This window comes from Pinus tabuliformis, chromosome 2_2, assembly GCF_031772625.1.
Source record: "Pinus tabuliformis cultivar Carrire ecotype Pingquan chromosome 2_2, CPIR1, whole genome shotgun sequence".
Lineage (NCBI taxonomy): Eukaryota > Viridiplantae > Streptophyta > Pinopsida > Pinales > Pinaceae > Pinus > Pinus tabuliformis.
In genome coordinates, this window is record NC_142300.1 from 1,136,528,918 (window position 1) to 1,136,601,006 (window position 72,089).

The 72,089-nt window shown below is 36.8% G+C and overlaps 1 protein-coding gene across 1 annotated transcript; it reads left to right on the plus strand.

Moving 5' to 3' along the window:
- The first annotated feature begins 29,061 nt into the window (after positions 1-29,061).
- Positions 29,062-30,381, plus strand: LOC149197396 (membrane protein PM19L-like). Its single transcript, XM_089403904.1, has 4 exons — positions 29,062-29,249; positions 29,365-29,584; positions 29,728-29,773; positions 29,883-30,381. The coding sequence occupies exons 1-4, from the start codon at positions 29,123-29,125 to the stop codon at positions 30,006-30,008; spliced, it is 519 nt and encodes a 172-aa protein (XP_089260030.1). The 5' UTR covers positions 29,062-29,122; the 3' UTR covers positions 30,009-30,381.
- Positions 30,382-72,089: the final 41,708 nt, after the last annotated feature.

Sequence of the window (72,089 nt, forward strand, 5' to 3'; positions counted from 1 at the left end):
CAATATCAAGTTAGAAAGCCAAATCATCTGCATGTTCACAACTTGAAGACATTGATGAGGTACAATCCATATGCTCATGTGGTTAGTTATGTGCTTCTTGTTGATCTAGTTCAAGTTCTCAACAAAGAAGCATTTGATAAGTCAAAATGTTTTGAATACAATTATTATGTGCTTGGGGGGAACGATTCTATAGAAGCTCAAAGACAATTGATGGAGGAATATTCCAATAACCCACGTTTTGAAACAATAAAATGTATCATTTATGCTGGTTTATCAGATACAAAAGAAAAGTTAGTGGCATGGGATCATAATTCAGATAATGAGTATAGGATGTCTATGACTTTCATCCAAAGGTTTAGATTTATTCATAGTGAATTTGAAGAAAAATGTGGTGGGGACAGGATAAATGTTACTGTAGATTTCTGAAAGGAATGTTGTATGGAAATAAGCTATCCAATTGAAGAGAAAATCAATGAAAAAGGTGGCAAAGGCGGCAAATTTAGTAATTTATTCAGAGGTGTTGATAACATTTTCCAGTTGGCATTTAGAACTGCAGAGATATGAGAGTTGATTAATGAGATTTTTAGAATGTGGGAAAACATTGGCATTAAAAACCAAAAGGTCAAAAAGTCTAAGCCATTGATATGTAGCAACAGTAAATCAGGTCCTGAAATGAAACATCTTCCATAAGATATGACTATCACACCTTGGAGAGCATTGCAAGGAGTGAAGGATGAAAAAATTGTCAAAGCAATGTTATTTTGTGTGAGGATGGGGGAATTATCATTGGAGGAAATGTTTGAGGAATTTCAAAAATAAGTTTGTTGAATTATTTTTATTTATTTCTAGATTATAATTTTCTTTTAAATATAACATATTGTTCTAGGTAGTATTTGTTATACATATCATTATATAGTTTTTTTTACTTTATCTATGCAGTCACAAAGTTTACATGAAAATTCAATAACAAATGGTTAAATTGTTGAATGACGATAGTTCGGATGATGTTGTACGCAACTATCCAGCTTCATGTTCTACATCAACATTAAAAGTTTTTTATCTTGCATTTAGAAAGGTATGTTGATTTATATATTCATTTTTATTCATCTGTGTACTATTTTTAATTTATAACTTACACATATATTTGTTTATTTTATAAAAGATGAAGAAGGATGATAATGGAGCACTAGATAGTTTCAGAACCTTTATTGAAAAAATAAAGATCGAAAGATTGAAGAAGCAACGTATTGAAAATGTTGAACTTGATCCAACTCTTACTTATTTCATTTGGAATGGGCTAGACACTATTCCATATCAAGTAATAGAAGGCGACTGTGAAGACATTGCTAAACTCATACCTAAAAGGGATTATGCCCTAGTTATTGCAGATATTCCCCATGGTTTCAATATTCCAAACATTGACTATGATAGTGACCCTTATACTTATCAAGCTCTTAGTAAAGTGGTTGCAGGATTTCTAGAAGTCACGTCATCACCATGATCGAGATTTGTGACATTTCATTCAGACACACAATTAGCAATGTTATTGTCAAGCTTCAAGGGAAACACAAATTCAAGGATGCAGCTTACATGGTAAGACGTTTAAAATGTATATTTGATTAATGTTGAAAAATTCATTTATGTACAAGTTAATTGAACTTTTACTATTTCATGTTACAAACAAAAGTCAAATATTCTTAGCCATGAAGATCAACTATTTATAAATGATTGCGAGTTCATCCATATTGACAGTTGGGCAAAAGATGATAGCTATATGTCTATGATTTTTAATTGGGTAGATGGAAAGAGTCATAGACAAACACTGACTTATGATGCTGTTGTGAGAAAATTAACATATGAAGGCAAAGAAGCAAAAGGAGAGATAGTTAACATTTACCAAAAACCACAGTTATTGATTAACTATCTTATAGACATATGTTCAAATGAAGGAGATTGGGTTCTATATTTTTTTCTGGCTCAGGTAAGTTTTATTATATGGAATTGAATTTCAATATGTTATTTATTATTTAGTATGTCATTATACTAATTTAATTCATTATTTCTTTTGTACTTGATAATTAGGTACAACACTAGCATGTTGCCTTCAAAAAGGAAGAAATTGCATTGCAATTGAAAAGGATCCAATACAGTGCAATTTCATTTGGCAAAGAATTAATGCTCTTCAATTTCTTCCAGATGCAGTGCAAGAAATTGGGTTGAAGAAATTGGACTTTAGTGAATCACGTGTGGCAAAAAAGGCAAAGGAACCCCAACCACCATTACACGGAATGATTGGAAAGGCATACATTGGGAGATTCGCGGACATCAAAGATCTATTAGAAGAGGAAAATGAGGAAAATGAAGCATAAAATATTGTGGAAGAAGACGATGATGAAACTCTAGAGGACGAAGAGTTTGGATTACATGACATTGTTGATTAAATTTAAGTTATGCTTGGAAATCAAGCTCATTTTTTGTAACTATTAATTAGTTATACTTATAATGTTTTGACTTTGACATTTTATGAGAAGAATATACACTCAATTAAGGTTGGTATGTGTTCAATATTTGTATTATGTGATTTTCACATTAATTTTTAAGTTAACCATTATTTTTTGAAAAAAAAAAAATGACTATTGTTATTTTTTGACATGAAATTCATTAAAAAACTATTATTTAACCATTTTTAGTTAAAATTTTCCTATAAAAATTGTGATTTTGACATGTCATTTCTAGCAAAAAATTATCAAAACTTGTAGTTTTTTAGTTATATTTATGTTAAAAATGGTTATTTTTATGTCAATTCTTAAAAAATATTGTTTTTAACGATGTATAAATATGTAGAATATCGAAAATTCAAAATATCGACCTTCTTCTTTAAATATGCAAAACAATAAAAACTTCACTACAAAAAAAAAAATATGAAGAAGAAGACAACTTAAAAAATTATTAAATTTACAAAATAATTATTTACATTTCATACATTAGAAAATTAAAAGTAGACAAAAAATCCTTTTAAAAAAATGGCATGGTGTAGAATTACCACTTTTTAAAATCAGCATCAAAATCACTACCATTCTAAAACGCAATGTACATAGAAAAATTTATAGTGCCAAACATTATGCTATAAAAAAATATGTGTGTTTTGCCTCACCCCTTTTTAAAATCGGGTCACTTTTTTGCTATTTCTACAAAACGGGTAACAATATCAATTCCCATTTCAAAGTTTACATTGTTTCTGGTTATTGCAATAGGTAGCAATATGACTGTCTTGTAGTTTGATGAAACAGTCTCATCCTTGCTGATGGAGGAAATGAGACAAAAAAAATATGGAGAGCCAGAATGGTGATGTCTTGTCTGTACGAGGACTGTCCCAGAACAGAAACAAAAATAAGTCATTGAGTGGGAGGTCTAAATCTAGAGGGAGATTTAGATCTCCAGAAAAATTTGTAAAGGTGGTGTGCTGGAAATGCAGAAAGGAAGGGCACTACAAGTGGGACTATAAATCTAAATCTCTTGATAAAGGAAATGGATCTGATAATGCTCCTTTTACAGAGGCAAAATCCACCTCAGATGAAGGTGGGGATGTGTACTTGGCTTCTTCAAGTACACATAGATCATGAGGCATGGTTGATTGACTCAGGTGCATCTTTTCACTTCACTACCCATAGAGAGTGGTTCTGCGAGTATGAGAAATATGATGGTGGTGATGTCTTCTTGGGGGATGACAGGAAGGCTAGAATCATTGGTCGTGGAAAAGTAAAGTTGAAGTTGCAAGGTGGAAGGGTTAGAACACTTTCGGGTGTTCTGTATATTCATGCATTGGCCAGAAATCTGATTTCTGTAAGCAAGCTGGATGATGCAGGTCTAAAAACAGTGTTCAAGAAGGATATCTGCAAAATGGTTCGGGGAGCACTGGTATTGATGCGGGGAGTTCAGATTGGAACTCTGTACAAGTTGCAAGGTAGCACTGTTGTTGATGGGTGCAACATATTTGTGGTTCCTGAAATTGGAGTAGAAAATCTAATGGTTTCTGGAGAGAAGACCATGCTGTGGCATCAAAGGCTTGGACATATTGGAGAGAAGGCCTTTGAATACTTCATGGTAAAGGTATGGTAGAAGGTATGAGTAATAACTCTCTAGATTTTTATTTCTGTGAATATTGTGTATATGGGAAGAAAAATTGGGTGACTTTCCCCTCTGGTGGTAAGAGGGTGAAACAAATATTAGAACTTATGTACAGTGATGTGTTTGGACTTGTGAAGGTTCCATCACTGGGTAAGTCTATGTATTATGTATCATTTATAGATGACTTCTCAAGGAATACATGGATATATTTCCTTAAGAAGAAATCTGAAGTCTTTGACAGGTTTAAAGAATTTAAGGCTATGGTGGAAAACCAGATAGAGAAGAAGATAAAGGTGTTGAGGATAGATAACAGTGGAGAGTTTTGCAGTAAGGAATTTGAAGAATTTTGTAAGAAGTGTGGTATAGCATGACAAAAGACTACTCTATACACACTTGAGCAAAATGGAGTTGCAAAAAGAATTAACAAGATGTTGATGGAAAGGGCAAGAAACATTCTCAGTGGTGCCGGGTTAGGACAAGAATTTTGGGCAGAGGCGGTGGAGACAGCATGTTACCTGGTCAACAGATCACCTTCATCAACGTTGGAGGATAAGACTCCACAAGAGGTATGGACTGATAAGAAACCCTCTCTTTCACATCTGAGGGTATTTGGATGTGATGCATATGTACATGTTCCAAAGGAGAAATGAACCAAGTTGGATAGTAAATCTGAAAGTTGCATCTTTATTGGGTATAAGGATGGTTTAAAGGGTTATAAGCTTTGGAACCCCGTAATAAGGAAGGTTGTGTATAGCTGAGATGTGGTGTTCAGGGATGTAAAAGATGTTATTAAACATGAAGTCTAACCAAAGGAACTTAAGAAGATAGAGTTTCAGCTTAAGGAGGAATAATCAGACTCTACAACAGAGGAGGAATCAGAAGATGAAGAGCCACAAACTCCGGGTGTGAGAAGATCAATTTGAGAAAAAAGGCAGCCGGAAAGGTATAGTCCATCTGCTTTCTGTTCAAATTTTGCTTCATCTATTACTGACGATGATCCCAGAACTGTGAAGGAAGCAGTAGATTCAGAGGATGGCAAACTCTGAAAAGAGGCCATGGTTGATGAAATGGCATCTTTGCACAAAAATGAGGCTTGGGATTTGGTGGAGTTGCCGGCTAGAAGGAAACCCATTGGCAGCAAATGGGTGTTCAAGAAGAAGACAAATGTAGAAGGAAAGGTGGAGAAATACAAAGCTCGGTTGGTAGAAAAAGGTTATTCCCAAGTGTTGGGAATTGATTTTGGTGATAATTTTTCTCCTGTTGCCAAGATAACTTCTATTAGATTACTTTTATCTGTTGCTGCTGTTTTTGATTTTGAGGTAGAACAGATGGATGTGAAGACAACATTTCTTCATGGGGATCTGGAAGAGGAAATATACATGAAGTATCCTAAAGGCTTTACGGTGAAGGGTAAGAAAAAACTGGTATGCAAGTTAAATAAGTCTCTGTATAGGTTAAAACAGCCACCAAGGATGTGGTATCAGAAATTTGATACATTTATAAGGGGGCTTGGCTTCACCAGAAGCAATGCAGATCACTGTGTGTATTTTAAATTAATTGGTGATCATGTTATTTATCTGGTCTTGTATGTGGATGATATGTTTCTGGTTGGAATTGACAAAGAAATTATCCAGGATTTGAAGACCCAATTGTCCTCCAAATTTGACATGAAAGATCTTGGTGCTGCAAACTATATTTTGGGCATGGAAACTAAAAGAGACCAGGAAAAGAGGAAGCTCTGGTTAAACCAGAGAAAGTATTTCGAGACAATACTGCATAGGTTTAATATGCAGGATAGTAAACTGGTGAAGGTTCCTATTCCTGTAGGGGTGAGGTTATCTACTGAACAGTGTCCCAAGACATGAGAAGAGGAAGAGGACTTGTGTTGTGTTCCATATGCAAGTGAAGTCGGTAGCCTGATGTATGCAATGGTCTGTACTAGACCAGACATTGCACATGCAGTGGGAGTATTGAGCAGGTTTATGTCAAAACCAGGGAAGGAGCACTAGACAAAAGTGAAGCGGGTTTTCAGGTATTTGCGTGGCACTAATTATTATGGTTTGTGCTACTAAGGAAGACCAAGATTGGACAGAGCGTTAGATATTCATGGCTTTGTTGATGCAAACTGGGTTGGAGATTTGGATCAGAGAAGATCTACAAGTGGGTATGTGTTTAATCTATTTGGAGGTGCAGTCAGTTGGATAAGTAAGAAACAATATGTAGTGGCACTATCAACTATAGGGGTAGAATACATGGCAGCCACTCATGTAAGCAAGGAAGCAATTTGGTTGCAGAGATTACGTTCAAGTATGGGGTTAGTACAGGGAGCTATAATGATAGACTGTGACAGCCAAAGTGAAATTTTCTTGGTAAAGAACCTTGCATATCATTCAAAGTTAAAGCACATTGATGTGCAGTATCACTTTGTGAGGGATATGATAGAAGACAAAAAGGTGTTGCTAGTAAAGGTGGACACTTTGAAGAATACTGTAGATGCATTGAAAAAATCTGTGAGCTCTGATAAGTTCTCTTGGTGTAGAGAAACAATGGGCATTGCAGGGCTGGATAAGTGACTAAGCTCTCTTATGGCCCCATGTGGAAAGAAAACAACAAGTGGGAGAATGTTGGGTTGTGTTATATTCTTTCCACGACTAGCCCACGTAGTTAACCAGAGGGTTAGAGGGGGCATGGAGCCCCCCCGTTGTGGCGCCGATTGTGTTGCGGGGGGTCACAGGGGGTTCAAGGGGTGCAAGTAACCCCCCTCTATGGGGTCCGGGGTAGCGCCCAGGAAAATTTTGTTTTTGGACCCTATATTAGGTTAAGCAGACCTACCTATGGTTTTGTGCATGTTTTTTTGCACATGGTTTTGGATGCGATGGTTTTCGGTCCATGGTTTTCGGTCCATGGTATTGGATGCTTCAGCATGTATAAATATGTATTGTAACATTAAAAGTAACATAATGAAAAATCAAGTTGGTAGTCCCGGTTTTGGGATCCAGGGGAAAATCCATGTGTATATGTGTTTTATGTCTTATGCTCTCGCATTGTTTATTTTCTATGTTTTAGAATTCGTATGCAGGTAATTTCTGTATGGGGTTAAAACCTACACACACATCTTTAATTGATGTGAAAGCATCTTCAAAAGAGAAGAGAAGGAGACAATCAGAATCTGGTCTTCCTAAAAATGCTCATACTATTAGCAGTATCAAAGAGGAAATTGTTGTTATTACTGGGAAGTTACTTGAGGAGAATGGCCCTCTAACATGGCAACATTAAGTAGTTGTAATAAATTTCAGAGTTGTTTCTAATTTCCCTACCAATTTCTCTACAACCCGACACCTTCCACTCATGTTATTGCCATGTTTTTTCCCTTGAACCAACATTTTTCTCCCAATAAATACATGCCAAACATGTGTCCACAAGCACGAGATATACTGAGGAATACCTGAAGACTTGGGAGCAAAAATTATTTACTAAAAAGACATCAACTAAAACTGAAAAGTGGATAGAATGGTGACCATAGTGCCCGTCTAAACCAACCTCAAAAAAACATCTCAAACCATAGTATCCCTTCCATTTGGCCCAACATCCCTTCCTGCCCGAGAGCCACTAGCACCAGACATAGTAGTAGTCACAAGGGTGGAAGTACAAGGCCTTTAGGAGAGAGAATTAGAGCTATTAGGTGAGGGAATAGAGATCTAAACTACTTGTGTAGGTTCTCCTTCTCTATTGTTGTTCCTTTCACATAGTGAGTTATGTTTCATCCAATTTTGGTTGGTAAATGCTTTAAAGGTTTTAAGATTATGTCTAGTCTAATGGTTTGATTTATACTTACATAAGATTTATTTTATTGAGAATGATGAAATATTCACTAGGTTAGTGATAATGGAAAGGTATTGATGGGAATAAATTACCCATGTGTCAAAAATAAAATCCATTATGGAAACAAGTTTGTGAAAAAACTATCAAACATAATGCAAATGTATAGGGCATTGATGCAGAGGAAAATACCAAGAGCACAATTGCACGTGCAGTTCATATCGTATGGTTTTTTGAGATCTTAATCATAAGTCAAAGTCGAACTGCAAGTTTGAGACATATCAAAAAGATCTAGAGATGTGTGGGGCTAGTTCTATACTATTTCTTGATTAGACACATTATGTTCTCAAATTTATTGTAAGGCGGGGCACAAAGATAGAGTTGAATGCAATATAAATAGAGAAAAAGTAATGTGTTATAGTGTAAGGAATTTATAAAACTTTATGTAAGGAATTTATAATCCCAAGGCTAATTCTTGTACTTGTGGGTTTGACATAAATGTTGAGCTTCCAAATGAAACATAAAGAACATATGTTCCCTTCCCCAACAGTCCACCCAAAACCATAATGTATCGCCTAGTCTTTGGATGAAGTCATCCTTTGCAAATTTAGAATTTATGTTGCATTTGTTGGTGAGGATGTTGGTGCAACCATTCCTAGAGTAGATGGTCGAGAAGAAATAGGACTATGTATCATAAGCGTGTTGGATCTGATAGGAGTTCCAGTTTTAGAAGGTTATTTACTAGTAATTGGGGTCATATATATTCCTATGTTTCTCATAGAAACTCATCTTATGGCTAAAGGTGTTTGAAAATGTGATACAATACTATGTAGAGATCTCAAGGAGTCCTTCTTGCTTGAAACTGATCTGACAGCTAAAGGTGTTTGAAAATATGATACAAGGCTACGTAGAGATGTAAAGGAGTCCTGTTTTCTCCAAAAAACTGCACCAGAAAAGTTTCACATTTTCATAAGCACTTCTACATCAAAGATTTCCCAAGACATAATGACAGATACAAATCATGAAATGAACATTCCCAATTAAGTGAGAATAAATAGGAAAAGAACCAAAAGAACTCGCAAATTAAATATTTAATTTTTTCCCATGTTGAAGGTTGTCTCAACATTCTTGATTTAGACTATTTAAAGTATTATAGTTGGAAGATAGATGCATTCCTCACAGTGTTGGCATTCCATTGTATTTCCTTTTAAATGCTTGACCATTTTTGGAACTTCCCAACTGGTTGTTATCTGTCTTGGGATCCGATCGTGAACATTTTGTCTCAATATTAATTGTTAAACTTGTGAAGCCCTACAAATTCAGTACTCACAAGTGCATATTGCTTTCTGGTTATTACTTTACCTCAAACTCATTTAAAGAGGTTAAACATTGTTTGTTATTTCGAGATTGGCATCTTACAATTTACCAGCAATATAACCATGCTTGCAGCTGGATGAGTTTCATTATGATTGTGATTTTGTGTTCGTAAAGCTCAGGGCTCTAATGGAATGTCATGTTTACTATGTATCCATGTTAAAAAATACCAATAGAGGAAAATTAGAATGTTTTCGAGCTTGGAGGAAAATAAAACTGTGGGCATTCCCAATCCCATGAACCTTGCCAATTTCCAATAAAATGGTTATACCTATGACACATTGAAAATTGAAAAAATTGAACAGATCACTAACTCACCATGAAATGATTCTTTTTTTATACGTGATTGTGTAAATCTACTCAACCAATCATTGGCCATGAAAAAAATGTTGAAATTTTATTGAGTAAAAGAAACCTTTAACAATCTAATAACCTTATTATATACATGCCAATGTCAGATGCGAAAACACATATTGGAGACAGAAGAAACCATTAACTTTCCCTTCCATATGATTTGTACAACATCTTCTAACAAGGTTTGTGTTCATAGGTTAGTAATTTGAATGGGAAAGTTAGTGTTTGCTATGCTAAATTCCAATTCAGAATAGTAAACGAAGTGCTTGAGGATTATGAGGTAAATTGCAAGTTTTACATGAGTCCTTTTTATGTAAATTTCATGAGAAAAATAACACAAGCAAAACACTGAACAATAGCATAACAGTAATACACTCAGCGATTGATAAAGGAGTTCACCCCTCCTGGGCTACGTCTCCTTGGTCCAACTTCCAACGGCTTGACCCAATCTCATTATGCTCAAAATACTTCAGTGATAAAAAGTACATAAAGTGTGCTAGCCAAAAGGGTGGCTAGTTTCCCCTTCAAGGAAACATACTTCTGCAAAGAACTCTTACTCTAAAAACATGACAACCTACAGTTAGTCATGAAAAAATCAACAAGAAAAGGGTTCTCAAATCAAGACCCCATACTCCATCTAACAATGAGCATAACAAGTACAACAATTCATTTGAAGTACTAAAAGAGAGCTTTCCTCAAAGACACAATGAGAAAAGAGAAACATAAGCTACACCATAGATGTCTCAGTTGTTGCAGAAAACATATGAAGGTTGGAAAAACCCTACAAGGTCCTCTCCATTCTCAAAAGCCTTCAAAAACTAATTCAACCTCCTGGTTGATCCTAGCACCCATAGACCTAAACCTGCAAAACGTCTCTTCAGAAGTGATCCAATGGCTTTGAAACATGTTCCATTAGCTTCATAAGACCCAAAAGTTCCTATCTAGCCTCTTTTTTCTCCTCAATTGGTTCCAAAATCCTTTAGTTATGGCTTCCCCAATTTTTGGCACTAATCACATGTTAGCCTCACTCGCTTAAAAATCAATAATAAATCCAATTATTAAATTAAATAAATAAAATCATGAGAATTCCTCAAACTAAGAATTCTAGTTTGGATGAGAGATTCTCTCCAACTAGCTCTCCTAAATTAGTGTGTAAGTCGAGAAATTGTCTCAACAAAGTGACTCTAAGATAGATGCACTATGTTAAGACCACTTGCTCATGTATTTAAATGTATTATTAAATTATTTGAATAAGAGAGAATTACATGAGTATGAGAGACCACATGATGGCTCTCTACCTTTTCCGCCAGTTTAATGTTTGTGTGTGAATTTGCTGTGCATATGGTTATATGGCTATATGATTCTCCAACATGTGGTATCAGAGCCTTCAGTATGACTCTCTCATGAAGTGAAACTTTCCTCTGTAACCAGACATAATACATAAAAAATTGTATGCTGAAATTTAATGGTTTGGAGCTGTTATTAGCCTTCTATCTGAAGGTAGCTTAGTATATCTGGAGCTACCGTGGCATTCAAAAGAAGCTCTTCATCATCGAGGTAGGAACAACAATTACCACTTTCCAGTCAAAAGAATGCTTGTTATCTCCGTTATTGTGTTTATACTCTTCCTTGCAAATCGAGTAGCGAAGCTCAAATCTACTGCAGACCAGAAGAAGAATTTACTTCGACAACAACTCAGGGTATGCTCTTGACACTTTCTAGAAAATTTTCTGCAACTCTTGCAATAGTATTGATTTCATTATAATGGGAGTGAAAAAAAAAGGTACATGATTAGATAATACAATGGGAATGCTTAGTGCCTTTCCAACATTATAAAACATCACAGAAATAGCACAAGCCAGGAGGCACAAACACTTGAGAAAGACATGAAAAAGGAAGATTAGAAAAGCTCATAAGCTCATTTGAAAATTAATATACTCAGAAGGCTTAGCTGAAGTGAATCTAAGTCGCCTATGGAATAAACTGCCTGGCCTTGTTCTCGAATCGGCTCTAGTGCTTTAGTGAATGATTCCAAACACTGATAGTATGTTCGCCTTGTAAATCAGGAAAGTGGTCTTTCTTTTTATTATAAATCCGGCAATTGCCTAAAATATGCAGGCCGTTATATGCTGTGATTTTTTTTGGGGGGTCTTTCTTTAACTTGTGGGTGGGTGTTTTGTCATTGACATTCACTTTTCCAGTATCGGTCAACAAATAAACATTTTCAAAATTCGATAAATATTGAACATATGTTCTCCAACGCTCATGAGATAGCTAGTGTAAAATAATGCCACTAAATAAAGCCCTGTGTCGTCATTGGAAAACTTCATTCTAGCTGTTGCAAAGTAGTGTCAGAAAACAATACTTTTTCGAAACTTAATGGAAAAAGAAGCTTTATATGAAGATGGTATGAATTTTTCGATTTTGTTTCATTAAAGATCAAAAGATCCGCATATACCAAGAGTTTGTTCTAGGAGTGACAGAGGCATATATACACCAGGATTTCCTCCATTAGCACGAGGACGCTTAGGCTGAGACTTAACAACATTTGCAGACCTTTTTTCTATCAGCCTTAGTATTCTCTAGCTGAGCTACACGCTTTTGAAGAGGATTTGGTGAGAACTGCGATTCAAGTTTGTGCTCCTCAATGCACTTTATAACAGCCTTGTAAGCAGAAATCTCTTTTTTATTTGCTTCATTCTATGCAACGCAATCCAAATCGGAAGTTGCTAAATTTTATTGGATAAAGAAGTTTTTTCTTAGGTAAGAAATGTTGTCTTTCTTACTTTGAAGTCAGGCTTGCTTGGTGTAGAAGTCATGCTTGAAAATTGCACACTTGAGTTGATCACTGAAATGACAGGCTCGTTTGTATTGTTTGCTGATTGCTGATGCTTTAAACACTTGCTTGAATTGTTGACTTGACGCTCGCTTGATGAAGATCACTTTGCTTGAAAGGAAATTTCTGAATTCTCTGGATCACTCCTCTCCACTGGGAGCTTTTGGACCCCAAAAGATCACTTTCAGATGTTCAACAATTGATGGTATAGTTCCCTAAACTTTCCAATCTCCATCCATTTGACCTTGGAACTTTTCAAGCTGATCTTGAACTGTTTGATGTACCAATTGGATTGTCTCAATAAAATTCTTGGCTCTGTCTATGTCACTATGGCCATCAATAGCAACATCCTTCCCAAGAATGAAATCCAATGGCGATCTTATGCAAAATCCTTACCAAGGATAAAATCCAAAAAGACTTCGGCAAATAACCCAAATAAGCTTCACATGGAAATACTTGTATAAATGAGTGCTTGACACATTTGTAACATACTAAATCTGCTGCAACTACTCATCCCAAAGTTTTAGGATGCTTACTAAAATATCCACAAATGGAAATGCATCTTACAATATGGAATAAATTTGACTCCCAAATTCCCATACAAATTGTCTCATCATGAAGCCAAAATAACATAATAGTGCCAAAGAAAACACTCTTGCATATAAGTGATTTATTCACAAACATCATTTTTACAAAATGCCCAACTGCGGGGACATGCTACAAGAGAAATACAAAATAAATGTAGTCTTTAATTAGACAAATAGTCTAACCATTTCTTACCCAACCATGCTAGGGAATTTTCTTTCTGCACTTCACTTCCTTCTGGAATTGCTTCTGCAATGGTTATGGCGTGCCTTGCACATTCCTCTACCTTCTCCTTCTCAGGTGATTCCATTACCTGTTTTTCCTTCTTTGGATGAAGATGTGGATGCAACTTCCAACACTTTTCAATCCAATGCCTACTTATGTTGCAATGAGTGCAAAAGTTTATGTGAGATTTTATTGGCACAAATGTCTTTAAACTTGGATGAGAATTACCCTTCTTGGTCTCATTTCCACTTGACATATTCATGTTCTTGACTAATGCTTTCCTTTTGTGGCACTTAGCTACTTAATGGTTAGGTGCATGACAAAAAGTGCATGGAAAAACATTCCACAACATGTTATTCAAATCATCATGTTTTTTGTAATCATTAAAAGCCTTTGAATAATCAGGATGCTTATACCTCTTATCATTTTCCTTTGGCTTATGAGCTTGGTGAGGAGAACTTGAATGGCGAGAATAACTTGGCACTAATTTCACCACAACTCCACCAAACCCGACATTGAACCTATAAATTTGCCTCCAAATCCGCTATTGGAGCGCCAATTTGCCCAATTTCCCATCGAAATTGGTGGGGTGCTAATTTTTCCACTAAGCCTTTAATTCTAAAATTGTGGTCACACGGGTCTTCATAAGGCTAGGGGCTAGCCCCCCACCGCTAGTGGTTAACTTGGCGGTATCAGTTAACCGCAAACATAGACACATGGAAGCGACATGGTTTGGTGGAGCTCGTGGTTAGGGAGGTGGTGTTGGTGCGATGGGTAAGGAGATGGGTCACATGGTGGCGAAAATCCTAGGTGGTTAGTATAAATGTCACGGGTGTGTGGACTTACCAACCGCAAAGGTTACGGGTTATGCCACGGTTGTGGCTATCACATGCGGGCTTGTGGGTTTGTTAAGTGGTAGTCAAGCCATAGTTTATGGTGCGTACATGGGGCTGGGCTAGGGCCTAGCCCTTGGCCCCCCCGCCCATGGTCCTATGGCGTTGGGGCGGCGAGAGGCTAGGCTTTAGCTCAGACCCCCATGCCATATGTGCCCCAACTATACCTTAAAAATATATTTCCGCCAACGTATAACTAGGACCATCGTTTGGCACAATGGTTTACTGTTCGAAAAGTTATGTGGAGGTTTTGAGTTCGATTAAGGCCAAGGTCTGTCTGAACCCTAACCCAATTTTAGTGGAAATCAAGTTTCCGCATGGAAACCTATTGTTGGGCCACATGGTGGCCTCTAGTTGGTCCACATCACCAACAACAAATTGATCAATTAAAATCTACCACGTTGTACCAATAAAATCATGCCACTTGGTGCCACCTAATTCATCTGGAGGAAAACAGTCAATGCACAATCACCCTGCCACGTAGGCATGCCCAGTCAGCGCCACGTCGGTAGTATAGATTGCTGACTGGACTATCATTTTTTTCAAAAGTTCGCCTGTTTTGAAAAAGGAACATAACTTGTTTCCAAGAGCATACAATGTCTGGTTCGTGCAGAATGAGTTGCACCTGATTCAGGATGACGAACACCACTTGGTTGATCAAGTTCCACACTGATCCGAAAACTTTTAATTTTGAGCAAAATTTTGAGCTTTGGATCAGGTAGGTTCATGATTTTATCTATCTTAGTAGATAAGATTGAAGAAGAATTTCATGAATTTTTCAGCATAAGCTATGCTAAGTCCCATTAATTAATTCCAGAATAGGTTTAACTTGCAAAAATAATTTCCAAGAAGCAATATCCTTGCCTTTCTTCTACATTTCGAGGTGCCTAAACTTGCTCAATCACAGTTGTGTTTTTGGCTCTAAAAGTAGTGGCCCAAAAGACATATAACACTTGTGTTGCGATTCCATTATCTAAGTGCGAGGTTGAAGATGTGTCCATAAAACAACTCGGTGCAACACGCAAGTTCATGAACGGTGTAGTCGTGGCCAATCAAATGGTTCTTGACGATATATTTTCTTTTATTCGCCAATACAAGTGTCATTAATACTCAATTTCCAATTTTATTCTTATAATATTCACTACTATAGTGTATATTTTTGTGGCATTATACATTTAATCAGATAATATTTCAACTCCTTGGTAAAAAAAGAGAGTCTGACCATATTTATTCTCTCCATATTTTGGATTGTTTAACCAATTTGTGTTTCTACCATCTCCCCACCATTTAATTCTATCGTGCTTATGCCCTCTCTCACTCCCCAAACCATTGTAATAAAAAATGCATAAACAAGGTGATTAACTCTTAAGAAACAATAATAATTCAGGTCTTTCATAAATAGAGAGTTACCTCTTTAGTTTTGTGCCCCACCAATTTACAATCAAAATTTTTTATTTTCAGAATGATGCCCATTTGTTTGATAATTTATCTTTGAAAAAAAAAATACATGGAAAATTATCTATATATTTAATCTTTTGGCTACATGAAAATTTGTAAAATGTTTTTTTTCTTTGTGAACAAATCTTTGTTAATGTAAACCCTGAATTACTAACCTATGCAATAATATATATGTAGGTGTGTAATAAGTACAAAGTTACCTTTCAATCTCGCCAATTTAAAATCAAATATTTTAATTTTTAAGATGTTATCCATTTGTTTAATTATTTATTTATGGAAACAAGTATGATTTGTTTTTTACATTTAGCTAAATCTTTGTCAGTGAACAAATAATTGTTAATCGAGGACTTGCATCCTTTTAAGCCACAATAAATATGTACGTTTCTAGATAAGTACATAGTTGCATTTTGAATTCTACTTCTCTCCAGTTTTAAGTCAAGCCTTTAATTTTCCTAATGTTCTCATTTTTATTATAATTATTTTCTAGGAAAAAAATGTGAATATATTTGAGATCTTACTAAATCTTTCATATTTAAATTTTGGCCTCCTACTCTTTGTTAAGGATGATATTATTAGCTATCACATCAATGAAATCTGCCACGCTGTACCAATGAAATCATGCCACTTGGCGCCACGTAATTCATCTGGAGGAAAACAGTTAATGCACAATCACCCTGCCATGTAAGCATGCCCAGTCAACGCCATGTCAGCAGTACAGATTGCTGACTGGATTGTCATTTTTTTCAAAAGTTCGCCTGTTTTGAAAAATGAACATAACTCGTTTCCCAGAGCATACGATGTCTGTTTCATGTGGAACGAGTTGCGCCTGATTTAGGACGACGAACACCACTCGGTTGTTCAGGTTCCACACTGATCCAAAAACTTTTAATTTTGAGCAAAATTTTGAGCTTTGGATGAGGTAGGTTCATGATTTTATCTATCTTAGTAGATAAGATTGAAGAAGAATTTCATGGAGTTTTCAGCATAAGCTATGCTAAGTCCCATTAATTAATTCTAGAATAGGTTTAACTTGAAAAAATAATTTCCAAGAAGCAATAGCCTTGCCTCTCTTCTACATTTCGAGGTGCCTAAACATGCTCAATCAAAGTTGTGTTTGTGGCTCTAAAAGTAGTGGCCCAAAAGACATATAACACTTGTGTTGCGATTCCATTATCTAAGTGCGAGGTTGAAGATGTGTCCATAAAACAAATCGGTGCAACACGCAAGTTCATGAATGGTGTAGTTGTGGCCAATCAAATGGTTCTTGACGATATATTTTCTTTTATTTTCTGATACAAGTGTCATTACTACTCAATTTCCAATTTTATTCTTATAGTAGTCACTACTATAGTGTATGTTTTTGTGGCATTATACATTTAATCAGATAATATTTCTCCTTGGTCAAAAAAGAGAGTCTGACCATATTTATTCTCTCCATATTTTGGATTGTTTAACCAATTTATGTTTCTACCATCTCCCCGCAATTTAATTCTATTGTGCTTATGACCTCTCTCACTCCCCAAACCATTGTAATAAAAAATGCATAAACAAGGTGATTAACTCCTAAGAAACAATAGTAATTCAGGTCTTTCATAAATAGAGAGTTACCTCTTTAGTGTTGTGCCCCACCAATTTACAATCAAAATTTTTTATTTTCAGCATGATGCCCATTTGTTTGATAATTTATCTCTGAAAAAAAAAATACATGGAAAATTATCTATATATTTAACCTTTTGGCTACATGAAAATTTGTAAAATGTTTTTTTTCTTTGTGAACAAATCTTTGTTAATTTAAACCTTGAATTACTAACCTATGCAACAATAAATATGTAGGTGTGTAATAAGTACAAAGTTACCTTTCAACCTCACCAATTTAAAATCAAATATTTTAATTTTTAAGATGTTATCCATTTGTTTGATTATTTATTTATGGAAACAAGTATGATTTGTTTTTTACATCTAGCTAAATCTTTGTCAGTGAACAAATAATTGTTAATCGAGGACTTGCATCCTTTTAAGCCACAATAAATATGTATGTGTCTAGATAAGTTCACAGTTGCATTTTGAATTCTACTTCTCTCCACTTTTAAGTCAAGCCTTTAATTTTCCTAATGTTCTCATTTTGCTTATAATGCTTTTCTAGGGAAAAAAAATGTGAATATATTTGAGATCTTACTCAATCTTTCATATTGAAAATTTGGCCTCCTACTCTTTCTTAAGGATGATATTATTAGCTATCACATATAATTGGCCACATTAACATGACAACATGTTCGATAGGACTAATCTCACGATGATATTATTAGCTATCACATCATAATTGGCCACATTAACACACCAACACGTTCGATAGTATTAATATCATCTCATTATGAAGAAAACTTGCTTTATTTATTACTTGACGAGAATCAACTTGACTAACAAAATGGTTTTCTTCGAGATTTAGTTCCTAGTTTTTGAGCTATAGATCTATCTTCGATGTCATTTATTTTTTGACTAGGGTATTATCGTTTAATGTCATGATTTTGTTATATTATCTTTTTTAGATGTTTCTTCAGGATAGATGGCAATAATTCATAGTACTTGTTATGCTCTGTATTTATACTTTCAACATTGAAATGATATAAATAATTCTCTGGTGTACCAACATTCGACAATTCCTCAAGGGCTACATTATAGCCCATGATATCCTAAAACAACAACTTAAAAACCTAAATCCTCACATAAATATTCAAAACTTAATCCATAGACCCTAGAAACATAGCTTAAAAGCATAAATATTTGTAAACAGATTAAAAAATGTGATCCATAGTAATGAACTTAGCTCTAGAAAATTTCATGGTAGGAATTCTACTATGCATGTTGTCACCTTTTTCCACCTAATCTCACCATTTGAAAACATTCATGTACCTATTTAAATCTTGTTGCACTCTCTTCGAAAACATTCATGTACTTATTTTAATCTTGTTGCACTCTCTTCCTCAACTGAAAACTAAGGCACATATGCCTTAAATTATGGCAATCCAATTTGATCAACTCATGTTCTGTGATTGTTTTTGTATGCTTCTATTGTGCAAGCATAGTCTAATGAAAATGAGTGATTTTAATATGTTGCTTGAAAGTAGAGAAATCAGTCGCAAGATTTAATCTCATGTTATCCCATCCTATGGTTGTATGATTTGGTATTGAGGATAAGTTTCTCGAACTTTCATCCATTTGTGGTAGATTATGCCTTAAAATCTATTTTTGAAAAAAATTATTTCCCTTTAACATTTAATTCCATTTGTTCATTCTCTCTTTAGGGTGTAATTTACAACATGACTACAAAGCTTTTTAAATCTTTTGTATGCGGTCTTTGCCATTGAAAGGTGCATATTTGAAACTTATTATCCTTTTGTTAATGGTTAGGGAAAGTACAATCCCTACAACCTTTAACCATTGGTCGTAATCTCATGGTTATGTTATAGCATATTTTTTGTGTCTCGATCATAGTTAGGTTAAAATAACGTTGCTTTTGCATTTTTCTACCAATAAAATACTTCTAAAGTTTCATCAACTATCCCTTCTAGAATCAATCCAATAGAACTATGCAAGCTAATAGAATTGTGCAACATTGAAAACCTTTTATATAATGTTGAGATTCTTAATCTCATCTCTTTGTTCTTTATCGTGGTAAATCCTTGAAATCTAAAAGCATTTGGGTTCAATTTTTATTTGGTGTATTGATAACAATTTGATTGAATCCCTTTAGAACATTGCTTTTTATTGTGTTCATTCTCTTACCGTTTTAGACATGGATTCGTTGGAAAATTCTCTTAGACCTTTAAATCATGGCACTTTAAGAAAGGAAATTATTGTTGTTTATGATTCAACCGATGTATAAGTTTGCAAATAATGATGAATTGAATGGTTTCTACCATAAAATGATTAGAATGTATTGGTCTTTGTTGCACCAAAATGTGACAGTAGTATGAAATGCAACAATTGAAGCAACCTCGGTGTTTTGTCTTTGGACAAATTTTTTTGTGTTTCTCTATTTTGTGACGGAAATATTTAATCCAATTAATTGTTGTGGACCAAAAAAATCTAGCATCGAATGAACAATTTTGATAGACTTGTGCCTATCATTAAATGTGTATCAAGTTGGTTGCCAAAACTTTGGTGGAAGATAAAAGGTAGTCATTTGTGGGGTTGGGCTCGATAGACACAAGTGACTTTATCTGGAGCACAATGCTAAAATGTACATTTCGACAACATGTGAATGAACAATTTCGTATTCCTTTGGTGTATCTTTACACCTTTAGAATCAATTGCTAATTATCCACTCAAAACATTATTTTAATAAATTTAGTTATTACATTTTCAACTCATAAGAACTATAACATTAGATACACCTCCCATTGTCAATGTTATGATATCATTTTATTTTAAAATAGACAATTTCCATAAAAGGATTCCTAGATAAGTTAAAATATTAATACATCTAGTATTACGAAATAAATTAAAATATTCATTTATGTCAATTTATCTGAGCAATATATTTTAAAGAACTGTATAGCTTACTCAAACTCCTAGAATAACCTATTGTCATCAAAGAACCAAAAAGTTATAGTCGCCAAACAAATCCAAATTTTCGTCCAGGGAAAATTATTCAGAATCGCAGATATTGTAGTGCCCCGATCGTTGACTGTTAGTGATATGAAATTAACATTTATTTAGCCCTAAGTTACACACTTTATTCTTTGAGGACCTCAGGTTGAGGATCCGGACACATGACTCTATTATTAGTGGTTGTGATGTTTATGTATGTGATCTAGATTTAAACAGGAATGCACCAAATTACAGATATAACCATACATATAGAGATGCAACAGAAATAATACTTCATTTCATTACTGTAAAATACTAAAATATGCTTACAAACAGAAATGGAAATAAACTAGCTAGGGTGATGGTAACTTATCTCTGAGAAGAGATGTGGCGGCTACATGCCTCTGAACTGCGTTACAATGAGGCTTGAAGGCCTATTTATTGTTGAGAAACAATGGAAAACCATAAACATATAAAAACCTAAACCTAGAAAACGAAACGCCAAACTATGGGCCCTATTTGGGTAAATTGGTACATCAACTTCTCGGGGTCGTAAATTTGGCACACGATCTTCGTTTGACGTGCACAATATCTCGTTCGAAAGATCTATCCGAGAACTACAACCATGGGAAGAGAAAAATTGGGTTGTGGACCCATATTGCTCCCATTTTTCCCAAAAAATGTTGTTTAGGGCCTCAAAATGGTTCAGGAAGTTCAGGACTCGAAATACTGCTAAAAATAGTAAATTTTGATACAATAAAGGAAACTGAAAAGCTGAAAGAAACAATGGTGGGGGTCCAAGTGGACTTGGCGGGTTGCCACCAAAATCCACCTGGATCATTCCTCCCCCCTTAGGAAGTAATGGTCCCCATTACGTTGAGTTCCTCCATGAGATGAGGAAACTTCTGCTGAACTTGGTCCCTGGTGAGCCACTTTCCCAGGTGAAGGCGTTTGCCTGCTTTGACAACTCAATACAGTTGGATATTCTACTAGCGAGTGTGCTTGATCTATGCGTCCATGATCCAATCAGTGGCAGCTTGTTCCATGTAATCTAGATTTAACTTTGTGGGTGTGAGCAGTTCTACAATGTCGGATGTGTCTAGTAATGGTGGAAAGTATGGCTGAAGGCGGTCCACATTGAACACTGGGTGCAGGCCAAGGAATGAGGGAATGCTGAGCTCAAATTCGTTGTCTCCCACAACCTTGGTAATGATGTAAGGACCATATCGGAGTGGTCTGAGTTTCTGACAGGCTCTGGAAAGGCGTTCCTTTTGCAAATGAAACCAGACTTTTTCACCCACTAAAACTTGTGTGGAACCCGATGTTGATCATGGCACTGCTTGTACTTGGCATTTGATTTCTCCAGAATTTCGTGGACCCGCTGGCGAATATGTTGGATGTGCTCAATGAAGTTGTTTGCCTTATCTGTTTCGGTTTGGACATGAGCCGAATCTGCATGAGTAGCTGCAAATGGCATGGCCACATCAATGGGACATAGTGGTTGGAATCCCAAGCCCACCTGAAAGGGTTGTGGCCAGTCGAGTTGTGGAGAGCTCTGTTGTAGCTGTGCTAAACATAGGGGAGGCTCTCATCCCATGTGCGTGGATGCTTTGAGTTGTACATGCACATAATGTGTACGATCATCCTGTTGACAACCTCTGTTTGGCCATCAGTTTGACGATGGAAGGCTATGGACTTAGTGAGTTTGGTGTCCAGTATCGACGAGAGACTAGACCAAAATGTACTGAGGACACTGCTGTCCCGATCTCAGATGATAGACTATGGGATCCCAAAGTATACCCACGCTCCTTCATATAATAGTTTAGCAGTGGTTCTGCTGTGATATTCTTCTTGCAGGCCGCCATAATGGCCATCTTCGAGAACCTGTCGATGACCACAAAAACACAGTCGTTTCCATGCTTAGTAGAAGGAAGGCCTGACATGTAATCCATGGAGATGGATTCCCAAGGTCAACTAGGGGTAGGAAGCGGGGTATAGAGGCCTTGCTTCTTGATGGTTGGTTTGGCAATGGTGCAGGAAGTGCATGATCTGATGTACTTCCTAACATCCTATCGAAGATTCGGCCAATAGAAATACTTCTGCAGTACTGTCACCATTTTCTCGACCTCAAAATGCCCAGCAGCCCGACTGTAGTGTGCTTCCCAAATCATCTTGGCATGCTCGCTTGAAGGAACACAAAGGTGACCCAGGTGGCATAGCACGGCATCCTAGAGGTGAAAATATGGAACATGCTGAACCTCCAAGAGTGTCTTGTATGTGTGGCCGAATGTTGGGTCGCTTTTGTAGAGAAGTGGCCAATCAAAAGTCTCGTGCCCACAAGAGTTGAGTACGGTGGTTAACGCCATGATCGGTGGTTGAATAAGGCAATTTGGAATATTATTGGTGCCACCCTTCTTATAATTGATATTCAAATGGAACTGTTGTAGGTATGTGGACCACTTCTGATGGTGATCATTCTGCAATTTCGCTTGGGTCTATATGAACTGCAGGGGCCGGTGGTTTGTGTGGATGACCGTTTCCTTCTCCAAAATGTAATGCTTCCATTGTCAACATGCATACACAATGGAATGCATTTCTTTCTCATATGTGGGATACTTCTGAACTGTGTTTGAAAGTGTCTCACTGTGATATGCCACTGGATACCCGTGTTGAGTAAGGACTACCCCAATAGCTAGTCAGGGGCATTTGTCTCGACCTCAAATGGTTGTTGCAAGTTTGGCAATGCGAGCACTGGTGCTGAGCAGAGGCGATATTTCAACTATGTGAATGCCTTCTGTTGAGATTCAGACCAAAAGAAATTTTCTTTCGCTCTTTCCTTGATGACTTGAATCAAGGGCCAAGTGATATGAGAAAATCCAAACACGAACTTACGGTAGAAGTTGGCAAGACCTAGAAAACTGCAGAGCTTTGTCAGAGTGGTTGGAGATGTCCAGTCCCGAATGACTTGGATCTTGGCTGGATCCACATGCACCCCCCGATCATCAATAATGTATCCCAGATACTAAACCTGGGTCATGCCAAAAGTGCATTTCTCTAAATTGGCACATAACTTGTGTTGCCGTAGTTTTTGGAGAACTTGTCGGATATGGTGGAGATGCTCTTCCCAACTCTGGCTGAAGATCAGGATCTCATCCAAGTATACCACTACAAATGAGTTGGTAAGTGGCCACAAGATGTCATCCATTAGCCTCATGAAGGTTGCAAGAGCATTCGTCAATCCGAAAGGCATAACCAACCATTCGAAAAGGCCCTCCTTGGCTTTGAAGGCAGTCTTTCACACATCAGAGGGTTCGATTGGTACTTGGTGATATCCTGACTTCAAATCGATCTTGCTGAAATATTTTTCCCCCTTTAGTTGGTTCAGGATGTCATCAATCCATGGGATCGAGTACCTATTACGGATAGTGATATTGTTCAGTGCCCGATAGTCAATACAGAGTCTCCAAGTCCCATCCTTCTTCTGTACCAACACGATTGGGCTCCCATAGGGTGATGAATTCGGATGGATGTGACCTCTCTGTCATAGCTCCTGAATCTACCTCTTGATTTCATCGTTCTCTAGAACAAAGCACCGATATATTGGTCCATTGGGCAGTGACGCACCTGGGGTCAGATCGATGGAGTGCTTGACCTGATAGTGCAGAGGAACCCCTGCAGGGGAGGTGAAGATGTCCTCATACTCCTCCACGACCTTGTCCATCTGTAGTTGTCGTGTGGAGGGTCCCTGATAGAGGTCGTGGTCGCCGTCTTCTTCTTTCCTTGAGGGCGTATCATCAGGAAAACAAATTTCTCGGTTTTGGAAATGATCTTACTGCATTGTTTTGCAGTAACCAAAGAGATGGCGGTAGGCGGTGCTACCTCCGGTACCCTATACAACTTATTTCCCAAAGTAACAATAACAACATGGGGCCTTGATTCATACGCAGCATGTTGCTTCCATAAGTATGGTTGTCCTAGTAATACATCACAAACATCAAGAGGAGAAACGTCACACAATACCTCATCCGTGAAGGGCTTGACGTTGTATGGAAGGTGATACTGCTGGCTCACATGAAGATCCCGTCCTTGGTGAAGCCACCCGATGGTGTACGGTTGTGGATGTGATATGGTCAGTAAGCCTAGCCGCTTCACGACCTTTGCTGAAATGAGGTTCATTTGGCTCTAGCTGTCGACACTGAACTGTAGCGGGGAGCCCTTTACCCACATCCGGGAGTGGAAGAGACACTCCTCCTCCTCTGGATCTTCGGGTTCCTCCTTCTGGATCTTCTGGTGGCAACGGTGGCGTTAGGCTCCGCATCGATAATCTGCTTCCCTTTGTCATTCCCCTTGTCGGGTTCTGACTCAGAGTCAGAACATGCATCTGATTCTCAAACCTTTAGCTCAGCCACTAGTGACTACTTGGCCCAGCACTCACTTGTGTTGTGAGTGGAGCTCTTATGGAACTCACACCACTTTCCCGTGTCCTTTTTTGGCTTCGCGGCACTATTCTTTTCTTGCAGCTTTGGCAAGTTGTCTTGGGCTGCCCTGCCTTGGCTTTGTCCTTTGTTATGAGGTTTGGGGTCACCTTTTCCTTGCTTCGGATTCACAGATCCAAATTCTAGCTTCTTTTGTTTAAACTTTTGCTTGATCTTGATGGCATATCGGTATGTCATGTCGAGCGAGGAGATGTTCAAGAATTCTATTTCTTCCTGGATGTACTTGTGTAGGAAACCGCGGTATTTGAGTACCAAATGCTACTTCGAATCCTTGATACCCAACTTCATGCAAAGGGTATTGGTAAACTCCGACACATCTTGGTCCCTTCCCTGCCGCAGAGTGGTCCACTTTATGTCTTGATCCTCATAGCTTCCGACAGGGTAGTACTGCTCCTTGATGGCAGTCCAAAATGAATTGCAAGTGGGTGCAGCTGAAAACAGTGAGGCCGTGCTTTCATCCTTTTGCTCACAGTAGGTTTCCCACTTGTCCTTGACGCAGTGGTGGCTTTGAGAAGAGAGAAATTAATCTTTTCCCGGCCGGAAAAATCATGAACAGAAAAATACCCTTCTAGCAAATTTAACCATTTATTTACGACGTCTGCATCTATCTGAACCTAAAATATGGGAATGTCAAAGTTAACATGTACCTTAAAGGGTGTGGCACTTCTAGAGTAGCTGCTAGAAGTAGATATGTCGCCCCTGGGTAGCCGCTGAAGGATCTGGGCAAAGTTGTCCATCATCACATTCCTTTATTGCCCGAGGGCCTTTTTGAGCAAGATTTTGATAGGATCTCCTGCCCCCTCATCTTTCTTTTCATCTGCCATGGGAGGCCGTCGAGATTTGCGAAGCTGGTTTTGCAAAGGTTCGACCAGTTCAAGCCCTAACTCCTTATATCCCGACCTCGTTGGAGACATGCAAAGAAAGACAAAGAAAGAGCAGATTGCTCTGATACCACTGATCTGGATTTAAATAGGAACACAACAAATTGCAGATATGACCATACATATAGAGATGCAACAGAAATATTACTTCATTTCATTACTGTAAAAGACTGAAATATGCTTACAAACAGAAATGGAAATAAACTAGCTAGGGCGATAGTAGCTTATCTCTAAGAAGAGATGTGGTGGCTACATGCCTCTGAACTGTGTTACAATGAGGCTTGAAGGCCTATTTATTGTTGAGAAACAATGGAAAACCATAAACATCCAAAAACCTAACCCTAGAAGGTGAAACACCAAACTGTGGGCCCCGTTTGGGTAAATTGGTACATCAACTTCTCGGGGTCGTAACTTTGGCATACGATCTCCATTTGACGCGCACAATATCTCGTTAGAAAGATCTATCTGAGAAGTACAACTTTGGAAAGAGAAACATTTTGTTTTTCCCAGTTTTCCCAAAAAGCCTCGTTTAGGGCCTCAAAATGGCTCCCGAAGTTCAAGACCCGAAAAACTGCTAAAAATAGTAAATTGTGCTATAATTAAGGAAACTAAAAAGTTGAAAGAAAGAATGGTGGGGGTTCAAGTGGACTTGGCAGGTGGCTATCAAAATCCACCTGGATCAGTGTGTTCACCATTAATATTATGATGAAGATAACATTAATGGTTATGTATGTTATCTATTGGTATTATGATCATCATATCATTAATGGTTATGCATGTTCTCTATTGATATTATGATGATTGTAGCATAAATGGTTATGTTTGGTCTCTATTGAATTTATGATGATGATAAAAGTAAATGATATGTATGCTCTCTATTGATATCATGATGATGATAGATTTGATGGATACATATGTTTTATATTTATGTTACGATGTTGATATCTTTGATGGATATGTATGTTTCCATTCATGTTATGATGATAATAGCCATGATGGATGTGTCCCCTATGTTACCTACTTGCATTAGTTCTGGTCACAATGAACAATGGTGCGAATGACTAGGTGTTGCTAATGATGCTATTATGACAATGACTAACACTGAAAAACCTTGTTATTGATGATTATTGAGTATGGCAGGAAACCACCAAAGGCACTCACATATGACGAGTTGACGACACTTGGTTTGATGAAAATTTATGTTATTTTATCTTTGAAATTCTAAGTCAATTTTGAAACCTGCTATATATGTTCATATATATTCTAATGATATGTTAGTGGTTGTAGGTACAGATTAGTTGCTTGGCCGAACGACTCACATATGGGTGATGGGGTTGTACAATTGGATGGAACTGCATGGAAGAGGTGGGACAATGGCCCTGATCTCACCCACTAGTACTCTCGCCGTGACTTGGGTTGAAAATGTTGAAACACCTTCGCCTTGAAGATCACGATGTCATGAGGGCAGGTCCCAAATTTGGGTAGCCCATGATGATTTTATCGTGGGGCGTGCATCAAGGTAGATTCCTTGATCCCTGACACCATTAGTATCACTATAGCAAGTAACATAAGAGATGATAATGGTCTCTATCATTGCACCTATACTTTCCCCTCGTAGCCACTGAATGCTTGAAGGGCAAGTGGCGTGGCACCCTTGGAACTTCAAGGAAATTTCTTGAAGGGCACGACCAACTTGGCACCCTTGGGATCACAAATAAATTGTTAAACGTGGCACCCTTAGAACTTCAAGGGAAGTTCTTGAAGGGCACAACCAAACTTGGCACCCTTGGAATCATTAAGAATAATAATTTAATAAATATAATCAAGATATGAAAACTATGTAAATTCACCTCAAATGGTAAATGATGATTAGAACCGAGGTAATTAAATCAAGAATAAAACTTGGGTTAAAGAGATCATAGGAAGAAATAAAATATTTTTTCTCTTTACTCTATTGAAGAGTAGTCTGCCCATAACATCGAACTCGTGGAGGCAACAGCGGTTTGAGCCTTGAGGCCCTACCCCGGCTTGTTTGGCGGGACCCACAATAATGTAGCTTACTAAGAGTTCATGAGAATTTGCATTCATATAACTCCGGTTGAGTTTTATGGACTTATTCTTTTATTGGTGACGAACAGAAAAAGAGCCGAGAACGCATGGCTAAGGGAGACCGCAGAAGAAGCTCGAGGATGTTGAACGGATGATATGAGGAATTTTCACTGGGATGGGGAATGAGAAGAAGATCTTGGCACCATGTCAATTATTTCTTCATTTCTTTGACTTGAAATAAAGAATTGTAAAATTGAGATGATAACAGATATGGGTACATTGCTGGATTTTATAGCAGTCCATTCCCCGAAGAGAAATACAACCTAGTCTACCAAGTTCATATTACTAAGTATTAACTCTACACCCTTGCAAAAGTATAAGTATGATATGGGAATAGACATATTAGCTCTATTTCCTCGTAAAGCAACGATTCAGTGCCCTTTTACGGTATTCATTGTTTATCGAACATCATTGCAAAATAAAACTCAAAGGATTTTTACCAAAATGGCCCACAAAATGTGGGAATTTTCGGCGTGTTCAATTTATTTACAGGATAAAAAAAAGTGCATCCTTTGCCACAGAGACAACGACAGGTAACATCCAAAATAAATTTTATGAAGCCTTTAATTTCATACAAAATGTCTCATTTTTTGTGTTTTTGTGATCTACTGGCAGATCAATTTTTTGTTTTTTACTTTTAATTTCCCCTCCACGGGTCAAATCAAATCAGAGCGGCCCTAGACTATCGGATAGTTTTCCTGTAACGCATACACACTGTTCATATTTTAAGAGAATTTTTATCAAAATATAATTTGAGTAATTGTTTTATTGTGGTAGTAGTAAAAATAGATTAGTATCATCAAAATTTGATAATGTTTGAATCATATTTTTTTATAGTAAAAATAAATTAACATTATCAAATTTATCAGACATCTTAAATTTTGAAATTTAATAATCTTAATGTGAATTTACAAAGCTATCTGCCAGGTTTTATCAAAATCTTAACTGAATTATCCATAATAGCTAATAGATTGCCACCCAATTACATTAAATTTACGGGATTAGATTAAATTTCGTTATTTTTATCCCTCGATTACGGGCTTGGTAAAGAAATAGTTGTCTTTGCAATAAACAATAGTTGTATATGTCACCAAAGTTCTTCGGTTTTCCAATTGTTAGCGCAGGCTGTTTTTGTGGCGGCGGGCTCCTCTTTTCAACGCATCCTTAAATACGTCATTTATGTCGTCATACGAAATCTGGAGAAGCTTCTGGCAGAGTTGAAGTTGCAGAATGATCTGGACTTCTACAGCTGTGACGTGGTTTACTATTTAAGCAATTCTGGATCTCTCCGTCGACCATTGTTGTCAGTTTCGTCTCCACCTCTGCAAATTTAGCCTCCTCTGTTGGTTCAAAATAAGATCGATATATATTATTATGGCGTCAAGACTGGTGAAGTTTCTTGCAGGGTCTCTCCTGCTCTTGAATTTCTGCATGTATGTGATTGTGGCTGCTATCGCTGGATGGGCTCTCAACAAAGCCCTCGACCACACTTACTCTACCAGTAATTTATTTCTTACCAAAACCCACAAATTTTTATTATCCGATATGCATAGCAATTTATAGAGTTTTGTGTTATTGACTGTTGAGCTAATGGATTGCATAATGAAAACTTGCAGGTCCTGGAGGCACTCTTCCTGTCGGGTTTTCTCCAATTTACTTTCCAATGGGTAATGAAGCGACTGGATTTGTGGTTATTTTTTCCTTGATAGCTGCTGTCGTGGGAGGTGGTGCATGCCTATCAGGAATCCATCACCTGCGTGTTTGGACTGCTGCGAGCTTGGCTTCCAGTGTTGCATCGGCCATGACAGCTTGTGCTCTCACTCTTCTTGCCATGGGGTATATGATATCACTACTAACATATTATATTACAGGAATAGGATATATGAATTCATTAGTATAGTATATAGATGAAATTTTTTATCCAATTTACTTAGAAAATAAAGGTGAACTCATCTTGTTTTTAACTCACAAAACTGCAGGTTAGCATGCAAAGAGATCCATATCGGTGGCAGAAACACAAAATTGGTATGTACTAAGTACTACGTCCTTTCATAATCTCTTGTTTTCTCTTATGAGCTCAGTCATTCCATAGTTCTTTTCATGTTAACCTCTCGTAACTTGTATCTGTGAGCAGAGAACGCTGGAGTCATTTCTTATTATTTTGTCTGGAACAAATATCTTCTATATTTTACTCATTCATGTTGGATTAATCGGAGGAAAATATTCTTCTGCAAGCCACATCGTTACAACGACAGCCTAGCCTCAGAAACAAAGCAGGCCCGTGACCTCTTCTGTCTAATCATATGTAGTCCATAAACTGTAATATATACTATCAAGATGTAATCTATCCAAAGATCATCAATGGCTTGTGTTGTGTTGTGTGACCAGTAAAATTATTGAGCGAGGCAGATTGGAAATTATTTCAATTTTGGAGCCTGATTCATGAAAAACAAGCTCTGAATTTGAGCAACAGAGTGTGAAGTTTTGTTGACAAAACCATAGCTTTATTTGTTGATGGAAGTTTGGCTTGAATATATTTCTGCATAATCATCAGTCATCGTCATCGGTAGTGTGCAAGATTCACATATATTGTATATATTTCTTCCTGGTGTGCTATTCACAGCACTGCAATATGTAAATCTAGACTTCGTGGATTGCATGTATGTTCGATAACTATGGAAAGCTGATATGTCTTCAAATGTTTTTCTACTGTCGGTATTGCATGTATGTTCAATTATTAAAAGCTATTCTGCCTTCAATGGTTTTTTTACTGTCGGTAATCCATGTATGTTCGATTATTATTGAAAAGGGTTCTGTCTTAAATGGGTTTTTTACTGTCTCCTTACTGAACTCTACATGACAGAATAATGGGTTGAAATTTTCCGAGAAGAAAAAAATTCTACAGTCTCTCCTTTCTTTTCCGAGAAGAAAAGAATTCTCTTTTTCCATTAAAAAACAAAAAGAGAGTACATATTCATGTGATGATTTATAGACTTCTATCCGTTCTTCTATATCTCCTATCTGTGCCATAATTGTCTGAGTTATTCCTATATTCATCTTTTTAACACTGAAGTTGCATATTGTCTTTACAAAAAAAACATTTGATATACAAAAAACAGCAAAGTTTTGCCAAAAAAAACATACTATCCCTTTTCCTCTGGCAACTCCCAGGAATGATTGATGCATCCATGACCTTACACTTTGTTAATAAGCAGCCTAATGAATCTTATTAGGTGATTTTGTGATTTCGGGTGCTTTTGTGATTTCTCTTTTTCCCGAGTTCAAGTCAATTGTAGATTCTCAGAATATTCCAGGAATCTGACGGATCTTGAATATTCTAAGAATCTGCAATCAACTTAAAGAATCTGATTCTGATTCTGTTTTTTTTTGTTTTTTTGGTATATGACCAAATTTAACGCGTTGGAAAGTGTTTATTAGATACTAGATTCTCTTCATCCAAATGAAATTTAATGTGTTGGGTTGGAAAGTGTTTATTGGATACTAGATTCTCTTCATCCAATTAGATAAGAAGGGAAAATTAAATAATATGTAATCCTTAACCCAGTCCATGATATCCTTAGCGGCCCCATAAACCCAGATTTTCTCAAAGCCCAGCCGTCAGATTTTCTCAAAGCCCAGCCGTTTTACACGTATGAAGACACCCTTAATTTCAACCCTACTATTTGTCGCTGGCTGGCCCCCCTCCCACCAGAACCACCAGAAATGGAAATAGCCAAAAACCATGGGGAAGAAAGTTACAGCCTCTCCTACCCGCATAGTGTTGCACGTATTCGATTGTAAAGAAGTCACGAAAGTCATATAAAAAATCCGACCGCTTTAGGTCATGTGGGAGCTCTAGAGGAGTATTAAAACTTGTGTCCGCTGCTAAAAGAGTCAAAGTAATAAGAGCCACGAAAAGCATTATACACTTCATTATAAAACAGCTCTGAGTTGTACAAGGTTGTTTAGAGGAATTTGTGGATCATCTAGTAAGGCTTTTAATCTGCGATGATGTGCTGGGTCCGTAGCGTCGCTATTCGTTTTCGTGTGAGTTCGATGATGGAGACTTTACAGCGGGGACATGGGAGCCCTCTATCAAACCCTGTCAGGCCCACCAAACGCATGATGTAGGAGGCAACGAAGTCAAACGGGATGGTGATTCTGGTTGATGATAGAGGCAAATAATTCTACACCTCTGTCATGTTTTGAATTTGTGATTTTTTAAAAAGGAAACATATATTAAAAATTGGTAATCTATACATTTATTTTACATCTGTTTTATACTTGACTCTAATATTAAATTATTATAAACCTATTGACATATATCGACTTTTATTACATCATAAATATGAAAAAAATAAATAACCAAATCCTAGTAAAAGAAGTGATTGATCCTTTCTTAAATACTATCCTTTACTTGATCACTCAAGTGGTCGTACCACACTTACCTCACAACGTTACATTATGTTATGAGAAGCCTCACACTTGGGGTATTTGATGGGAGCACAAGAAGATTGACCTAACATGAAAACACACCTTAATCTAAAAATTGTTTGCAATTTTAAGCTTTTGTGAGAGGTTCTAAAGAGGTTTCCCACGATGTGGTTAGCCTAATATTGAATGATGAGTCAAGGTTATTTAAAAAGGGTAATGTTTTTAATGTTAGAATTTTTTTTGATAATAAAATGGTTAATTAATGTTTATAGGTATTAAGAATATTTATTTTATTATATATATTACATTATTTAAAGAAATTACAAAAATTAACTAAATTGTAACTTTATTTTAATTTAATATTATTATTACTTATAAAAATAATTAATAGATAAGTTAAATATATATATGAGAAAAAAATAAAAATCATGTAACAAGATTTTTAATTATGGAAATTCAATACTATTTTAGACTTTTTGTTGTGGTTAATATCATGACTTAATAATAATAAAAATAATAATAATATCTATTTTTAAGGTCACAGCCAAGCCAGACACCAAATTGGTGTATGAGACCTCCTTGCCTGCTGACACCAAATTGGTGTATGAGACCCCCTTGTTTGTGGGACAAGGGACCCACCTCCGTGCAGGGATTTGACTATTTAAAAAAGCTATAACTAGTCTCTATTATATGTCTATTACTATGAATATTTTAAAATATTTGTCCACCTAATAATTATTAAAATTAAAATTAAATTTATAATAAGCATCAAAACACTTTATGATATATTTAAAAAAACATAAAAACTAATTAAATTATAATTATTATTATAGAAATAATTAATGTATAAGTTAAACATACATACATTTAAAAAAACATGGAACAAAATTCTTAACTATGGAGATTTAGTTCCACTTTACCATTGAGCTTTTTAATTTGTAAATAGGCTTTGCTACAATACCATGGATTATCAATATCACATGCTCAAAAAAACCATAATTCACTTCCTATGACACTTGTTCATATGGGATTTTCTTTAATTAATCAATTTAATTGAAAAAGAAAAAAGTGCATAACTACTTTAGATAAATGTCAACCTTTGATTTGTATATTTACTATTAAGAATATTCTAAAATATTATGTGAAGGTTAAATCCCTACCACCCACCAAATAATTATTGATAATTAAACTAAAATTATAAAATCATAAATCCAAAATAGACACACCTATTGACATCATAATAATAATAATAATAATAATAATAATAGTGTATGTTTCCACAGGAAATAACATATTGTTGTTGAGAACTTCTAGAATCCTGTGTGTATTGTTTGAAGAGCCCAATGTTTCTTCATGAGAAGGAAGCAAACTTATGATAGGAAGAGTGCTTGCCCAAAATATAAAGAGAATGGAGTGAAGAATTAGTCATTAGAGATAGTAAGATTAAAAGATCGTTGCATGATAATTTTGACTAAACCATAGAGAGAGATTATTGAATTAAAGATTTAATTTTATATTTAATATAATTCCTTGATAAATCAAAATCACAGAAATATAAATAACTGAAAGGATTGAAATGAAACAATTAAAATTTAAAAATTATTTTTGATTGGTCAAAATTCAAAAAGGTAACGAAAAATTATAATTAAATATTATTTATTGATTATGTCAAAGGCCTAATTATAAGAAATAAATTAAATTGGAATGAAATTGGTGTCAACATTTGGAAATTATAAAAATGAATAAATTACCCTAAAGAGATTATAAATTTATTTTAATTGGTCAAAAATTCTAAAAAGGGGGGTGGGACAAAAATAAAAATTAAAATTAAAAATAATTTTATTTTATTTTATAAATTAGACATGATTACTTATAAGATTAAAGGACATATTATTAATGAGAGGAAAATTATGGAACTAAATCAAATGTGGAATTACAATAAATAAATGTTAAAATGGAGAAAAGAAAGAGACAAAAGGTACAAAAGGTTAACAATGGTAAAAAAAATTAAAATTATTAATATTATTAAATACCCTAACTTTACTAATTATGTTAAAAGGATAAATTGGAAGGGTAATTAATAATCCAATTAAATTAATAAATAATATAATGAGGAAAATAACTGACTAAGAAATGAGAAGAAATAAACTTAAGAATAATTTGAGGAGGATGGGAAAGGGGGGAAGGGTGGGGGAGAAAGCATTAGGATGGGGGAGAATTTAAAAGAGGGAAAGGGTTAAGATGATAAGAAATGGATGGCCGGTTTCCAGGATTGGCTTAACTGGTATCCATCATCCCGGTTAAAATTATTAGGATGTTTTTCAATTTCAAGGGCCTCCCTAATGATCCGGCTGGAATGATAAGGGGTAGAAGCTAAGATTTTGGTTTTCTCAAAACAAATGAGGTGTTTGGTTGAATGGGAATGCTTAGTAATGGCAAAGTTAGCAATGTTATTGTGGAAGGTGTCAGCCATGTGCTCTTTCAACCAATATCTGAAGGATCTTTCGGTTTGACCTATGTAAGACTTTCCCATCAAGCACTTTTCCTATCATCAATTTTGCTTCCTGCCCCTGAAGATGGGTGAAGTGTTCACCTAAAATGTTGGGCTCTTCTAGCAATGCACAGAGGATTCTAGAAGTTCTCAACAACAATAGTAATATTAGCACCTCTCAAAGAAAATTAGCTCAAGTGGTATGGTTCACTATTTTTGTCCCAAGTAGCGTGGGTTCAAGCCTCTAGATACATGTTGACCCTTGTGGCATTTATGGAATATTGCTTCTACTAGGTGAAATAGTGGCAACCATTTCTATGAAGTTCCTGATTGTGCCTAGTGGAATGCACTCATTATTGTTAAAAAACAAAATAATAATAATATTAGCACCACATTAATAGTGTGGTTTATATACATTGTTTGGTGTCATTTTCCACCTTTCATATGCCGATCCCCACCTTTCATGCTACTATAAGTGGAAAATGATTCCTATTGGTGTATTTCAACAATTTTGTCATTGTGGTTGTGCTAGTTTACAATTGGCATGCGCGATATAGTTTAATAGACCATGGTTGACTATGAATAACAATGGTTGACCATGAGTAAGCAAGGTTGATCATGGTTGATGTTACATTGGTGTTAATGTTAATATTACATTAATGGTTGAAGAGGGTTGACGAGGTTGACTATGATTGACCATGGCCAACCCTTATGGTAAAAACGTATTTATGTTACATTAATCTTGAACATTGTTACATTAATGTTTTTCAACCACATTAATAAAGTGGTTGATGTTATATTGGTGTTAATTTTAATGTTACATTAATATTTATATTGATGTTATATTAATGGTTGAAGAGGGTTTATGAGATTGACCATGGTCGACCATGGTCAAACATTAATGTAATTACATTACTGAACAAGGTTGTGTAAGGCTAAAGAAATAATATTTTTTTTGCATTTTGTTACTTTAGTTTTCATCTATCCTTCATAAAAACCCTCATAATTTACTTGTTTTTGCATCATCTTACTATCTTTCCATGAATAATAAACCATCTGAACTACAGAATACATAAAAAGGTACATTTCTAATATATTTATAGTTGTATATGTTTTATTTTATAAAATTCAGTTAATTTGTAAGATTACAGAAACTGACATATTCTGTAATTCTGATGACACTTTGTAGCGACATCCAAGGTCTGAATGGTTTTCGAAGTGAATAGGTCAACTCAAGTATATAGAAGAGTTCCAAATAGCTCTAGCATAGAGTTCCATCTATTTTGCGCAAGAAAAATCTCATTGGTTTCCCATAATAGTTGGTCAAACACTCAGTCTACCATTATGTGGCAGAAGGAGCAGAGAAGGAATGCATCGGGACTACTATTTGGTAGTGTATATCGACTCCAAAAGAGCGTGAATCATCCTCAACAAGCTAAAGATCAACAAAGCGAATGATGGTGTGTTTGAAAAATCTTCATATGATTCATTGATGTCTTGAATTGTAGGAATCAAATCTTGAAATGAAATAGGAAACATAGTCATCATTTAATTATTTAGATTTACAGCAATTGTTCTCTCAGTTAGTTATTGTAAAAACACATTATAAATCGGACTCGCTAAGGAGCGAGAATAATCTCTTGTAAATACATAACAATATTTTTGTGTATGATATTTTTCAATTTAATCTCAAATGTTGTCTCTTGTTATCATTGCGCTTTGATGAGAAGGTTACACCAATGATAGTAAGGTTTTCCGAGTACTTTTAAATCTCATGCACCAGAAGGAGGGCCCCTTTGGAAAACGAGAGACTGTATTACATTATTTCTTTACTCTTTTGTGTGGTCTCACTTTTCATTATAATTGCTTTGTTTCTTATAGTCATGATTTATAGCTTTTTCTCACGGCTTAATTTATTTTACAGGTTTCTCAAGGTCTTAAATGAAATTTAAAAACATAAAAAACATTTACCAGTCATTCATATCTTTACTCTCATATTCATTTTTATACTCGCATTGATAAGCACATTGTAGTTTCTTACACAACATTTAAACTAATATCATAGTTTTAATTAATGAATGAATTCTAACCTTTGAACACACACCTTCTGAATATTTTCAATCCAAGTCACATAGTTACTTTTTAAAATTACTTCACAATCTCAAATAGTTGGGGTAAGTGTCCCTTGCTTTCGTAAATAGTTGTCTTTCTTTCCTAGATAATTGCATTGCTTATTTAGATAGTTGTAATTTATTTCATATAATAAATGCTCTTGCTTCCAAAGTGTAAAATTGTATTTACCTTTTTTTAGTTAGAATTTGAATGCTTTCTTGGAACAATTGTTTTTTATTTTCTAGAATAAATTTACTACTTCATTGAGTATAGATTGTTTCTCTTGATCTCATTATATTAGATTTGTTGCTTTAATTAGTTTAGAGTTCATTGCTCTCCTAGAATAAATTGTCCCTACTTTGGCTAAATTAAAATATGAAGAGTTGTTTTTATCTTCATGGAATAACTGCTTTTTAGAATAATTTCCTTTAATTTCACTAGAATAGTCTACTTCCTCTGCATGTGCTCTGTCTAGATTTTTCATCCCATAAATATAATTTCATTGTGTTCATTGACTTTCATGATTTAAATATTTTATTGCATTAATATTTAAGTTAAGAGTTCCATTTCCCCTTCATAGATTAATTATTGCACTCAATTTAAAAGGATTGATCATTCATTTCTTGTTATAAATAGACTAGGATTTTTTCTCTCATACTAAAAGTTGATCTCCTAGCACATACAATGTAGTGTCCTTCACAAGTCTATGAAATTAGATCAAAATTTTAATGTAATAATTTAAAACACAATTAAATTACCCATAAGGTTTACCATGGCTAAACTTTGTGAATTTTTTAAACCATGGTTAAGCTTCCTTGAAAATGTTTGAACATGGTCTGCTATGGTTAAACATGGTCAAGTTATGGTTGACCATGGACATGGTCATCCATGTTATCCATCTTGACCATAGATGTCCATGATTTAACCATGTTGATGATGTTGGCTGTGGTTGATTATCATTGATTATGGTTGGGCATGGATGAACGCTGTTGACAATGGTAGAGCTTGTTTGACCATGGTTAAACAACATTTACTATGGTTGAATTTCGTGACCATGTTTGATCCACGGGGTCTCCAGCCAGTGAACTTATGGCATAGCGTTTGCATTCATGGGATATTAAAGAATACCCTAATCTTACTAGATATTGATAAAAGCCTTCAAAAATCCTTTTGTTAAACATCTTCCTAATACGAATTTCTAATAAAAGTAACCGCTATTTTTAATAGATATCACTATTGTTGCTAAATGCCCCATGTTTTTCCCCTCAATACCTATAATTTCCCCATACCCACATCTCTTCCACCAATGCCTACAATATATTGACTATGTTTCTCATAATTTGAAAACCCCCTTATGAATGAAAATGATAAGATATTGGTCAACAAGGTGAATCCCCCATGGTTTGACCATAGTTGAGCTTGCTAGAACATTATTGACCATGGTTGAGCTTATTCAACTATGGTTGATTATGATTAAGATATGATTAACTATGCCTAAACAAGTTACACTAGGGTCGAAGAGAAGTATCAATTGAATAAGGAGTTTTTGGTGGAGGCGAAAATGGAGCAAACTGGGGCTAGGGTTACATTGTGCAAAAACAAGGTTTTGGGAGTGGCCACTAGGATCTATATGCAGGATTGCTCGCACGACGAAGAAGGAACAACTGGTCGATGGCGACCTAAGTATCGTGGGACAGAAATGAATACGCTCTGCCTCCCTTGGCTCCGATTTCTCCATGAGGCCATTGGTGCTAGTTCACACTGGTCGGGTGGGTTGCATTAGGCTCCCTCACTTTCTTTGAAGTAGTCAAGTTTGGTTTCTATGCGGCAGGCGGTGACTGCACATTATTTTGAGCATCGAACACATGAAGCCTACAAAACATGCATCTCGGATCCCTGCAACAGCCTTTGTTCGGCGTATGGCTCCGATTTCGAACGAGGCAAACTCTTGAGTGGCTCATTGCAGAAGAAAAGTTTGAAAAATGGCATAGTGGAGGGAGAAGGAAGACTGCTTCAGTTTCTCCTGACCCTTGTCATTTCGGGCGATGGGCAAATAATTTTCCTGGTTTCTCCGACTCTAGATAACAATGAGGCTGCTGGCAGACTGTCTTCTTGCACCCGTTTTCCACTGTGCCTCATCAACATAAGTTCCCCCATGACTCAGCAACCTCGTGTGCCATTATTAGACACTGACGTGATGGACCTGACTCCATTTTATGCAACCATTCGCTCCATCTGGCCCCTTGTGGCTCACAGGCTTCCCATTGTCGAGTGACATTTGGGAAAAATGTGGGAGTATGGCTCTCGGTACCAGGTAACTCCCAACTGTTATCAAATTTTTGTTAAAAAACTTGATGGGATTTCCTTATTAATATGCGTAAATAAAGCAGACAATGTGAATCAAATGAAGCACAACATCATGCTAAAGGCTGGATACCCTGCACAAATGCAAAATATGATATATGGAGGCAAAGCATTACAGGCTATCAGGTTTTTGTAAGATTACCATATTCAATTAGCATCCTCCATAGCCCTCAACCTGATATTAAGAGGTGGATTTGGTTCATCCAATAAAACATTTAATGCTGGAAATGGCTATGGGTGTAGTACTTCGAGAAACACAGAAGTCAAACTGAAGCAAATGAATGGAGGACCCTCTTTTAAGAATATCCTGCAAGGGAAAAGAACAACCATAGAACCAAAAAAATAGGTTGGTACATCCCCTAGCCCATACAATTTTGAGCTACTGAACTCCATCCCAAAACTTAATATAGATAATTCAAAAGCAGATGAGCACTGTGCCTCTCTCCAATCACAAGAAATTATTTTTCGTTTTAATTGTTTATGACCAAAACCTATTGATCTATTTCATTGGATTTTGACCAAATGATCACTAGACTGTGAAATACACCTATGCTCTAAGGGGTTCTTCATTGTAAAATTCTCTTCATCAGAGGCCAAAGACAATATTATAAAGGATGGACCATGGTTCCAGGGATCGACAAGCATATTCATCACACCATGGTTCCCAGAATTTGATACAAACACCATGGTTGTCACCAGAATGCCTGTGTGGATCCGATTGCATAATCTCCCTCTTCATTTATGGGATGAGAGAGTACTCATAGGTATCGAGAACATCATTGGGAAATATATCAAGATAGATACCCAAAGATTGGAAGAAAGGATCTACACACACGCCCGTATATGTGTGGAAGTAGACCTCAGCAAAGGATTATTGGACCACATACAACTGATCCATAAGTAGATGAATTGGACTCAGAATCTAGACTATGAGAACACAACCTTCAAATGTAGAATTTGCAGACAAATAGGGCATCTAAAAAATATGTGCCCTGAAGCTAAGAAATACACCGCCAGAGAGAAGAAGAATGGGAAACATCCCAAAGGATGAAATTTCTGTCCACCCCAGTAGTATTAGGAGGAAGACAAAGCAGAGGAGGAAACCACCCAAACCAGGAACAACCAAACATCACAGCTACCAGAAAATCAAGGGGAAATCCCTTAGGACCCCAATGAAATACAAGACAATCAGGTACAAACAGAAAACATTCCAGAAGCTATGGAAACTAGTGGATATAAACGTACTCATTCATTAGACAATTTAGATTCAAAAAATGACAATGCAAGACTTGACCTAGCAATCAACTTGCATTTGTCTCTTCTATGCCATCCCGAGGGGAATAAAGCAAGGCCAAAAAAAAGAAAGGGAGAAAAGCCTAACTTTTCTCCTAATTGTATATTAGTTTGAATTTTGAATATTTCTTCTTATCTTCAATCATGGAATTGATGATGCTATGGTTCTTAGAAAATGTAACATGTAATTTTGTTTTCACTAATAAAATTACGCTTCTTTCCTTGGAAAACAAGTTACACTAGGGTCATTAGCATTTTCCCATAAATGATTATGGTTGACCATGGATAAATATGATGCCCATATTGACCATGGTAGGACATCTTAACCATGTTGACCATGGTTGACAAAAATTATGAATTGTCAACCATGTTGACCATGTAGAACATGATTGATTGTCGTTTGGCCATGTTGTTGCAAAATCTAGTAGCTTTGTGAGGGTTCCACAAGGCGAGGTCTAGATCCTATAACAATAATGGGAATGATTAGATCAACAAGGGAACAAGATAAATTCTCAAATAGGCTTCATGTTGAGGCTTGGCTAGGGTTCAAGGATTATGGAGCACAAAATAGATTAGGAAGGATGGGATTAGCCCTTATTATAGGCTCTAGTGCCTCCTTCCTTCTCCTATTGTGTCATATTTGTAAATCCTTCAATCCTATCCCAAGTTGTTCTTAAGGGGGGATGTTAGGATATTCCGACACATAGGAAATAGTTAAGTACAACTTGGTCTAGTATAGAGTTAGGTATAGAGTTAGGTAAAATGTGTTTCTTTACTGTTGTACATTTTGTAACTTACAATCCGACGGTCACGATATGTAGTGATCCGACAGTTCATTCTCTCCTCGGTATTAACGACACTTGATCCGTGGCTTGACACCTGATTGGTCCATGATTTCTATTTAAAGCGCATGGAGGGTCATTTGTAGGGTAATCCCTGCATGAGAGAAACATATGTAAATTGTCATTCTTTTATTAATAAATTGCCTGAAGTGGCCGCGTTGGCTCAGGCTGTGGACTGTTTCCCTCTTTGAGGGTTTTAACCATGTCAAAAATATTGGTGTATTGATCTACGATCTGGTTGTGAGCGGTGTCCTTTGGTGTTCTGTCTGAGGAACTTACCCTGTAAATTCCTACATGGTATCAGAGCTTGGACCCAGGTTCGATTCCCCCGAGTTGCATTTGAGGGGGGTGTTGGAAGAATCACCGCACCTCTATAGAATCTGTAATTTCCACCCTGGGGATCCTAGTCACTATTTGTTATGTTTACCAACACCTGCGGGTTTTGGTGTAACGGAAAACCTCCACATGGTATCAGAGCTATTTGAGGGCCGCGTCCGTTGGTGATCCAAATCTGAAGCCGGTAGAACTGCATCCGACTGCTGTTTCCTAGATCTGTTGTTTCTGACTGCTTTCAGGTCAAGAGGACTGCGTTGTTGTGTTGGGAGCATCTGTTCCAGTGAGGAACCCCTTTCGTTTCATGCGAAAAGGTTTCCGGTAGCCCTAGCTGCGTCATTTTTAAGATCTGGAGGTATACAGTGTTTATTTGCAGTTTACTGTTATTTTCTCTCTGTTTATTTTGGTTTCGGTTTATTTAGCTTTTTTTATTACCGGATCTATACCTTTCATTTCTGCATATGCTCTTTGCCCTACAACTCTGTGCGATCTGGGCAAATCAGAAACAGAAAGGAAGGATTTTTCTCATGCGTATGCTCTTTTCCCTGCGCCTTAGGGTGATCTCGGAAGATCAGAAACATTGAGGAAAATATTTAGTTTCCGGCCAAAGCTAACTTTGAGCCGCAAGGTTCATTTTTGAAAATATTTAGTTTTTCGGCTAAAGCTAACTTCGAGTCGTAAGGTTCGTTTTCTTTGCATGTCCGTGTTCGGTTTTGTGTTTTTTGTTTTGTAGGGAAAAAGAGCCTTCTCAAAGCAAGCACGCAACCCAAAGCATCAACCCCCCCCCCTCTCTCTCTCTCTCAAATTTTTTGTATAGCTCAATTGGTTCAAAGCTATTCTAAGAGAGTAGAGGTCTTGGGTTCAAGTCTCCATTTTGTGGGGGTGGACTTTTTCATTTCCGCACATTCCCGCACCTCGTCGGCAATTTCAACAACTTTTTTTTAAAAAGCCATAACTTCTTCATCCGGAAGCTGTTTTTTTTAAACCAGCCTAATTTTTCGAGATCTATCCATTGGAACACTTAGTTTCAACATCTTTAGCTTCAATTTCCGTTGAAATGGAAAGTCAATACCAAGTTACCCTTGACAGCACCAACTACTTCCAATGGTTGGACTACATTGAGGATTTACTTAGAAATAAAGGTCTCTACAGAATAGCCTGAGGCTAAGAAAAGAAACCGAAGGATGAAGATAAGGCTGCTAAATGGGAAAATAGGCAAGATCAAGCACGTGGATTGATAGGGATGTCTATTTCTCCAGATCTTAGATTCCATATTGTAGAACTTGATACTCCTGATGAAGCAATGAAACAAATCAATAAAGTTTTTGGGATTAAAAATGAACTTAGAGCCCATCAACTTGAAAATGAGTTGCTGACATTGGACCCTAATAATTTTTCTTGCATTGAAGATTTCTTGTCCAAGTTCAAGACCCTTAGATATCTCTTGGAAGGTGTTAAAGTTAAGAAATAAGATAGTAACCTTATCTATTCCATTCTTACAAAGTTGGGACCAACCTACTCTGTGTTTGTTTCCACCTTCCATTCTACAAGAGAAGCCTTCATTTCTCAAGGAACAGACTACAAGTCCCCTTCCTTTGACTCTTTTTGTGATTCTTTAATAAGAGAACAAGAAAAACTCTTACACCTTGGTCTTCTTAATCTTGGAAACTCTTCCAAGAAAGCGTTAGCCGCCGAGCAGCAACCAAATTCAAAGAATCCTAAGAAGTCATATCCTAAAAAGAATTGTCCTAAACCAAACAAGGTTCCTAAGCAATTTCAGCCCCAAAATGAAAAATCATTTCAACAAAATGATAAGACAAATAAAAACAAAGGGAAGAAGACTGATAGACATTGCAATTTTTGTAATCGAGATGGCCACTTAGAATCAAAATGCTTTAAGAAGATGGAAGCCTTGGAAGAAGCAATGAAGAAGCATAACATCCATTTGGGGCAATCTTCAACTTCAACTTCATCTTCACGAATGGCACTTTCTGCATGTGGTTGTCAAGCATCTCGGTCTGGCTATGCATTAAATGTATCTTCTTCTTCTCATTCTCATGAGTGGCTCATTGATTCTGGAGCTTCTTATCACATGGCCAGAAACAAAGCCATGTTTTATTCTTTAAATGATTGTAACACCAAAAATATATATGTTGGTGATGATAGATCTCTTAATGTTGTAGGGACTGGAACTGTTCATCTAGACAATGGTCAGTTTAATGATGTATTATGTGTTCCAACCTTATCCTGCAACCTTCTATCTGTATATCAGATAACTCATTCAGGTGAAGGTAAAATCGTTGAATTTTCACCTCATGATGTTGTAATCAAGGACTTAAGAGATCCTAAACAGATTTTGGCTACTGGCATTGCTGATGATTCTACAAGGTTGTATAAGTTTCACAACTTTGGGTCATCAAATCTTCCCTCAGTATTTGTTGCTCATAACGATGAAGTGAGCAAACTTTGGCATGAGCAATTTGGTCACTTAAACTATCGCTCCCTTCAACATCTATGTAAAGAAAATATGGTGACAAGTCTTCCTATGGTATCTTGCAGAGATGGTGTTTGTTCCGGATGTGTACTCGGAAAACATCATCGGGACAGTTTTGAAAAACGTGCCTCTTGGCATGCCTCAACCCCTTTACAACTTGTGCATAGTGATTTATGTGGTCCACTTCCAGTTGTGTCATTCTATGGCTGCAAGTATTTCTTAACTTTCATTGATGATTTCTCCAGACGCACTTGGGTATACTTCTTAAAACTCAAGAGTGAAGTATTTAACACTTTTTTGGCCTTCAAGGCCTTTGTTGAAAAACAATCTGGACATCAAATTCTTAAGTTAAGATCTGATAATGGCAGAGAATATGTTAAAAACACATTCATCAACTATTGCACTGAGAATGGAATTCAAATGCAACATACTGTTCCATATACTCCACAACAAAATGGTGTAGCTGAAAGGAAGAATCGCACCTTAAAGGAAATGGCTAATTGTATGCTACAATCTAAAGGACTTGGTCTTAGTTTTTAGGCAGAAGCAATTAACTTTGCAAATTACATAATAAATCGCACTCCTACTAAGGCTTTAAAGAATATCACTCTAGAAGAAGCATGGAGCTCAATCAAACCAGATGTAAGTCACTTTCGTGTTTTTGGAAGTGAAGCGTGGGCCCATATTCCAGATGAAAAGCATAAAGCTTTAGAACCTAAGAGTGAAAAATGTACTTTTGTTGGAGATTCTGAAGATGTCAAAGGCTATAGACTTATTCCATTTAAGTACAAAAATGTTATCATTAGAAGAGATGTAAAATTTGATGAAAATATATCGGCCTGCGAGCCTAGTCCGGCGAATGTGCCACCTCTCCCTATCTCTTCTACCTTTGAAAACATTTCTTCTTCAGATGATGAAAGTGAGGATGACAATCCTCCCCCACCATCTCAGGATCCTCCTTCAGCTCCTGAGCTTCCAAAATGGGTTCGTGTTACTCGAGATGCAATAGGTGATCTTGCCGGTGATCCTACAGATCAGCGACACACACGTTCTCAGTTCAAGAGAGCCTCTTCTTTACTGGCTCAAGCTCCAGTAAATTATGATCCTGACACCTTTGCAGAAGCTTCAGGCCATCCAGATTGGGAAGCAGCTATGAATGAAGAATATCATTCATTATTGGCAAATTATACATGGGATCTTGTTCCTCTACCAAAGGGACGAAAACTTGTTAGATGCAAATGGGTTTACAGAACCAAGTATGGACCAGATGGGAAAGTTGATAAACATAAAGCTCGTCTTGTTGTTAAAGGTTTTTCACAGGTTGAAGGCATTGAATACACTGAAACCTTCTCCCCTGTTGCCAAAATGAACTCTATCCGCCTTGTTCTTTCCCTTCCTGCCTCTTTCAAATGGGAAGTCCATCAGATGGATGTTAAATCCACCTTCTTGCATGGGGACTTGCATGAAGAAATCTATATGGAACAACCCATTGGCTTCATACAAACAGACTCTAGCCTTGTATGTCGACTTAAGAAATCCCTTTATGGTCTCAAGCAAGCTCCTCGGGCTTGGTATGCAAAAATGGATAGCTTTCTTTTAGAATCTGGCTTTTCTAGGTGTCAATCTGACAATATTGTCTACACCAAGAAAGTGGGCAACTCTCTTATCATCCTTGTTCTTTATGTTGATGATCTTATCCTTACTGGTAGTGATCCCAACCTTATAAACCATGTGAAGTCTAGCCTTAAAAGGAAATTTGAAATGACAGACTTAGGACACTTACACTATTTTCTCGGTCTTCAAGTCTTGCAATCCAAGGAGGGTATTTCTCTTTCCCAGTCCAAGTATGCCTGTGATATTCTACGCCATTTTCACATGGAAGAGTGTAAGCCAGCCCCTTCTCCCTTTCAGTCTGGATTCAAACTTTCAGTCACTTGTACTTCTCCTGAAGTTGATGCTACCTTATACCGTCAACATGTAGGAAAACTTTTGTATCTAACCCATACTCGTCCTGACCTTTCCTTTGCTGTTGGCGTTGTTACTCGGTTCATGCAAAACCCCTGTGAAAATCATTGGAAAGTAGCTAAAAGAATACTTCGTTATGTTCGAGGTACAGTTCAGTTTGGGATTCATTACAGTGCCGAAGCATCTCCTCTATTAGTTGGTTTCACTGATTCCGATTGGGCTGGTGACCCTGATGATCGGAAGTCTACTGCCGGTTATGTGTTCACTCTTGGTTTAGGACCTATTACATGGGCTTGCAAGAAACAAGGTGCCATTTCTCTTTCATCAGTAGAAGCAGAGTATCGTGGTGCCGTAGAAGCTAGTAAGGAAGCCTTGTGGCTTCGTCAGATCCTGTCAGAGTTTGGCTTTGAACAGTAGCATCCGACTACACTTTGGTGTGATAATCAAAGTGCCATTCAACTATGCAAAGATCGAGTCCAACATCAGCGCAGCAAACACATTGAACTGCACATGCACTTCATCAGAAAGCTCATTCATGACCATGTTCTTGAAGTGCAATATTGTTCAACAGATGATCAAGTTGTAGACATCTTCACAAAGGCTCTCACAGAGGCGAAGTTCACTAAACTTCGATTTATGGTTGGAGTTCAGGAAGTTGTCACTAAGGGGGGATAGGCTCTAGTGCCTCCTTCCTTCTCCTATTGTGTCATATTTGTAAATCCTTCAATCCTATCCCAAGTTGTTCTTAAGGGGGGATGTTAGGATATTCCGACACATAGGAAATAGTTAAGTACAACTTGGTCTAGTATAGAGTTAGGTATAGAGTTAGGTAAAGTGTGTTTCTTTACCGTTGTACATTTTCTAACTTACAATCCGATGGTCACGATATGTAGTGATCCGACGGTTCATTCTCTCCTCAGTATTACCGACACTTGATCCGTGGCTTGACACCCGATTGGTCCATGATTTCTATTTAAAGCGCATGGAGGGTCATTTGTAGGGTAATCCGTGCATGAGAGAAACATATGTAAATTTTCATTCTTTTATTAATAAATTGCCTGAAGTGGCCGCGTTGGCTCAGGCCGTGGACTGTTTCCCTCTTTGAGGTTTTTAACCACGTCAAAAATATTGGTGTATTGATCTGCGATCTGGTTGTGAGCGGTGTCCTTTGGTGTTCTGTCTGAGGAACTTACCCTGTAAATTCCTACACTTATTGGGGATAATTCACCACAAAAAAAAGTTAGATATTGTGTTTAAAAGGTATAAGGAGGAAAAACCTAAAATTTCATCCACAAACATCCATCCAAAATGACATTAGAAGCAAATCGGATCTAGAAAGTCCTAAAGGCTTGCCTTAAAAAGCCTAGGACATATAAAAGAAAGGAAAATATTTTGATTTTTCGTGATCTTTTTATCAACAAAAGCTTATCTAGTGCCTATTCCTCCTTGGTTAAATGGATTTTTTAGGTACATTCCAAAGGGAAATGAAAATTAATTAGATTAAGAGGGAAAAATATGTTTTACACTTGTGAAACCCTGGCTACATTTTCTGTGGGGGGAGAAATTAAATGGAAGATGCAAACTAGGATTTCTTCTATGGATTTTAGGGAAGAATACATTTAACATGCAAATTTTTACCAAGATTTCCAATAAACAATATGCCTCATGTCATGGAACATTGAGAAATAGTAACATTAATTCATTCATATGGAAAGCAATGAAAAATCAGTAATAAAATTACAAACCCTTTGAAGAAAAAGAATTCTTTCAATCCAAAAATGAGGCGTAATAGTTAATCTCCAATAGATATATGCTCCATAAAATCACATTTTTACCAAGTAACGAAAAATGAAAGGAAATTTGCACTCTTCTAAGAGAGTTTGAATTCACATGTGTGATGATAAATAAAGTGAGTAAATGGATCCCTCTATTTATATGAGGACTATCCCTTCACTTTTACAAAAATATTAGCAAACAACCCTTAACACAAGTTTGAATTTGAGTGTTTGACAAGACAAGGGGTTACAAGCCAATTGCATAATTCAAATTAATAAAATAATGCTGTAAAATCCCACATGTGTGGGTTGACATCCTCCAAAAGCATAACATCATGCATTTTTTGGGCCATAAATGCAACAAAAATATGTGGGATGGGCTAATTAGATGTACCATCATCACAATCAACTCCAAGTCTTGAGCGGAGACCACAATAAGTGCCTCAAAGTGCCTCCATGTGCAAAAACCATGTTCTAGGTGACCTACACCATTTCAAAGGCTAGATGGGTGATGTGGAAATATCTCTCTCCAATATTGAGGCTCTGAGTGTGAGTACAAGCCCACCATTATGACCATCATTGTCTAAACTCTAAAACAAAAAACTCCCTTCAAAATGTGTTAAGGCTAACCTAAGGGCATCTTGGGTCTACTGGGTACAATATCAAGTTAATCCAACACCAAGCAAGAGGAGCTCAACCTTCTAGCATCTTGGGGTACTCTGAGGTGTTAGTCATCACATGGAGTGATCAAAGTGCCCAACACTATATTCTATAGGGGTAACATTGCATCTGTAAGGAAATTACTACTATATTGAAGGTGTAACACAACCTGGGAATGTTATGTAGTGCAATAATGTAATGTTCCCTCAAAGGATTGTTGTTGTGTGAAGAAACGCCTCAAAAATTCAACTCAAGTTCAATTTAAAGCCACTAATCATTATGGACAATGACCGTAGATGCATCATAGTGGGACATACTTAATTTTTAAGGGCATAATAACATTTCAAACTGATATCACCTTTAAATATATAACTATACCAAGTCTTCTAAAAGTGTTCCCTACTTGTGTTAGGGATGGATAGATAGTTAAATCTATTAGGCGTTTAAATCTTGTGAGGGGAGGTGACATGTCCTAGGTTAATCCTTCAATCCATAGGTACTTGTGATAATAATGGCATTGTAGGGGAAAGACTTTGAGGCAAGGCACCAGGGGATAATATTCGCCCATGGGCTAATTTTCTATACTTTTTTCAAAAACAAATTCGCTAATTTCCATTTTTTTCTAAAAATGATTCGCCCAAATTTTATATAATGAAATGATTTTACCCAAAAAATCGCCAAAAAATTATATAGTCTATATTTTTATATAGACTATATAAAAATATTATAAATTTAAATATTTTTACAAAAAAATCTCCAAACATTTTATAGATTTCATATTATGGACTAGTGGGATTCGCCAAGGTCTCTAAACTTTATGATAATTTTCCATCCTTAAAATTTTCCTTGCAAGGCACCATGGTCTTGGGACCAGCTAATAGAGCCCCATCATCTTGAATGTATACATATGGGGAGGAAGAAATCATGGAGTCATGAGTTACCCCTTTCCCCAACCTAGTTTTTCCACCCCGTTGGTGTGTCTTTTAGTTCATTTTGATAATTTCTTGAATGGGAGCCTATTTTAGGAGCCTAACCTCACTTTTAATGATTTACCATTTATTTCTCTTAATGACAAGTTAGTTCATCACTCGTCATGGTTGGGACATGCAAAGGTTCATTTATTATGTGACAAAGCATCAAGTGCTCAAGGAATTAGGTGATGGATAATGAGGGGGTTAGATCCCATGCAAGGATTTTTCCCATGCATAAATCAATTTACTAGCCATCATTTGCATTTTAACTTTATTTCCCTTTCATTTTGGCCATTTTATTCTTTTAGCGTTCTTTTAGTTGCATCAACCTCAAAGGGAAATTTTCCAAACCTAGATCAGGGATGAGGATAAGAGAGTGACAATCCCAATGAGCAAATTACCACAATCTTGAAGAATGGATATAAAGAATGGGGAATATATAGTGGTAAGTATGGAATATTATGGACATGATACTTCAATCATAGCCTCCCAAGTAGTGCCCCTCCTATAACCCTTATGCCTCAGAAGAGGTCTCAATGGACTAGGGTCAAAAAATAACCCAAGTGGTGAAGTGAAAGAATAGGTTTATAGTAAATATTGGTTAATAATATAAATAACCCCTTAATCCATGTTAGAATGCCCAAATAATTAAGTAAAAGTATATGGTTGCAGGATGGTTAAAGTACCTACAAAATGCTGACTCACCTTCCTTCAAGAGGAATGTTGGAAGGTGAGATGTGTTTGACTAGTGAAAATGGTGGGAGATTATGGTATAATGTTTGGTACTAAGAAATGTAGGGTTTTTGTTTGTCCAAATAAGGAGATGAATTATCTCTTATCAGGTTACCCACATTTTGGTGGGTAATAGCCCACATTTGACCTTGGCTGGACATGGTTGGCCATCTTGACTACGTTGACCATGGTTGACCTTGTTGTCTACAAATGACTATTCTCAACCACATATGACCATGGTTGATCATGTTTGACCTCATTCAACAAATGGAAGGTCGTGATTGACATAGTTAAACATGATTGTCAATGGTTTTGTTTGTTATATCGTGACATCATTCTTTTGTTTAATTTCAATGAAATTTGATGTTTGCTTTAATTTATATGTAAGATAGGTGTGATGTGAAGTAATGTTTACATATCAAATAAGGAAAATTTATTAATAATAATATAATAAAAATAATCTTTTATATTTTCCTAATTTTTTAATGAACAAAAAATACATATACACACAATTTTGAAAGAAATAAGTTAAGTTCATTTTTTTAATGCTTTAAAGAGCATTAATGAGAACCCATCCATTTGTAATATTTTAAAGGAAAAACATTTATCATATAAAGAAATAAATAATTAATATCTCTAATATTAAGCTAGTGACAAGACTTAGACATTGAGGTCAATGAAATATTAGTAGGAAAAAATGCTTCACAAGGCAAGGCGCTCACAATAAAAGAGAGAGAGAGAGAGTTCCACTAAATTAGGAATTTTGGTGAACATATACCTTATTAATAAGCACTATTTTTCCCATTTTTTCTATTATTATTTTAGAAATTCTTACACTTGTGAAATCTAAGTGGAAATGAGGGCTCAAAGATAAGGGGATCCTCTTTCATTTTCAAGATCATATAGTTCTTAAATAAATCTATCAAAATTAAATACACCAAATTGGAAAAAACGATTGAAGTAGAAGATGAAATGATATGGAATTATATAGGAACACAACAGAATATAGATATAAACATTAACACATAGATGCAGCATAAATAAAAAATTCATTTCATTAATATCAAAGAACTGAAATATGAGTAGATACAGAATGGAAATAAACTAGCTTGAGCAATCGTAGCTTATTTCTAAGAAGAGTTGTGTCGACTACATGCCTCTGAACTATGTCACAATGAGGCTTGGCGGTATTTTTATCATTTAGAAATAATGATAAAAAATAAACATCTAAAAACCTAACCCTATAAGATGAAGCGCCAAAATATTCTGGGCCCCATTGGGGTAAGTTGGAACATCAACTTCCATGAGTCGTAAATTTGGCATATGATCTATGTTTGACTATCATAATATCTTGTTTCAAAGATCTCGAAGAGGAGGGTGAAAAAAAAAACAAGTAGGCTGAATTGGCACTTTTCAAGTCTCTTTGTTTTCCCTCAAAAAATTCTATTATCCCCTTAAAACGGCTTCAAAAATTTAGGACACGAACAATTACCAAAAATAGTAATTTGTGCCACAATTAAGGAAAATGAAAAGAAACAACGGTGGGGGTCCAAGTGGAATAGGTGGGTGGCTACCAATATCCACATGAATCAATCCTCCCCCCTTAGGAAGCAATGGTCCCCATTGCGTTGAGTGTCTCCATGAGATGGGGAAACTTCTGTTGAACTTTGTCTGTGGTGAGCCACTTGCATTGGTGTAGGAGTTGGCTAGCTTTGACAATCCGATACAATTGGATCTTCTACTGGCAAGTGATTTGGATCTGCGTGTCCATGATTTGATTAGTTGTGTCATGTTCCATGTAGTCTGGGTTTAGCTCTCTTGGTGTGAGTTTTTCTGTAATCTATGATGTGTCCAACAATGGGGGAAAGTATTTTTGCAGTCGGTCCACTTGAATATTGGATGTAGGTTAAGGAACGATGGAATGCTGAGCTCGAAGATATTGTCCGCTACAACCTTGGTGATGATGTATGACCCATATAGGAGTGAGAGAAGCTTTTGGTGGGGCCCAACAAGGTGCTCCTTATGCAAATGTAACCAAACTTTGTCACCCACTTGGAACTTGTGTGGCACCCGATGCTGCTCATGACACTGCTTATACTTAGCATTGGTTCTATACAATATGTCATGGACCTACTAGAGGGTGGTGCTGAATATGCTCAATGAAGTTGTTAGCCCTATAATCTTCAAATTGGACATGAGTCGAATTTTCCTGTGTAGCTGCAAATGGTATGGTCACATCAATGGGACATAGTGGTTGGAATCCCAACCCCACCTAAAAGGGGTTGAGGCCAGTTGAGATATGGAGAGATTTTTTGTAGTTGTGCTGGACATGGGGGGATTTCATCCCATGTGCATGGATGCTTCAAGTTGTACATGTACAAAATGTGCATGTTCATCATGTTGACATCATCTGTTTGGCCATTAGTTTGGGGGTGGAAGGTCATGGACTTAGTGAGCTTGGTATCTAGCATCAACTAAAGGTTTGACGAAAATGTACTCAAAAACCTATTGTTCTAATCTATGATAATGCACTGTGGTATCCCTAAGTATACCTACACTCGTTCAAATAAGATCTTAGTAGTGGCTTCTGTTGTGATACTTTTCTTACAGTCTTCCAGAATGGCCATCTTAAAGAATTTGTTGACAACCACGAAAACACATTCATTGTCATGCTTAGTAGAAGGAAGGCCCAACATGTAATCCATGGAGATAGATTGCCAAGGCCGACTAGGAGTAGGCAAAGGAGTATATAGGCCTTTCTTCTTGATTGTCAATTTGAAAATGATGTAGGTAGTGCAGGATGTAATGTACTTTCCAACATCTTGTCGAAGGTTTGACCAATTAAAATACTTCTACAACACTGCCACTATTTTCTCTACTTAATGTCCAATGATCCTACTGTATTGCGCCTCCCAAATCATCTTATCAAACTCACTTGAAGGAACACAGACGTATCCCAGGTGGCATAAAAGTGTGCCCTGGAGGTCAAAATCTAGAACTTGTTCACCTTCCAAGAGAATTTGGTATGTGTTTCCAAATTCTAGATCACACTTGTAAAGATGCAGACACCCCAAAGTCTCATGTTCACAAGAGTCAAGCACAGTTGTTAGCACCATAACTAGTGGTTGGATGAAACAGTCTGCAACATTATTGGTGTTGCCCTTGTTGTAATTGATGTTCCAATGGAATTGTTACATATATGTGGACCATTTCTGATGGCGATCATTCTCCAAATTTCCTTGTGTTTGTATTAACTACAAGGGTGAGTGGTCTATGTGGATGACCGTTTCCTTCCCCATAATGTAATTCTTCCATTGTCGGCAGACCTACACAATGGAATGCATATCTTTTTCATAAGTGGGATACTTTTGGACTACATCTGAAAGTGTCTCATTGTGATATACCATCATATGACCATGTTGGGTAAGAACTACACAAATAACATAGTCAAAGGCGTTTGTATCAATTTCAAATCGTTGTTGTAGGTCTAGTAATGTGAGCATTGGTGCAGAGAATAAGCGATGCTTCAACTTGACAGACACCTTCTATTTAGATTCAAAGAAAAATAAATTTTCGTTCACTTTTCCCTTGTTGACTTGACTCAAAGGCCAAGTGATATGAGAAAATCCCAACACGAACCTGCAATAGAAATTGGCAAGGCTCGGAAAGTTGGGGAGATTTGTTAGAGTGGTTGGGGCTAGCTAATCTAGAATAAATTGTATCTTTGTTGGGTTCACATGCACACCTCACTCATCAATGATGTACCCCAGATATTGAACCTGGGTCATACTAAAAGTGCATTACTCCCAATTGGCACACAATTTGTGTTGTCACGGGTTTTGTAGGACCTGTCGGATATGGTGTATGTGCTCTTCCCAATTCCAACTGAATATCAAAATGTCATCCAGGTACACTACCACGAACAAGTTGGTGAAGCGCTGTAAAATTTCGTCCATCAGCTACATGAAGGTTGTAGGGTCATTCGTGAACCCGAAAGGCATGACCAACCATACAAAATGGCTCTCCTTGGATTTGAAGGTGGTCTTCCATGCATCAGATGGTTTAATTGGTACCTGGTGATAACCTGAATTCAAGTCAATCTTGCTGAATTGTTTGGCACCCTTGATCTAGTCTAGAAGGTCATCAATATGTGGGATTAGATACATATTCTGGACAATGATCTTGTTCAATGCGTGATAGTCAATACAGATTCTCTGGGTTCCATCCTTCTTCTGTACCAACATGATTGGGCTCCCACAAGGTGATAAACTTGGCCTGATATTCCAGAATAGAGCATCAGTAGACTGGTCCATTGGGTAGTGGTGCACCCGAGGTCAAATTGATGGAGTGCTTGACTTGAAAGTGTAGGGGTACCCCTATGAGTGAGGTGAAGATGTCCTTGTACTCCTGCATGACCTTGTCCATTTGTTGATACTGTGCGGAGGAGCCTTATCTGGAGGCTATGGATGTGGCCATAATCTTATGCTTGCCCTGAGGGCTAATCATAAGGAAGATAAACTTCCTGGTCTAGGAAATGATCTTATTACATTTCTTCGACGAGTTCAAAGAGATGGCAGTAGGTGGTGCTACCTCTAGTATCCTATATAAATTATTTCCCAACATAATAATAACAGTGTGAGGCCTAGAATCATACATAACATGATGCTTCCAAAAGTATGGTTGGCAATAGTACATCAAAAACTTCAAGAGGAGAAACATCACACAGTACATCATTTGTGAAGGGCTTGATGTTGTAGGGAATGCGACACTGCTGGCTGACGCGGAAATCTCGTCCATGGTGAAGCCATCGATGGTGTATGGTTTTAGGTGTGGTGTGGTTGGTATGCCCAGCCACTTTACAATCTCTTCTAAAATGAGGTTCTTTTGGCTCCTGCTGTTGAAAATGAATTGCAGCAGAGAACCCTTCACCTAGATCAGTGAGTGGAAGAGTCGATCCCCCTCCTCTAGATCTTCAGGCTCAATCCTTTGGATATTGGTGTTAGAAATGATGGCACTGGGCTCCACATCAATAATCTTCTTCCATTTTTCATTTCCCTTGTCAGGTTATGACTCAAAGGCAAAACATGCATCTAATTTGAAAACCTCCATCTTGGCCACCAATCATTACTTGGCTCAACACTCACTCGTGTTGTGAGTGGGGCTCTTATGGAACTCATGCCACTTTCCCATGTCCTTCTTTGTCTTCATGGTGTTCTTCTTTGCTTGTAGATTTGACAAGTTGTCCTAGGTCGTCTTGCCTTGGATTTATCCTTTGTTCTATAGTTTGGGGGAACCTTTCCCTTTCTTTGGATTTGCAGATCCAAAGTCTCGTTTCTTCTGTTTAAAGTTCTGCTTGATATTGACAACATATTGATAGGGAACATCGAGGAAGGAGATGTCCATGAACTCCTTATCATCCTGGATGTACTTGTGTAGACAGTGGTGGTACTTAAGTACCAAATGCTGCTCAGAATCCTTGATACCAAAATTCGTGCGAAGGGTATCAAAAATATTTGTGAAATCTGACACATCTTGGTCCCTTCACTAGCACAACATGGTTCACTTTACGTATTTATATTCACAGATCCTGAAAAGGTAATACTGCTCCTTGATGGCACTTCAGAAATAATTCCAAGCGGGTGGAGCTAAAAATAGTAAGGGTTGCCTCTTTTCCATATTCTCATAATAGGTTTCCCAATTGTCCTTGACGTGGGGGGTAGATGCGAGGAGTGCAAAAGTAATCTTTTCCCGATTCGAAAAATCATGAACAGAAAAATATCCTTTTAACAGATTTAACCATTTATCTACGATATCCACATCTATTTGGACTTCAAATATGGGGATGTCAAAATTGACTTTTACCTTAAAGGGACTGGCACCTCCAGAGTGGTTGTTGGATGAATATGTGTCAAGTGTGGGTAGCCGCCGAAGGGTTTGGACAACTTTTCCATCATTGCGTTCCTTTGTCACTTAAGGAATTCTTCGAGTAATATTTTGAAAGGATCTCCTGCTCCCTCGTCTTTATTTTCTTCCGCTGATCCGTTAATGAAAAAGGTATTATAGACTATGTGTGAATTTTCTTATGTTACTTAGTGCATCGGATCGAAAATATTGCAAATAAAATAAACACATAAACAACTTGAAAACACATTCAAACACATCAACATAGCCAAATTTAAGAAAGGAGTTCACCAGACTTCCTGGCTATGCCTCCTCGTCCTTTTGCTTCTAGTGCTGACCTCTATATTTTGTCTTCAAATTACTATTACAGGTATGAGCTCAAAAACAGAGTCTCAAATAAGAAAATGGATCTCACCGCTATGTTCAACTTGAGTTTTTGAGTCAACACGAGTATAAACTCGACCGTATTTGGCCACTATGACCTCCAAACCCCCTGGAATGGTCTGAAAACCACATTAGTCCACACTTTTTGTGATATGGTATTGATATACCATGTATAGTTGCAAAATTGCAGTGAATGTGGAATAATACGATAACATTAAATTTAAAGGATAAACCAAAGGACCGGGAGGCGTGGGGTTGACCCTGACCATCTGGATTTTTCTCGGTGAATATCCCGATACCAAACGATCCAACGGTTATCGCGTCCCTTGATCGATCCAACAACTATTGCATCCTCTGCTCGATCGAATGGTTGTCGCACACCTGCTTGCCAACTAGCTTGGCTGATCTCCACCGTCGATCCATTCTGCTTGATCCTACAACTGCCATGCAATATCACACTCCCACTAGCCTGATGGTTAAGACTTTGAAAGCAAGCGAGAAAAAATGTTTTGGTGTGCTACATGTCGACTGTTGAGTGTGATCACATGAATTTTTGAAAAACCATTTACCACGTTTAAGGCGCGTGAGATACCACTTGCCACTTTCCTGCAAGAACTCAAAGAAGTTCAACTTCTTGTGAATAACCACATCGCGTATGTTTGAAGTATTAACTTGCTTGCATGTTCTGACGCATTATGTGTTGACCTCCTCTGATCAGATGATCCAATGACTATGTTGTGAACCAATCACAAATTGCCACATCACTTTCTCTGCTGACATCATCTAGATCTTGTGACTCATTCCCTGGTTGCCACGTGTCCTGCTGACGTAGGCATTGACTGTTGACCAAAATATTTGATTGGCTCTAATTTCTTCATCTGGACTCGGATTTACACACCATTTGCATTGTTGGATTTGTATCAACGAGCAATTTGACTTGATCCCATTTTCATCCGCATTTGAAGACTTTGATATGGAGGCAAGACTGAATCCATTTTGGATCACTCCTCCCCACTGGAAGATTTTGGTCCACCAATAGTTGGTTTTAGCTATCGAATAATTGGAGATAAAATTCCCTCACTTTTCCAATCTCTATCCATCGTGCTTTACATGGATTTGTACCTTTGAGTCCAACTTGAAGATACTCAACATTTCCCTATCGCGAAATCCTTATCCTCCGTTCAAGAATTGTGTCCTCCTGTAGCCCATTGAGATACTCAGGAAAAACATCTTCAATGGAAGGTAGCTGACCTTTCTCTTTGGGATCTTCAATTAATGAAGGTTCATACAATTGAAAGATTTCAACATTTATGGCATAATAGATTTGCATATAAGTTGGTAGATCTAGGCGGAAAGCATTTTCACCAATTTTTTCAAGTATTCTGAAAGGACCATATCTAATTGGTTTCAAATTTTTACCTTCCCCTTTTTGTCTTTCTTTGCTGATGTACAACCAGACTTGATCACCAACTTGAAAACTATGTTCAAATTGATGCTTTTCATGTCATGCCTTATACTTTTCTTGGCTTCTTTCCAGCTGTTCTTGTATTTCCTAGTGAATTTCCTGGATTTTTTCAATGAAATTGGTTGCTTTGTCCACATCACTGTGTACATCAATTGCTATGTCTTTACCAAAGAGAAAATCCAAGGGAGACTTTGATATAAAACCAAAACAAGTATCAAAAGGAGATCTCTGAGTAGAAGAATGTTTTGCATGGTTGTAAGCATGCTGCACATAACACAAATTCTCGTCCCAAAGTTTGGGATGCTTGCTGCAATATCCTCGAAGCAACTGTATCACTGTCCTATTGACCATTTCTATCTGACCATTTGTTTGCGGATGAAATTTCACGCCCTTCTTTAAAATTGTGTCCATTGACTCCCATAGACTTGACTAGAATTTCTTGACAAGTCAAGAATCTTGATTGGATACAATAGAAGTGGGTAATCCAAAATGAACCCATACATTTTGAAATAACAACTTTGCAGTTTGTTCATTTGTGACCCGTTTATTACATGGTGTCAAAATACACATCTTACTAAACCTATCCATAACTACATACAAGTAATCATGACTCTTTCTAGACTTTGGCAATCCCCCAACAAAATCCATGGAAACACTTTCCCAAGGACAAGAAGGAATTGGAAGTGGATTATACAAGCCTAATTTTCTATTACTTGGCTTGCTTGTAGCACACATAGTACATCCTTTAATATTTCTAGAAACTGTCTCATTCATTCGTGGCCAATAGAAGAATCTTTGTAATTGTGTAACAATTTTACTTACACTAAAATGACTTGATATGAGAGAAGTATGTGCTTCTTGAATTATATTAACTCTTTTAGCTTGTGGAATGCATAACATTCGCAAATGATATAAGAGTCTATCCTTTATAAAATAATCCAATTCTTCTACTTGCTTGCCATGACTTAAAGTTGCATATGCTTCCTTAAAATCTGTGTCTTGAGCATATTGTTCAATGTAACTTTCATGAATTACCGAATTATGCTTAAGTATTGTGGATGTATTTATAATTGGTCTTGATAACATGTCTGCAACCTTATTATGTATGCCCTTCTTATATATAATAACAAGATGATATTGTTATATAAAACCCATCCACTTGTAATGTCTTGATTGTTGCAATTTAGTTTGTGAGTGTAAATATTGAAGTGGTTGATGATCTGTATGTATGATTGTTTCTTTACCCATTATGTAATGTTTCCACTTTTTAACACTCTGAACTAATGCATATAATTCCTTATCATATGTAGGATAGTTAACTACTGCTGATGTGAATGTCTCAGAATGAAAGCATATAGGCTCCTGTGTTGCATCAACATTGCCCCCATGGCATATTCACTTGCATCTATCTTGATATCAAATGGATGTTGAAGATCTGGCAGTGCTAGTACTGGTGCTGTACTAATCCTTTCTTTCAATGTGTCGAGGGCTTTCTATTGTTTGCCTCCCCACTGAAACACTTGTTTCACACTTTTCAAAGCATGTAAAGGAGATGCAATCAAACAAAATTTAGCAATAAACTTTCTCCAATATTGCACTACCCCTAAGAAACTTCTAACTTCTGTAACAGTATTGGTCCTAGGCCAATTTATAATGACTTCGACCTTTGAGGGATGTATCTTCAATTCACGACCTCCTACAATATAACCCAAATAATTCAAAGATGTTCTGCCAAATTCACATTTTGATAGTTTTACGTCGAGATTTTCTCTTTTCAAAACATCTAAAATCTACTTTACATTCTTTACATGTTCATCCCATGTTCTACTAAAAATAAGAATATCGTCTAAATAGACTATTACAAAATCATCAATGAATGGTCTAAATACATCATTCATGACTCACATGAATGTAGCTGGAGCGTTAGTTAAGCCAAAAGGCATAACCATCCATTCATAGAGTCCTTGCTTCATTTTGAAAGCAGTATTCCATAAATCCTGTTCTGCAACTCTTATTTGATGGTAGCCTCTTCACAAGTCCAATTTAGAGAAGTAAACTGCATCTTTTAGCTGATCTAACAAATCATCAATATGAGGAAGAGGATAAATATTCTTTATTGTGATTTTATTTAGTGCTCTAAAATCAATGCACATTCTCCATGAACTATCTTTCTTTCGCACTAACACAATAGGTGATCCACATGGTGATGTGCTTGGTCAAATAAACCCTTGACCAAGCAACTCCTGTACCTGCTTCTTTATCTCTGCATTCTCTAGAGCTGATAACCTGTATATTCCAATGTTAAGTAGTGGAGCAACTTGCTGCAAATAAATCTCATGTTCTATCTCTCGCTTGGGTGGAAGCTCTTTAGGCTCTTGAAACATAATATCATAATTGGAAACAACTTTAACTAGATCTGCTTTTTGTTTAAGATTATAGCCTTGGAAAGCATCGAATTTATCAATATCCTTTGCTTTTATAATCATAAGTAAAAATTGTTTACTTGAATATACAATTCTTTTCATCTGTCATGAATTTATGAGAGAGAAATTATCTATTAGTTTATGAGCCCTTACAATATATTCAGTTCCATCCTTAGTGAGTTGATACTTATTTTCAGTTCGATAGACGATAGCATTTCTATCGTACAAGTATGGACTTCCTAATACAATTCCACATATGTCCAATGGGACTATGTCTAACTCAACTTCATCTACAAACTTTAACCCAAAAGAAAAACAATGTTTACATTGTTTCGTAACTTGTAGCTTTGTTTTATCACACACCCAACCTAATGGATATGGATTTTTATGAGTTTTTTTTTTAGACCCAACTTCTTTACAATTGCTTCAGAAATCAAATTAACTTGTGACCCACTATCAAATAAAGTATCAATTTTAGTATGCTTGTAAATGACTCTAATATGAAATATCTCATTTCTTTTCCTCTCATCATTATCATTATCAACAGAATTTGAAGAAGTAATTTTATATGCTTTAGAATCTTTACCTTTTATACCTGTAACTCTAACCGTTGTCTCTTCACTTGAATTTGACCCCAAGTCCTTTTGAATAGCAGCAACATTTTTTTGCTCTTTACTCCTGAACTTCTTAGGCTTCAATTCCGGATGCAATGACCAGCAGTGCGCCTCATCATGTCCTTCCTTCTTACAATAAGTGCATGAAGGTTTATCCTTCTTCACATTGTGTGTTTTCTTCTCCTTCCATTTCATTTTCTTCTTTCCTTTACTCTTGCTTTCGATAGGCTTGGATGATTTCCCAACATCTTGGGTCACATTTTACCTCTAGCTTCTAGATGAGTTGCTTGAACTGATACATTATCTAAGCTAGTTGGATTAAACATAAGTATGGTATGCCTCAAATAAATATGAAGACCACATATGTATTTCAACAATGTCTCTGGTGGGTCCAATTATATGCCTAATGTTAATGCTCTCTTATGGAATTATCGAGTATAACTTTGAAAACTTTGACCTTTTAATTTATGTAGTGTTTTCCAACTCATCATTGCTTGTTGCATATAAGCCAAGGATAAAATTTATTTTTAATAGCAGAAAAAAAATCCATTCCAAGTTGAAATGATTTTACCATGCTTTTGGAGAGCTGCTTGTGTCTTGCCTTCCCACCATACAAGTGTGGTTCCTCTAAGTTGAAGGCTAGCAAGCTGGACCTTATTCCTTTTTGAAGCAACTTTCTATACTCTGCAGTATACTTCAATTTGTCTTATCCAATTATCAGGATTTTCTACATTAAGTTCTCCATCATAGATTGGCAAATCAAATTTTACATCTAGTTTGATCAAAGCGGATTTCTTCTTTTTATTTTTAAAAGAACTAGTTTTATCATAAGAAGATGATGAGGACGATGATGGTGATGATGGAGGAGATGGTGTAGGAAGCTTTTCCCTTGTCTCTTTATCTGTGTTATGAAACCAGCTCACAAAAAGATAGAAAAGAGAGATCCACGCCTTAGAATTCAGCCTCTTCGAGGGGGAAACCTCCTTTACATTACATAAATGAACAATTCTTGGATGATACAAATGAAAATACCTCCTTTCTATATATAGGAGTCTAAGTGGTCCCAATACAATCAAAGCCTACATAACAATAATATTGTAGGGCACAACAGTAACAATAGTGGGCTTCTATGTGGCACAATATTAACAATATGGGCACTACATGGGTACATCAATATAATAAGTGGGTTGTACTAATAACAATAAGGGGTTACACTAGTAGTATAGGGGCCTAACAATCTGGAGGAACAAAAATAAAAGGTTCATCTGTTCCTTTATCTAGTTTAGGTGATGAAGTTCCTTCACCTTACCCTTTTTAAACTCATTATACATCTCTTCCACCATTGCACGTATCGTCATGAAACTATCCAAGAATTGGGATTCTGACCCAAGTGGAGTTTCATCCGCCATTCTTCTTTGTGAAAAGACCCTTCCAATCTCTGGATTCTCCTCAACAAGTTCACCTTCACCTCATCCGAGCCTCAACCTGGTAAGCATTCAAATCTCCACACAAACTTGTCAAACCTTAAAAGCCTTGAGCTCTGATACCACTTGACCCGTTAATGAAATAGGTATTATAGACTATGTGTGAATTTTCTTATGTTACTTAGTGCAATGGACCGAAAAGAATGCAAATAACATAAACACATAAACAACTTGAAAACACATTCAAACACATCAACACATCCAAATTTAATAAAGGAGTTCACTAGACTTCCTAGCTACATCTCTTGGTCTTTTCACTTCCAGCGTTGACCTCTATATTTTGTCTTCAAACTACTGTTACAGGTATGAGCTCAAAAACAAAGTCTCAAATTTTCTCTTCCCTTTTCTGTAGATGATGTCAAAGTCATAGCCCAACATATTTGTCACCCATTTTTTCTATTCTTCTAAATATTATATTTGTTCTAAAAAGTATTTAAGACTACCATGATCCATTTTTACCTTGAAGTGTCTTCCCATTGGGTAAGGTCGCCATTTCTTAAGTGCATGTAGTATTGCCAACATTTTCTTCTCATAAATAGCTTGCTTGAGATGTAGCCATAAAAATACCCAATCACCTACATCAAAACGTTTTTCACTACGATGTTGATCTACCGGTTGTTTCACTTGATTCTGCACCAAAGTGGCGTTATCCTTTAAAAGTTGGAGAAGTTTTTGATGCTCGATATGATCTTTAACTACTTGAATCTTTTTTTCTTGATATCTCCTTCTATACTAACAGATTGAGGAGTGGTAATTTCTTCCAATGCTTTACAAAATATGGTCAAATTCAATTCTTGATGCTTGATGTGATCTTTCACTTCTTGAACATTTTTCTTCTTGGTATGTCCTTCTATCTTGATAGTTTGAGGAGTGGTAATTCCGGCCAATGCATTACAATATATGGTTGGATTCATTTCTTCTTTATTGATGTGATCTTTCACTTCTTCAACCTTTTTCTTCTTGATATGTCCTTCTATCTTGAGAGTTTGAGGAGTGGTAATTCTTTCCAATTCTTTACAAGATATGGTCAGATTCATTTCTTCTTTCTCTAGGGTTGGTTCCTGGTGTATATCCTCTTCTTTTGATGTTTCTTGACCATTTTTCTCTTTTTTCTTCCAATTGTTGTGGTGTATGTTATAGATCTGATTTGAAAATATAAGACAGTGCAAATAAACCCAGAAATAATAATATCTGAATAGATAGAAATGATTGACTTTATTCGTCAAACCTTTAAGGTAGGGAAACACCATACATTCACTCCTTAAGGAAGGAGAACACTCCACAAGCCATATGCCTATTCATACAATATTCCTTGACATCTCTCCATGTGGAGTCTCTAGCCTCTATATTGGCCTCATACATACAATACCATGGATCATTACCATGGTTCCCTCATACCATCGAACTAATACCATGGGCCCATTACATTATTACTAACTACTTGTGGTCCCTTACATGATATGGGTTAACCACCTTATTTATTAATATGGCCCATCCCATTATTACATTATTACCTTGGGCACCTCCCTTTGTACCCCATATTATCCCCCCTAGGTATATAACAGTGTAAACCTTGTAGGTTGTGGAAGGCTAGGAGAAAAAACAATTCCATAATTATAGTTGTGAGTCGTGGGATTCCTTGTTTCCATAATTTCGCTTTCAATTTTTCTTTCCCACTTGAATGCCTTCTCCAATGAATAAAGTTCCTAAAGATGAACCTCATGTTGAATGTTATCCTTTAAAGTACCTATGAAGACATCAATCCTTTGCTTCTCTAGAATATCTTTTACCCTTATATTCAATTTTTGAAATTCCTCAATGTGCTTTGCCATTGAACACTTTTGTTTGAGATTTATCAATTGGTTAAAGAATGTGTTTCTATTTGTATCTTCATAATGTGTTGTCATTTCCTCCATGAAAATTAACCACGTAACAAGTTGTTTACGAGAAAAAATCCCTTTATACCATTAAAAATGATCTGGTTCTAAATATGAAGATGAAATACGTAGCTTTTGTAGCAGTGGTACACCAAGTAGATCAAAATATTTCTCCATCTGTAGTATCCAATTTACCGGATCCTTGTCATCAAACTTCCTCATCTCACTTTTTCTTGATTTTAGGAGCTTGATCTTGAAACGATTGTAACTCTGTAATTTAAGATCTCCAAGTTTTGAAATTTTTTCATATAGTAGCACTCTGAGTCCTCTTTCTAACCCCAAAGGTCTGATCAAGATTGGATTATGTAAGGAAGCGCTATGTCAAATCTCCCACAATTACCCGATTATAGACTAGTTCAGTAGAGCGAACTTGTACGAAGTTCCATGTGTCACTGTTTCAACCTTAGGACCTAAAACCCATACATGAAAACTAGAGTCTGTCCTCTTTCTACAACTTCTTATGAAATTTCAATTTGATGCTCAGAGAGAAAGTATGATGATTTTCCCAAGGTCACATGTTTATGATGTAATTTAGGAGCCTATAGAAATCCTAAATGTCTCAGATTATATCTTTGAAACTATAGTGAGACAAGATCTGAAATTCAGACCTAAGCTTCATCAAGATTTCAGTTCAAATGGGTTTAAATTTCAGAGTCTGAACCTTCATAGAACAAATATGATAGCGAAATTTCCATGATGACCTATTTTAGATGAAATTATGGAACTTGTAAACACCCTAACTTCCTCAGATCATATCTCCGAAAATATAGCAATACAATATCTCAAATTTGGACGCGAGCTTCAGATCGATTTTGTCTCAAATGGGTTTTTTATTTAGCTTCCGAAACTTCGTAAAAAAACATTTATAGTGAAAATTCCACGTTGATTGGTTTGGAGCAGCGAAACCCTAGAATCCATAGCTCTGGTACCAAATGTTATGAAACCAGCTCACAAAAAGATAGAAAAGATAGATCAATGCCTTAGAAATAAGCCTCTTCAAGGGGGAAACCTCCTTTACATTACACAAATGAACAATTCTTGGATGACACAAATGACAAGGCCTCCTTTCTATATATAGGAGTCTAAGAGGTCATAATATAATCAGAGCCGACATAACAATAATAATGTAAGTGCACAATAATAACAATAGTGGGCTTCTATGGGGCATAATAATAACAATATGGGGGCTACATGGGTACAACAATATAATAAGGAGGTTGTAATAATAACAACAAGGGGTTATACTAGTAGTATAGGGGCCTAACAGAGCGAGGACCTGACATAACCCTAAGCTCGGGCTAAAGTGCCTCGACAGTCTTGGGTGTTTCTACTTCATCATCAGATAGGTCATCATAAACCATTGGATTTGAAAAATCGACTGCGATAGGATCATGATCATGATCGAATGTGGGAGTAAATGGATCACGACAGCCACGATTAGGAAAATTAATGATTTCATTGGCATCCTCATGATCTAATGAATCAGATAGAGGGGTAGATGAGAAGTGAACAAATTCATCCTCTGTGATTCCAGAAAAGCCAGATGAAAAATCAAGTGGATATTCAATGAATAACTTATCCTCTCCATTGTCGGATGATGGACTAACATATGGTGTGTCCTGTGAGCGATCAACAATGGGTGCATCTGTGGATGAAGATACACATGAAAAATCATAGATGGCAGGTTCACCAAAGATGTCAGGAAATAACGGAGGGGGCTCAGACGGAAGGGAGTCATCCTTCATCGAGTGTTGATGATCAAGCTCCCAGTGATACTCTTCATGAATGATAACACATGCTAGTTGTGAAACACCAACTCTATTAGTGACTTGTTCCTTGTTCACAACAAGTGGAGAGTCCAGAATAGAAGAACACAAGACAGTATCATCTAGAGGATTAGCTGAGTATGAAGACGGAGGTTGTGGAACAAAATGCATATGACAACTTGATGGACTCACAACCAAATCTGCGTGAAAATTAAGTGAAGTGAAGTTGGGATAATGTGACAAATGAACAGATGTGCAAGCATGATCTCTTGCATCACTCTACAGTGGTGGAGCTATTTGATGAGGGGATGGTGTACAATCACCTATGATAGTGACGACATCCATCTGTGATTGCACAACTACATCACTGAAGAATAGTGAGTGAGGCTTGATTTCAAACTTCTTCTTGGGATGAGCAAATTTCTTAACATAGTACTCGAATCGGTCCCAAAGATAGAAACATTTCATCTGGCTCTTCAGAGCTTGAAACTACAAATCACGGAAGCGCTACCAAAAATCCATAGTCGATTCATGTGGAGCCTTCCATTATTGTAACATTTTTTTGTCAATATGGTCTGGATCAAAATGATAGAAAGTATCTTCAATGAGATCACATAAGTGCTCAAGTGAGTGCATGCTATCAACCAGTAGGCTGCACAACCACCGATGTGGAGATTCAAGAAGTGTATATGCAATAATCAAATTGGCTTGTTCGTTAGAACATCCATCTTCCTCATGAAGCATAGAAAGAAAGTCATGTAAGAAATCAGGCCAGGCCAATTCATCTTCACCATCATACGTGTAAGTGGACAAGAGATCAAAGAACTCCCTCGTGATGGTGACATCTTTGTGATTCGAAAAACATCATGGAGGGAGAAGAGTGCAAGAATCCATGATAGATATGTAAAGGTTCAAAATAGGATGAGAGGAAACAGGTTGTCATATGTCCCTCCTTCTAGCGCCAGAAATGTTGATGATGCTTGACGTGCCAACATGTCAGGGGATCTCCCTAGTAAGAAGTCCCAATTAGACCTCAGACCATTTGGTGTAGGAGTCCCAACAGTGTGTCGTACAGTAATGCCTTGACTATGATTTTGCACAGAGGAAAGTAAGATAACTCTGTTGCTAGAAAGGGTGTGACAACTGCAATAAGACAAGGAAGGTGCATGAACGGTTCTAACACATGGAGAGTTGGGTGAGTGCACCCCTTGGAAACCTGTGGTAGCACACGGCTTGGAAGGGAACACATGAGTGAAGATGCATCACAAAATATAAAACAAGTTAGCTAACAATCCAAAGTTATGCTTAAACCAATCAACACATTTCAATAAGATTCATATATACTTATACAAAATAGTTAATACATGCATGCGTAAGCAAACAGATACATATACCATTTATAGTAAACAAGATAGCTAGAATAAAATATGACATATGCATGAAACATGTTGTCTCTATTATATTAAGAAGTGTAAGTTCCAGTCATATAATAGATCCATTTCCAACCACTAGTTCCAATAGTGGAACATTACAACCACAACTGCCTACTCCTCCAAAGAGATGTACAAGCTTTGTGCAGCAGAGAAGCCAAGGCTCATTACAATATTGTCCAAGCTCTGTCTAATATAGTCTTATCGGAAGCTTGGCTAACCAAAAGCCCTTGCAATGAGTTATGATATTCTATTTATAGAAAAGGCTAGGGTGACCCTTCACATTCCCCTTTGTGATAGTTCATATACCCTCATGACTCTTCATCTACTTTATGACTATTAAATCCAACTATCGACACTTGAACTTCCACTTGACAAGACGTTACATTACAATGCACATGTGCCCATGTGAGACAAAATGGCTTGAGAAATCCATGCAAGACATCACTGACACTTGGTCCATTGTGGTGAGACTAGCTCTTTGACATGCTTGTCATGGTGAAGATGTTGAGTTGATGCCAAACTTGGTCGTCTGTGATGGTGTACATGCATTCCATGGTGACATCTTTCTAAAGCGAACTCTTGCCTCCATTGCATCTAGGTGCATTGGTATGGTTTCTCCATCCAACTCGTCAGCTAGCATGCGCATGGTCTTCCTCGGTGTGGCTGAACCAACAACACACTGATGCATAGCATCTATGTTGATATTTTAGTGGGTGCTGGTGGTCATGCGCATCAACTGTCAACTACATGTTCAACTCCAATTGGACTTGCTTCTTGTCTTTGCCTTATGAGTGTGCCAAAAGGGTTAGATTGCATCCATGTGCAGAATGAAATGCATGTTGTTGAATTTTGTTGCATGTGATCAACAACACCACTCACCCTATCTACTCTATGCCAACTGCTAGGATGAATCTATAACTTTTACGGGCGGAGTTTCATCCACCTGTGCATGTTGTACCCTCTGTTGTACCTGTTCCTAGTGCAACTCATTCTCTTGTCTATGCAGCTCCTGTTCTTCATTGAGTTGCTGCTTGAGCACATGCAACTCCTCCTTTTTTTCATTCTATGCCTTCACGTGATCTGCATGTCGTGATGTCACCTTATAGCCTAAGTCTCCAAAGTTTCTTTCATCACAAGTGGATCTTCTTAAGCTTGCAACTTGGTTATGCCTCTGTGTTGTCAACAACAATCCTCTTGCATTCATTGCATCTGGTATGCTTCCTTCAGCTGTTGTTCATGGTTCTTCTTATTGTTATGTTGTTGTCATCATATCTTGATGTCCTTGTCTATGGAAATTGATGTCTTCATGGGTAGGCAAGTTTATAAACACTTGATCGACTGCATCCCCAAGTGTGCTCTGAACGGTTTCTTCTACTCTGCTCTCCTGGAAACCATTGTATCTGTGATGCTAAGAGGCAAATGAAAACCTGTGATACTTGGAGACATGGAAACAACCTGTCAGTCGAAAACCAAAATGAACTTGAGAATTGACTTGTAACATATCTGTGTGTCATGAAGGTTGCACAATTTTTGTCAGGAGGTCGGGAGATTGAATGCCAAGACTGCACAAGGCATAGTCTAGGTTGTTAGGAGGCTAACTGTTTACTAGAACTATGCAATGCACAGTCCAGCCTGACAATGTACAATATCAGCTAGCAATGGTTGCAGGCTCAGTGATTGAATTGCACAATTTTCTGGGCCAGCAGTCACTGTCCCTCAGAATTGGTAATGCAAGACTAGGGAATAGTCACTTGGTAGAAATGTGCATTTCTTGAGAGGAAGATAGAGACTTCCCTTTTAGGATTGTGCAATTTGTCTTGGTGAGGCAGACTTCAGGCCAAGGCTGCCCAGACCCGTCGACGGGAAACTGAAAGTGAATGTGAATGTGAATGCATGGTGATACTGAGTGTAAGCATAAGTGAATTATCGTGCGTGCAAATGGTGAATGACAAATTCAGAAAATGGAACAATGTGCATGTGGGTGAGGTGAGTCACCGAATCGACGACCGTTCGTGAATAACAGTTTCATGCATGTGACAACAGTGAGATGTTAACAAAAAGTAAAACGATGCTAGTATAAGCTAGTATGTATCCAAATGACAGCAAGAGCTCACTGAAACCAAGCAAACAAAATTCATACGAAGCAAAATAAAAAAAGTGCCAAAAATACAACACAAGACATGGAAGGTGAGCTTACCCAAAACAACTAAGCTGAATGTACAGATGATGCGATGTGAGATGTCAGAGTTGCAAAGTTGATGTGAGGAATGATCTCTATAGCATCCTTTTCATGAGTTTTGATAAAATCAAAGATGTGACGTGCATGCCACAAATCTAGGAAGAGCGACACTTGGTGGGAGGTTTTCGAAATGATCTTTGCATGCAACCTTTAGTTGCTAAAAGTAGATCCCTGAATCAAGGGATGCCTTTGCATGATGCCTTGGGAGAAGCAACCCATGCATGCAAATTGGTTTTTCTCAGTCCCGAAGGGAACTGATCAACTCAACTGCACATGCAAGAGGCTGCTCAACTGCTGGGAGAGAATGTGCATTTCTCGAAGGGAGCTGCACTAGTTGCCCAAGATATTTGTGCAATTTCTGGGTAGAGCAGCTACCTGTTGCCCAGGATTGCACAATTCTTGGTTGAGTAGTCCTGCTGGGATGAATTGCACAAATTTTTGGATGAAGGCTAACTGGAAGACTTGCGCAATTTTGGAGCCCAGCAGGCTACCAAACAGAATTGCGTAATTTCTGGAGGGAAGGATGGTTTCCCTCTAGAATTGTGTAATTTCTTGAGGGAGCTGTTCAGCTTGTAGCTAGACCAAGTCCAAAGAAACACCCTATGAGGGAATGCATCAAGCTCTAATAAACAATCTATGTTCCTACAAGAAAAGCATTGAAGCTTGTGTACTTTACTTGACGAAGCAAGACATGTTGCTGTGAAAGGTTGGTAGGGAGGCTTCAAAACGAAACTAAGGAAAAATTATGGAGGGTGGTTGCAGCTGCTACAACAAAATCATAAAATATAATATTAGTTTTTTTCAAATTCGGAATGGAAATGTGTTTGTGAAGAAAGAAGCATAAGGCATAATTAAGCTAGTTACTGTTTTAGAAAAATCTGGAAACATCGTTCATTAAATTTTGACCCCAAAAATTACAATTTAAAGCCTCCATTATGCTTAAGATAATTTTAAATCCTAAACCATTGAAGAAGGTTATGCTCCTAAAAATAGATTTACAAACCAATAACTACAATATTTCCATATAATATGTCCATTAAATAAGAAGTTATAAAATAATCTATTTTAAATCTTTAACCAATTAAATCAATAAATTAACCCATCTACTTAATATATTTTATAACCATAGAAAAATCATAAAAAAATTTCCTATTGATTTGTGAAAAATTATAATGAAACAGACTATAAAATAAAAAATGATATTAAATTAATATTAAAAAAAAATATCATTCCAAATAGTGTGTGCGTGTGTATATGTATATATATACATATATATATATATATATATATATATATATATATATATATATATATATATATATATATATATATATATATATATATATATATATATATATATATAAGGGAGATCTGAATTTTAATTTCAAATTATAAATCTCTCCCATGTGTTATAATTCTCACTCATGGGTGGATAATTAAACGAGCTAAAAATAATTGATGTGTAAAGGGAAAATAGGCTACATTTAGCATGAAAACTGAGTGCCAGAGTTGTCCATTTAAAATTTTTCTCAGACCTCTCTGCCACTCACCACACACCTCCTTGACAATCATAAACAACCAAGTAATTGATGATGGGCCACATCAAGAGAGAAGTATGTAGATACCTGTGATCCAAATAAGGGAAGGGAAAATGTTTAAAAAGATAAACACAAGAAAAATGCATGCATCATTTGGGTTGTGAACAAAAAAGGACATATTCCAATCAAGATGCCAGGGATTAAACTGCTTGACAAAATTCAATTGTTTCTTGAGAATTTTCCTAGAATGCACACTCGACCCTGCAAGATGTTGGAATCTTGGTGTATTCAATTGATTTACATTATAATAATCATGACTTCCCAACATCTTTTAACGAAGTTGTGGTGTTGAGATTTTAACATCGACCCAAAACTTCATAAAAACCCTGCAGTAAATCAAATTAATGAGAATCCATTCCAACAAAAGTAGACAAGAAAAGTGCATTCTTTTTTGGAGAGATGATGAAGCCTTTATCGTAATACAAAATGAATCTCATGAAGATTTTATCACAATACAAAATTTCTCATTTTTGGTGATTTATTGGCAGATTTATTTTTGGGTTTTTATCTTTAATATTTTTCTGGGAACTTAAATAAATAGTGAGAACAGAACACACAATAAGATTTTATTAATCCAGGTCAAAACCCAAAATTGATTGCACAATATATAACCAGGTTTCCTTATAAAGGA

Coding starts and splice junctions, on each gene's coding strand:
- LOC149197396 (XM_089403904.1), top strand. CDS start 29,123: ATGGCGTCAAGACTGGTGAAGTTTCTTGCAGGGTCTCTCCTGCTCTTG. Junction 29,250..29,364: donor CGACCACACTTACTCTACCA/GTAATTTATTTC, acceptor GAAAACTTGCAG/GTCCTGGAGGCACTCTTCCT. Junction 29,585..29,727: donor CTCACTCTTCTTGCCATGGG/GTATATGATATC, acceptor ACAAAACTGCAG/GTTAGCATGCAAAGAGATCC.